This window comes from Xiphias gladius, chromosome 17 (genome assembly GCF_016859285.1).
Source record: "Xiphias gladius isolate SHS-SW01 ecotype Sanya breed wild chromosome 17, ASM1685928v1, whole genome shotgun sequence".
Taxonomy (NCBI): domain Eukaryota; kingdom Metazoa; phylum Chordata; class Actinopteri; order Istiophoriformes; family Xiphiidae; genus Xiphias; species Xiphias gladius.
The window spans coordinates 24,522,665-24,593,653 of record NC_053416.1 but is presented as its reverse complement, the minus strand read 5'-3'; the positions used below and the strand labels follow the sequence as shown (position 1 = coordinate 24,593,653).

The window sequence follows — 70,989 nt, the reverse complement described above, 5'->3', positions numbered from 1 at the left end:
ATATTTTAGTGTTTGGTCGTGTGAAATTTTTAAATGTGATATGTCTGCTGTTGTATTAAGAGTCCTGACATCAGTAGTACTCTATAAATGTATCTGTGTGCTTCTACAGGATGTGCTCTACACCATTTGTAACAACTGTGGTCCTGTACAGAGGATTGTCATCTTCAGAAAGAATGGTGTTCAGGCCATGGTTGAATATCCTTTTTAAGAAGTACTTTTTAATTGGCCATGTTCCACTACATTTGTACACACTATGATTACATAACAAGTTGATGTTTAAATATACTTGGACCTTATAATCAGACCTCCCCTTAACTCATTGCTGCCACATTTGATTCGGTCCAAAGTGCCCAGAGGGCTAAAGCCTCTCTGAATGGGGCAGACATCTATTCTGGCTGTTGCACTTTAAAGATCGAATATGCCAAGGTGAGTGTATGACAATATCTAAAGAACCTTTGTACCTGGAGAATTAAAATCAGATGTTAGTGAGAGGAAACTAGTTTTGATTATTTTTGTAAAATTTATTTATTTATTTTTTTGTAATGCAATCCTGTCCACAGCCAGCACGCCTTAATGTCTTCAAGAACGACCAAGACACGTGGGACTACACAAACCCTAACCTGAGTGGCCAAGGTAACATGCAGTCCCCAACCCTTCCTTCCTCCATTTTTCTTCCTCTTTTCCTCTCATGCCACTGTATTGGATGGTTAGGGTTCTCTGCCTCCAGGGGTATTGCCTTTGATCACAGATGAATGGTTTCTTCAACATTCACCATGCTGCTCAACTCAGCATTCATAGGCAGTATTCCTGTGATGCCTTCACAGTCTTCATGCATTTTCTCGCCACACAGCAGGCACAAAGTAAGGGCATGAGGAGCAACCTCAAGGTCAGCCAACCTCCATTACAGGCTCATGCATGTGAAAAGCCCAACACACCCGCCACGGTAGCATATGCAGGTGCACCATTCTTCACATAGGTTCACATTCCCTATAGAGCATGCCACAGCTGCACAACCTCACATCCCTGCCTACTCTAATCCAGTAAATACTAGATACTATCACACCTGTTAGCATTCTTTCAAACATAGTGGAGATTTTATCATAGCTTAAATTAGACATTGCACTAGCCAGCAGAGTTGACTTAAGAGACTTCTACGCACGCCTCTGGTTAAAGGTCCCATGAAATGATTCCTGAGATCTGAAATGTTTCCCAGGCTTTGATTGTACATGTATTTAGGGCATGAAGGTTGGACTAACAATTGGAGGGCCTAGGTTTGAGGGTAGGTGAAGCATAAACAGCAGAATGAACACCGTCAGTGTGTTGTCATTGTGTTGTCAGGGATTCAACACTCAACTGTGGTGCTCGGTGTTAGCATTACTGCTGATGTTGGATGGTATCTCAGTCTATGAAAACATTTTTAATGGATGGATGATTCTGCAAATGCTCAAGTTCATGATGAGTTATTAAAAAAAATAATTAGCAGTAAGGAAAAGGGTGTGGTTTTGTATAAAAATGGGTTAAATGCGTGTTTTGGTATTTTCTACATATAACAGTTTTATCTACCATTATAAGACTTGAGCGCAGCACCTAAATCGAATGAAAGGAAAAAACTATGCTGAGAGTTCTCTACTAGTCTGATGTGAAAAGATCCCATATTGGACTTTAGGTGCAGTTGAGTTGGTCAACTCTGAAAGTGTTTTGTTGGCCCAGTTTAACCTGCAGGAGTTTCTGAAGGCTGGTGTAACATGTTGTCCTGCCACAGAGGAAATAAAATCATGACGAGTGAAATTAGTACTTAGTGTCTTCCTATGTCTTTGTTGCAGAAGTAAACCAGGGGGAAAACAGCCAAGAATTGAATCTGTCACAGATGATGAGCCCAGTCTGAAAAATTTTAACTCTTAGAGAAAATAATTATGTGAGAGGAATGAGAGTGAAAAAGGAATTGACTTGCAACAGTAACTCAGCTGAGTTGTGGCCATTAGCAAAGCGAACTGTCAACAAACGTCCAACGGAGAAAAAAAAATCTTATTTTGTGAGGCGCTCAAAATGTGAAAGATTACTTCAGAATAAAGCGCTCATTTCATCAGTGAGCATATTTGTTTTGCTTTCTTGTTGCTAATGTCTGAGTGTACTGTGAACAGTATGACATTATGTTGTGAAAATGCATATTTTTACAATGCGTAATGGCAAAACACCCCGACCAAACACCCATAAAGCCACCACAGCGTCTAAGCCCTCCAGAAACCTCAGGAAAACCCTGTAACAACCGATGATGGAACCAAATATTCGGGGCACAGGAACATTCTGCATTTCATGGGACCTTTAATGTGAAATATATATTACAAACACACTTAATATTATCCACATTGTTAAGCTTTTAAATCAGTAGTTTTATTGATTTTGTGTTGTTTTGAGACTCGCTTATGAACTTTGAAGAAGACCAGATAAAGTGGAATTTTTTTTTTTTTTTTTTTTTAAATTAAAGGTAGGGTTTATTTAATTAATTATTGGATATGTGTTTTCTTGATATAATGCTAAAGCATGTTTAAAAATCAAAGTCATTACATTCCTGAAAACTCCAGGAGAGGAACATTGTGGTGACAGAAATTCTTCTCTGCTGTTTTTATGACCAAAATACAGGTTTATATACAGGATAATGCTAAATGCGAGTAGGCCAGCTGTTGCCTGTAATCAGATTTCAGGGTAGCTTGAAAAACTACATTCACTAAAATGTAATGTGCTACAAGCCTGATGGAGAAGATGATATTACAGTTCATAATAGTAATTAGATTCTGTGTGGTCAGCAATAGAATTTTGCTGCTGTTTTAAACCTATATACATACATATACTTTACGCTAGTGTAGCTGTGCGGTGGAAATTTTTTTTTCTTTTTTTCGCCAGACACTGTAAAAGATGTAATTGTTTTTCTTGTACACAACCAGTACGAAAACATGTACATTGCAAGCTTCATACAAGTGTTTGACATTTTGTCCTCTCAAGATATTTCTTGATATTCTAGTTTGCGCTGCCTTATGAACCAGAGGTACTCCTTGTGTCCTCACTGTGCAAACTCATACAGGCCTACCTCAACCTCTAAGCAGACAAAGATGCAGTGGCTTCTACAGCTACAGTATAACAGCACCCACAGCCACAACTAATGTAAATCAGCTCTGTGGCATACATCGGACACAGTGGGGCAACAAACACCGGAACACAACCTCAACTCAGTACTTCCTTATTCCAAGTCCATCATCACCCCTATCTCCACCACCTGACATGGGAATCCATTTATTTTTGGTGGAGGGCAGTAGCCACCATTTCAGTTTGAGGGACAGAAATACTCCAAGGCCACGCGAACAGACACCTCGCATATCCACCACAGACTGATGATAGATTGATAATCATCTACCACCACCTCTTTACCAGTACAGCACATCTGCAGAGCCCCGAGGAGTCACCACTTTTGACACAACACATTGATGATGAGGGCGGGAGTCAGGTGTGTGGTCGTTGCGGCCAAGCCTCCTAGCCTTTGGGATGTGCCTGCCATAACACAACCACAGGGAGCAACAGAGGAGTTTTCAGACACACTCAGCCCGACCAGGGAACAGATGACACCACATACTGGGGCAGTAAACAAAAAAGAGGCCCTTTTCTTTCTCAGATGCTAATACTGCTCGTCTCTACTGTCCTGTGCCGAACACAACATGACAACACAACGAGCTGAATATCCACGGCAACACACAGAACTGAACCGCCATGACAGCACATCATCACGCAAATATTCCAGATGACTTATTGTCAAGCACTAGATGCCTTTTCACTTTGCAAGTGGCTGAAAGCTATTAAACCAAATAAGTGAGCATCATGTGAACGCCCATTTTTACATGAGAAGAAATATCCACAGGGGTGCCTATGAAGACACAAGCATCAAACACCTATCAAGCATATAAGCACAGAGGCAAACAGATTAAAAATCTTTTCCCAAAGCTTTCTACATTTATGGACTCAGGTGTTCTGTTTTTTTCCCTGTGCCTTCCTCCCCATTTCCCTCCTTCTCTCTGTGCTGTTCTTGTGTTGTATCTGCGTTATTTCATTTACCCTTTTTTTGCACTGGCCCATAGTGATGCCTTTAACGCCTCCCGTGTGATGCAGGTTTGGCTCAGTGTGTCTGTGGACTGACAGCCCACTCTCAAATGGTGCAAATGTCCTGCTTTGTGGTCAGAGCACGGTAAGCTGGAAATGAGCCTCTAATTGCAACTTTCAAAACAAACTGGCATCAAGTCAAAACCAAGCATGGACCTGTGGATGTACTTTTCTCTCTGGTGGTGGGGATGCAAGGAAGGAAAGAAGAAAGTACAGACTGAAGAGGGAGAATGAGTTGAGGCTGGAGTCAGAGGTTGGCGGGTAGCATCCTTGCTGAAGACTGCCCCCTACCTGCCCACTGTGTCCCATGCTCCATGTGTGGTGCTGTAAGTACTTGAAAGAAATGAATGAATAATCTGACTTTATGGTTAAAAGTTGAAAGTTATTGTGACACTAAACCAACTTCTTCTTCTTGTCTTAAATTTTTGATCTTAATACTGCAATATCATAGTATTGGGCCCATTGTAACACTAGCAAACAACAGATGTCAGTAATGTAATCAAAAAGTTCAGAACTCTTTTGGCAACTTCCTATTCAAAATTATAATTACAATATTCTAAGAATGTGTTACGTATATGGCTGTCTGATAAAACTACTATGTGTTAGGTTACCAAGCACCTTAGTATCAGGGGAATGAGTAGGGCCTGTCAGTGGCGGATTATTATTAACTTTGATTTCTAGGTCAAACTTATTCCTGTTAGGGTGTGTTTGGAAAGCTGTACATGGACTTTACTTCTTAGAGCAGTAGTAGCAGTAGCAGCAGCAGCAGCAGCTAATATGGATATTCCAATAGTTATAAAGTTTGGCTTTTATTTCACAGATGTGGATTTTGGTTTTAGTACTTTAAGTTTTTGTCATACCTGGTGGTGACCAATTTTAGTGACCTACTGTGACCACAGAAGGTTTTGTTTGCTCAAATGAGGGTATATTGGAACTAAGATAAATTAAGGGTTTTATTTCTGTTCACCTAGTGTCGAACAAAAATTTTAGAATTTGTTGTATCAAATTTTATGTTTAATACAAAATCCTATGCGGAATTTGTTTGTGGAAGTTGTGCTTGTAATTAAAGTCCCCATATGGTGACTAGTCCCAATATACACCTTACTTGTATTGCCTCTTGGTTTTTTTTAGTTACACATTAAATTAGCAAAGCAAATTATAAGCAGACACTGATTTTCTATGATTAACTCAACACCTGTCTCAGTGCAGTTCATGACAGTTAATACACAGTCTTCCACTGGTCATAGCAACAAATGTGTAACTGTTGTCAATGCACATCCTAAATATTCTGCAGACAAATATTTTGGTAATTATCCTTCTGGAGTTAACATTATGGTAGGGCAAATCTGTCCTTGACACTACATTAATCCGTAATGTGGTTATCTTGATTATGGCATGGGTGCATCTTCCAAAGGTGGTTCAAGCTGAGATGTTGCATCAGATGCATCGTAACAAACATTTAAGGGTACAGCAGATTTTCTTTCAGTGATCTCATACTTATTGATGCGCTTCAAAAATCAGTGTAGATGGAGAATTCAGACTTTTCACAAACATCAAGTGCTGATAGACATGAGGGAGAAAAGCCTCACTACCTATAGGTCAGACTGAAAACTAATAGCCTTATTTTAACTTTAACTGCTGATTATAGTCAACAATAAAGTGTGTACAAAATGTTCCTTACCAGAATCAAATATTTATTTTATTTATTACCCAATGTTAAATGAGAACACTGAATGCTGTTTTCACAATTAATTGCTAAGAGTAAATTGCTGATCTGCTAAATTTCATAAAGGGCCCCTACAAAAATGAGTGGACGCTGATGCAAAGTGTTCACCCTGGGTTTTGTTACATGGAGCTTGTGGGAAAACGTTTTATAACAAAATGGACTGTTTTCTAGATGAATTTAAGACAATGATTCTAAGTCTAGAATCCTGCTTTAATTTTTCTCTTTAACAGTGTAATCTAGTCTGAATGCTTGATGTCTTTTCACTTCTGATTTTATACCTGTGTCTTATCCTGGTTTGTATAAACTGTTTAGTTGTCATAGTTTCCAATAAAAAATGCATAAAATGCAGCTGCTGCTATTAGCACTGATACATATTTTAGTCCTCTGATCTTCCTTTTGAATGTTTCTGTTTCATACAGTTTTCTAGGATATGAAGAAATGTATTAATAGTGGTGCCAAATTTATAATTTTTTAATGTTAATTTTTATTTGGTGTGTGTGTATATGTGTACCTGCACAGATGCTGATGGTGAAGGCAATTGGAACAATTCACAAGGTGTGTGTGTGTGTGTTTGTACAAGGATGGCAGATATAGGAGGTCTTTAAAAAAAAAAAAGCTTGAAAGCTATCTTTCAAAATCACTGTTAAAAATCTCCATTATGTCACATATTAAATTAGTGAAATAGAGCCTGCAGACTTTTTTTTTTTTAAAACACTTAAGATGTCAGGACCCTCTATTGCATGTCAGTCACAGCCTTGCCTCTTAGAACATAGTAGCTTGTGTAATTTAACTGTTTGATAGGCAACTTTTATTTTACCGTTTTAGATCCCAATGCCAATTCCAACAAACGCCAGAGGCAGCCTGCTCTTCTTGGAGACCACCCACCTGATTATGGTAAATATACAACAAAGAAGGTGTTATTACATAAACAAAATTGGATCATATTCCAATACTGTATCTATACCTCCAATGTTTTTTTTTTCTCCTTCTTCTCTCTAAGGTGGCCCCCAAGGAGGTTATCATGGCTACAATGACGACAGCTACGGTCCCCCTCCTCCCCACCGCATGGGACCAGGGATGGGTGGGCGTGGTCGGGGTAGCCAGCGCTATGGCCCTGGATATGGACCACCACCACCCGAGTATGGTCCTCACGCTGACTCCCCAGTTCTTATGGTATATGGCCTTGAGCCCTCCAAGATCAATGCTGACAAGGTCTTCAACATATTCTGCCTCTATGGCAATGTAGAGAGGGTGAGTAAAATGAAGCTATCCAAACACTCCTTGAAGCATTACTCATCACGTTGCTATTACACACCAAATATTGATGGCTGTATTGTTGAATGCTTTTCTTCTTCAGGTTAAGTTCATGAAAAGTAAGCCAGGGGCAGCAATGGTGGAGATGGGGGACTGCTACTCTGTGGACAGGGCCATCACTCACCTCAACAATAACTTCCTTTTTGGACAGAAACTCAATGTTTGGTAAGAAGAGCTGTCCAAGCCATTAGAAAATGTTAGCACAGGCTATAAAAAAGAAAAAGAAAAAAAAAAGTCAAAAACAGCTAAGATGCAGAGTGCAGAGCTAGATATACAGATGCGTGATCTCTGGCTTACTTTCCTTGGTAGTGTGTCCAAGCAGCAAGCTATTGTGCCAGGACAGTGTTACCAGTTAGAGGACAACACAAGCAGCTTCAAAGATTTCCATGGATCCCGCAACAACCGCTTCACCTCACCAGAGCAGGCAGCCAAAAACCGAATCCAGCACCCCAGCAACGTCCTCCACTTCTTTAACGCACAGCCTGACATATCCGCAGAGATCTTCAACCAGGTAAAGAAAGCCTCAAGGGTTCTATCTGTGAAAGGTAGATTTTCCACAAGCCACCTTCTCAAATTTTGACTGAAACTGGTCTTTCCTTCAAGGTCTGTCATGAACTTGGAATTAAGAGCCCAACAAGTGTGAAACTTTTCACTGGAAAGAGTGAGTACAGCCTGACCAATAGTATAAACAGGTTTTGTTTAAGTGTAGTTTGATTTTTATCATCTGTTCTCCTAGATTTAAGAAAAAAAAAGGAAGTAATAAATGGGTAGGCAGATGTGTGTAAAAATACAAAAAGTGAAAAACATTTCTACACACTTACAGTACAGAGATTGGGATAATTGTTTAGCTAGTTTTACCCTGGCACAGTCTGTATGCATCTGTATGTACACCTTACAGTTCCCAGTTTACATGCAACACGATGCCAACTGCCAACAAAGCATTGCATTTGCCTTCAAACTGCTCTGCATGACAAGCAAACAAACAAACCCCAGCCCTTCTTCTAAATGCAAGGTGTTATTTGCTAACCAGATCATATGAAAATGGGATACAAATTAAGTTCTCATGTGTATAAAACTGGAATGTAGGTGAATTTTAGCAGCATAAATATTCTTTACTGTTTTTACCAGATGAATGCCAAAGCAAGGTTAGAAAAAAAACAAACTTGAATTTGAGTTAAAATTGCATTACACACATTCCAGCTGGTTTTGGATTATATATTGTAAATTGTATGTAGGTATTGTTGTTTGGTAATGCTGCAGCTTCTAGGTGGCTTTTTCAGCTATATTAGTAAGTGATCTTAAAACCTACACAAATCTCTGTTTAGCTCAATGCATTAACACACAGTTGAGTAATATCTGTTATGGTAAACTAATCAGTTGTCTTGTGTGTTGCATAAAAGGTGAGCGAAGTTCATCTGGCCTGCTGGAGTGGGAATCCATCAATGATGCCATGGAAGCCCTAGCTATGATGAACCATTACCAGATGAAAAACCCTAGTAAGTACTCCTCTTTCTACATTAACATACCAATGGAGTTTTAAAGGCTGGCCATGTAGTTGTTACAATAGACTGTACATTTTACAGCCTACATAATGTCTTTTACTTTTTATGTTTATAATGTACATTTTTTGTGTCATATCTCTTACAGGTGGGCCTTACCCTTACACACTGAAGCTGTGTTTCTCAACCACACACCATGCCAACTAAATATTCTCCCTTCAAGCTATTTGTAATGTTTTATGTCTTTGCATAGTGTACCGCAGTTCTTTTGTCAAGTCCCATTAAACATTCAGTCAGTGCTGACAGAAACTAGGATTGATGTGCTTGAGAACGTGTTACTTTAACTATGGTTTTGTATGATTTATTTTACTTTTACCATGTTTTTCAATCAATTGTTTTTGTATGTTCACAACAGTAGATATGAATAATACCCCACTAACCTGAAATAACATTTAAATGTGTACCTGTTTTTGGTTTTTAAATAAAGTGAGCAGTAACCATTATGTGAATACTGAATTAAACAGTGTTCACATCCTCATAGATGGTTTGTGTTGTATCTGTCATCATTTCTTCTCTCTTGAAAGGGAAAACCATTGGTTGGCTAGTTATTACAAAGAGAAGCAGCTGTAGTTTTCTGGATCAGTCAACGCTGACTATACTGTGCTTGTACTGAAGTGGTTAGCGGGGGCTTCCGTATTTTGATGCCTAGACTGTAAAACATTATCACTATAAAGATTAAAGGATAGCAGACGTGGAAGGCACGGTTATCTGTAAAAGGTCTTCAGTCACTATGTCAATGTCTTTTTAGTACAGTACTGTGACTCTTCACTAAAAGTTCTCAGTTTCAGTTCCCACATATTTGCATTAGAAGACAATAGCCTGGATCCCACGGAGGCCACATCCATACAGACTGCTTGTGAATCATACTCTTGTTGTAATTACATTCTTTCAGACCTGCACTGTATTATTTTCAGTATTATGGTTTGTATTCTGACGTGCTGAATTGATGAATGCAGTTAAAAATGCACTATTGCCCAAAATTACCCCTTTGACTTAGATATTCACCTTAATATTTGAATTCCTTACTATGGACTAATGAGTAATTAGCAGCATTGTTGTGTCTCTATTGTTTGAATTTTTTGTGTGCTGCCTGCATATATTTCTGGTGTCCTTGTAACATTACGTCTCTCCAAATAAAGACAAACCCGCCAGTTTCGAAATACATCGTTTACTCCCCAAAGAAGGCACATACACATAAATCTGTTAGCTTGACAGATCATTCTTTCACTTTGATATTCATGTTACAAAAACAAATGTCAGTTGTTCTTGTTAAGAGGCTAAACTTATGATCCCCTAAATTTACTTTCCATCTATTCTCAACCTTCCCCTGAACTATAGTGTTCACGTGGTATTTATCTGTAAAAAGGTTTTGTTGCGGATATATTGTAAATATCACATGTTCTTCGTTTAACCCTTAGCGCGGCATCGGCTGTATTAGTGTTAATCAGGGTACGTAGACGGTAGCTTGTTTAGAATCACCATTTTCTGAAGCAATATCCAGGTATTTTGCATTAGAACACCCCCCCTACTCGCCCAACGAACAGTTCACGTCAAGTATACATATGTGTGTCTCATTCGAACTACGCTACATGTAATATGTTTGAAAATGTGCGGATTCCAGCGACTTCGATAATTACGTTCTCATAAATTCCAGGAAAACAAGATGTTAGAGTTCTCGTTTAAGCAGTGGTCACACAACCTGTCTCGTTTTCCTTGTTCTGTGTGCCTCTATTCCCCGGTTGTTCTATAAGTACTGTGATATTCACAATATCAGAGAGACAATAATAGAAAGAAAACAGTGGAGGAAGACAAAAACTACAACTCCCATTTTGCCAGGAGCCCCAGTCGCGTAGGTGTTTCCGGTGTCTTATAACATTTTACTTCCTTCCACACAAACCGACACGAAGAAATCGAGAAAGAAGACGTCGCTAACTTTTAAATGCTGTCGTCAACAGTCGCGTTTCGAGCTTAGTTTTCGTTTAGTTTCCATCGTAAAATCCGCGGCATGCGGAGGGTCGTGTCTGAGAACTGAAGAATTGTTGAAAACGTAGAGCGTAACGTGTAGGCCTCCGAAGAAAGTTTGGTCGAGGGCCTGTAAACAACATGTCCTCCGCCTCGCAGTCTTCCTCTAGACGGCAATGGTGCTACCTCTGCGATCTGCCCAAGATGCCCTGGGCCATGCTGTGGGAGTTCAGCGAAGCTGTGTGCCGGGGATGTGTCAACTACGATGGGGCAGACCGAATCGAGCTCCTCATTGAAACTGCCAGGCAACTGAAGAGCACGCACGGAGTTTTAGACGGCAGGTCCCCCGGTCCACAGCAGAGCAAGCCCAGCTCGGCTGGGCCCATTGAGGCAGGGCGGCAGCATGGAGAGCGTATAGACAGGGGGAGGGGTGAGTATGGGGTGTCTTCTCGCCTCCCCAATGGCCTGCACAGAGCTGAGGAGGTGGCCTTGTCAGAGGGCAGCCGACAGAGCCCAAATACTCGTCGGGCTATAGCAGGGGCAGTTCCTAGTCTTCATGGCACCATATCCCATGCCTTGATAGCTCAGGGGTTAGTAGCAGCCCCTCATGGGCTTTTAGCTCCATTATCAAGCTCCAGGGCTGGGGCCACTCCTATTGCGGTCTCAGCTGGCCCCATAATGGGTGATGCTGGCAGAAGACAGGCTGTGTCCCTGGGTGTGGGAGCTAGCACCTCTACTCTGGTGGGCATAGATCCTGCGGTGTGGAGGAACAATGAAGTGATGAGCGAACTGAATGAGATTTCTCGTAGCAGGGTTGAAGGCTGGCCAAACCGTCCCAAAGCAGTCCGGGATGTCCTTGTAGCTCTCAGCAGCTGCGTCCCCTTTAATGTGCGCTTCAGGAAAGACCATAATCTGATGGGTCGTGTGCTGGCCTTCGATGCCAGCACAACCCCAGAGTTTGAGCTCAAGGTGTTTGTGGAGTATCCTGCCGGGTCTGGAATGATCTTCTCTGGAGTCCCAGACCTGGTCAGGCAGATGTTCCGTGACTCAGCCAAAGACGCAGGTAAAGCAGTGAACTCTGGGCTCCGATATGTGGAGTATGAGAAGCGGCAAGGCACAGGAGACTGGCGTGGGCTGTCTGAGCTGTTGAATGACGGTGTTCGTATGTTTAAAGAGCCCCCAATCCCAGAGGTCCTGCCGCAGCCAGATGCAGTGTTGCCCATGGCAGCTGCTGGACGCCCTGTACCAGGGAAGAGCACAACTAGGCGCCGCAAGGCTTCTCCAGGCTCTGAGAATGGGGAGAGCGAAGGGAGGCCTGATCACCCAGCAAGGGACCCCTGGCCTCGAAGTGCTTACTCAGGCATGGAACCTCTTCCTGGCATGGCCGCCCCTCAAGAGGGCCCACCCCGTTTACACAGCCAGCCCTCACCCATCTCAGCACTAATGGGAGTTGCAGACAGTCTGAGCTCCAGCCAGATGGCCAGAGAAAGCCCCAGCATGTCCACAGCCCACTCCTCTTCCGCCGGGCGTCCCACCAGCAGTAGCCCCTCCACTGCCTCCACCTCAGTCTCCCAGGCATCCATGGGGCAGGGTTTAAGTGCGGTGGGGACGAGCAGCAACACCAGTGCTGGGGAGTCCTCAGGCAGCGCTCAGGGCACCCTGCTCTGCTGCACCCTGTGCAGAGAGCGCTTGGAGGACACCCATTTTGTCCAGTGTCCCTCTGTCCCACACCACAAGTTCTGCTTCCCCTGTACCCGAGGATTCATCCGCAGCCAAGGTCAAGGGGGGGAGGTGTACTGCCCCAGTGGAGAGCGGTGTCCCCTGGCTGGATCCACTGTGCCTTGGGCCTTCATGCAGGGAGAGATCTCAACCATCCTGGCCGGAGACGGAGATGTGACGGTAAAGAAGGAGAGCGACCCTTGACATCTCCATTCTGTTGTGGCGAATGGTAAGACAGTGAGAGAACCTGCATTGTGTTGGAATTATTGACCCGCGTCTTTCCTTTACTAGTGAATACAAGGGATGCATCTATCCTGCGAGGGTTGGTTAGGATGTTACCATTTTGTAATCAGCATAAACATTTAGTTTGAATAAAAACCAACCTTAAAAAAAAAAAAAGACAAAACAAAAAATCCTGAAACAATAAAGCAAAGAAATAAATGATCAAAAGTCCCTGATCAGAAAGGTTTCCAAAACTTAGAGTTGCAAATGAGAATTGTAATCTGTGTTACTAACAGTGGATATGTTGTTGTTTTCCTTTTTCAGCTGTGACTCTGCTTGGCTTGAAATTTCATGGTAGTAGAACAGAATATGGCTGATTTGTAAAGCAGGTCTATTGTTTGTAGGTGATATATTTCATCCTCACGCTCCCAATGTAAAAAAAAAAAAAAAAATCAGCGTAAACAATCCAAGTGATGTCATCTCCCAAACTATACAAAGGTGAAGAAAGTTAAAATTATTGGCAGGAGTGAAGAGGTGATGGTAGCTACTATCAGAATAGCCATGTATGTTGTCACTGACATAGTGTAGAGAGATTATTTAAAAATAATAACTAGATAACGACTACAATTAATTATCACAACGTTTATTATTATACAAAATACACAGAGCTACACAGACTCCTGCAGGCTAAATGTGCCTTTTGGTGACACTGCACTGTTGGATAAGGGAAGCTCAATGTCACAATGGCTGTTGTCCAAAATTATAGAATTAGCAGTGTAACTAAATACTTCAACATCTTTTTATCCTTTGTGTGCCATAAAGAAAACCAGAATCTGCTGACTGTAGCTCATCAGCTGGCTGACACTGGAAATACATTCCCCACCCCATCCTTTGTTTACAGTGCATTTTAAGGCACAAACTAAGTGGAAGACTGCACTAATGCCCCATAAAATTTTGTTTAACAGAAAACTGCAGTGTGGAAATCTGCCATATATTGTGCTTGTTTTCCGTGATTGGGATCAGAGCTGGACAACTGTTCTGATAATCGATTATTAATTTAAGCAATTTTTTACAAGCAAAATACCAGACATTACCTAGTTGCGGCTTCTTAAATGGGAGGATTTACAGCTTTCTTGGTCTGATGTGATAGTTAACATGAAATCTTTGTGTTTCAGGCTTTTGGCCTGACAAAAACAACTTTTCTGAGGACGTCACCCTCTTCTTCAGGAAATTGTAAAAAGCATTTTCACAATTTTCTGACATCTCATAGAACAAACAATTAAATGATGAATTGAGAAAGTAACTGTCAGATTAATCAATAATGAAAATAATCATGCAGCCCTGATTGAAATACAAGCCCGGGTTTGTTGACACGATCAACTCTCTCTTATAAAGTAGTAATAGTAAGTGTTTAGTCTGTCATGGCATCATGAAACCTCAGTAGTTTGGTGGATGCTGATTTAGAGCTCAGTTTGAGGCAGGAAAATTAAAAATCTGACATTAACAACTGTTTCAAGAATTATAAAAAAAAATGAAAAGGCAAAGGATAATAAAAAATACAAACTGTTGAGGTGTCATTTACACTCACTTGAAGCTCACGCCGTGTTCATCTCGTATAAAAGCCTCACACCATGAACTGTTGCTTGGACGAAACAAGATATTTAAATATGTTAACATGGGCAATCTCTGACATTTTACATACCAAACTAACGACTTCATTAGATTGAAGAATATAACATTCGAGTAATCGGTATAATTGTTAGCTGCTGCTCCCATGTACTGTTGTGGATGTTGGAGGCACTTCTTTAATTTAAGACCACATTTTCTACTCCTAAAAAAAAAAAAAATCCTATTTAGTCAAATGTTAGAGCTCATTCTGATATTTTCACAAAAGCATGATATGCATAAGGACTAAAGGAAATGCTCTTCAGACAGCTAAAACCAAATGCAACACAATGTATCCTAACTAATAATATCACTGCTTTGTTGGAAAAGAAAGCTAGCCATTATTACCACACTGTTTGTTTAAAATGTTCCCAGATCCTTACACATACTTTTCTTCTTTTTCCACAGTGGAGCAAACACTTTGAAAGCACTTCCCTGTTATCCCAAGCAGAGATCCTTTGGCTGCAGTTCATCATTTGTGCCTCTGAGAACAGAATAACTCTGAACCCCAGGAGGACAGCTACACACACACACAGACACACACACAGTTAACTACACAACAAGACTCACTCATGAGAAGAGGGACATGTCCGTCTGTCAGGGCTCAGCTCACCTGTGTAGTCTGATCTGCTACTTCATGACTGAATGTTGAGTCCCGACCACATTTCTCCCTCTCTCCTCTGTCCAGTGCAGCAGAGGCCTCTCATCAGGTCTCGTTTCAAAGCCCAGGATTGAAAGCACATGCTTGTTTTAAGAATGACAATCTATTTTGTCTTTCATTTGTGTTTTTGTTATATATGTTGCATACTGTCCTATACAGATGGGTGACAGCGATATTGATATATGGTTTAACAGAATCATGCAATTCTTTGAAAAACAAATGAATGTTCAAAATGTGGCAAAACCATTGGGTCCTTAAAGCCAAGGATTAAAAAAATGTAATCCCACAATATGTCTCTTAGATATTCTCCCTATATTGTATGTCAAAAATGTGAATTTACTTTCAATATGGCTATGTAATTTCTATTTTTGATACAATACAAATTTATATGTATTTGTTTATAGTGATAAGAAGACCAAAGATGGCTTCATGCGCAATGTAATTTTATTGTATTGTAGCTGTGTATGCTGTATTCACTGATAACCTTGGCATCAGTCACTAATTTGTTCACCTATCACAGAAGTAAGCTTGTTTTGTCTATTTACTTTTTGAATTGTATGTATGGTAAGATAATTAGCACCACAATCTTCAATGGTTAATCCACATACTCATGTGATCTTAACAGGTCAATTCTACAATAAATTACAAAAATAGTTATTTGTAGCTGGTTTCTTTTGCTACTGGTTTGAATCTCTTGAACCTCAAATGTGCAGCACACTATTGAAAACGGTGGCATTTTTTAAATAAAACTTTAATTGTTAAAATTTTTTTGGAAAAAAAACAAAAACAAAAAAAAAAAACACACACCAGGTATTAAAAAAGCCCTTGAAATTGTAAATGTGTCAATGTGAACAGAACTAGCATCTATGCCTTGAACCACAGTTAACAAGTTTTGTAAACGCACTGCTCGTGAGTGCCAACGTGTGTAAAGTGCAAAATTAATTTGAAATTCATCAACTACTCCGAATAAAACATGAATGACTTGATTAAGAACATTGTAAACACCCCAGCCAGACCCACAGTTAGCTAAGGAAGCTGACATCGACAACAGATTTGTTGCACTGTAAACACATCATTTATAGATAAGACAGTGGTGTAAACCCTTAGTTTCTTTACATGTGATTACAGATATAATCTTGTTCACACCACTTTTTTTTTGTTTACTTATAAGATACCAAGCTGAGCAGTGGTGCGAGTGATGATCTATCAGACGTCTCCTGAAATATCACGGTGGTTCAAATGGGGCACCCGGTGTCTCCCAGGGCCTCCTGAGCTCCCTTCAGAGTCTCTTGCTTCACACACTTCCAGAAGCCGGAGAAGCCGTTCTGAGGCTGCACCTGAGGGCAGGGCAGTTTTAATCACACCTAACAGCACTGGAATTCACTGTGAAATTCAAAGGTGACTTAAACTAGGGCACAAAAGACCGTCGAATGAATAACGGGTCCATCTAGAAGTGTGTCCACAGTTTTATGTTCTCTAATCTCAACAGCAGTCAGATTTAATGAAATAACTTAAGATGCACATTTTTTGTAGACATATTAGCAACTGGGGGAAAAAAAAACAATCTGAAAAAGGTCCAGATGGATGAACTCACCCTCAGACCTCGTAGTACTCTGTCTTTCATCACCCCAATGAATTCCTTATGGCTCAGACAGTTGTCTCCATCCATATCAAAGAGTTTAAATACAGTATCCAGCACATTCTCAGACAGATCATGGCCTGTGGCGATCCTCACAGCGCGTTTAAACTGGGCTGGAATAAGAAGGGAGAATGTCATCCACTGTACAGTATATAGTGTAGAGAGGAAACTAGGCAAACCAGAGGAGAAGTGTTACCCATTCCAACAGGACGGTTGGCTTCAGTGACCATTTTCATGGAAAAGGCAAAATCTTCCAGATTGTTGGTGAACAGGCAGAAGACCTTGAACTCATCAAATGTGATACTCTACAAGACAAAATAGACAAAATAGTTCACTTTTATCTGACAACAACTCATCTTCAAAGCATTTCTGTCTTATCTGACAGCAGCAGAGGAGAAGGGGAGTCTTTCTACCTGGCCAGCTGGGATCTTCTTCCTCATGTTTTCCCAGTAGACTTCATTGTCTTCTTCGTTGGTGTAGTGTAACAGCCACTCTGCAAAGTCTTCTCTTCGCATGGTTTCCATACCTTTGGAGAACTGCAGGAACTCCATCTCCTGGACTTCAGCCTGCAGATCCTCCATGAACCTGAAGGACACACACTGTAACAGACTCGATACACTGCAACATTATGACTAGAAAACAAGGGAAGAAATCGCATTTCTCTTTCCTTTTTTTCCCCCCACATCTGCCACATGTGGTGGGGAGGTAATTAGCAGCTATGTTGTAAAGCAGCTTAATGTTGTTAAAATTAACAAATGTGTGCAAAGACATGTTAGATTGATTCAGTCACTGTATGGTAACTAAGAAGCTGACTGAATAGGACTGAGCACTTGATGTAGTGTTTTGCACTTTTTCTGTCAGAACATAATGTCGTGTTTATATGTAACTGAGTAACATGGTGGATGGTGATAAGACAAGATTCTGGAAATGTGAAAAATATATGCCATATATCCAAAATGTAGGATGATCACTGAAAGCAGAAGCTGAGTGTGGGACTGCAGAGACCATGTTCTTACCTGCGGAACTCTTGATACTGCAACTTGTTTTCTCCTTTCTTCCCAAAGAAGTAGGCCTGTAGTGTCGTGTTCGCAACTTCGCCTTCCTCTACTGGTTTCTGTAAACATCACGTGGCATGTATTGTTACCATTAAAACCGAATGGCCAGACATTACAATGTTTTAGTGATGCTGCAAAGTGACAAAATCATGACACGCTGTCCTTTAAAGAGAATGTGAATACCCACCTCTGTGCTGTCCATAGGAACTCTCCTTTTACTTTTCCCAATGATTTTCTTGAGCTTCAGTACCAAAAAAAAAAAGAAAAAAATCAAATTACCGTTTACATTTAACCACAGACAATAAAATAAGAATGATTTTCTGCACTTGATTTTTTTGAATGACAATGACATACATCCCTCTTCTCTGAACTATCGTAAAAAATGAACAAAAAAAGTATTTCACTGATCAAACCAGAGATAGAACCTTCGTCTAAGTCACACACAACAGAAAGTGGAGCAGATGAGAATCCATGCACTTTTAATCTTTTATTGAATGCTTTACGCCTGTGCACCAAGTCACAACATGAAAATACGACACAAGGTGAATAACGTGCCAACATGCAGTCTACTAGTCTAGGCCTGATCTGGACTAAGCACACTGAGGTCTTCTCGTCATCAGAGAGGAAAAATCTCTTCCAATGTTGTAAGAGACAAAAATTGTGAGTAACCTCGTGGACTAAACTGAGGAGCTACTCAGGCTGCAAACACAAAACAGATGAAAAAACAGACTTGCGCAGCTAGCAGCGCAGCTCTCCCTCACCTGCACACGGTTCCATTTCTCCATACTTACAGCTTTGGTAGCATCAGTACTTGAGGCAGCATTAGAAGTGGCAATATTTTGAAATTTAAGTGCACACAGACATGTGAACAAGCAGAATCACAGTTCTCTCTGTATTATACATCCTCCCACGATTATGGATCTTAAATATAACACAATCTGTGTTGATCAATATTCTATTGTTTCTGCTAAATAAACCTGATATGTCGAGAGGTCTTACCTTGAGAAATTCCTTTTTGTCCACATGCTCATTGCCGTCAACATCGAGCATTTTGAAAGCTATATGAAATCCAGTGCGTGGCTCTGCAACAGCATTGAATTGTCAGTTATCTGGACTCTATCTGAACACGGAAAACTTCAAATGAATCAATAAACTTGGCCAGTGGGTTGACGCTTGAGAAAAAACAACATCAACAGCTGCTCAAAATGTGCAACTTTGTAACGCTTGAACAGAACTGTGGAAAAAGCAGTATTCTTACAGAAGAAAATGTGACCACAAAAGATCACATGCAAATCCATTCAGCAGATTATTATGAAGAGTCGGGGAAGACCTTATAAGGCCCAGCAGCTCATGCAAGGTTTGGGAATCTACAAGCGACTTACTGGTAAGGATAGTAAGCAGGAACAGGTACTCTGTGTAGGATATCAAACCTGCAAGACACAAAGAAATGTATGCTGAATGATATTTTGGAAATAAACAACAAAATGTATTGACTGACATTGAAAAGAAATAAGGCTCAAACATACAGATGTACACCAATCAGCCACAACATTAAAGCCGGCAACTGCCTTTAGTGCTGTGGCCGGTCGGTCTACAGTTTCCCTGTTAAGGTCACACAGATCAAATTAAACTTGAATGGGAAACAGAATCCACCCCAAAATGCACTTGAGACAGATTCTGATGTCCAGTGTGACCTGTAGCCAGTCACTGAATCGAGACATGCTGTGTTAACAGATCTGGATACAGGCTATTGGGTCTGAAGCTCCTGTGTATTAACTCTACCCTAATGACAGATTAATAACTTACCATTGTCTCCTAAGGTTCTGAACAGATCATTACCAGCCTGAGCCTTAGAGGCAGCAACCAACATCTCATTAACATCCTGCAAAGACACCAATAGGAAACAGATGACAGCACTGTTAGCCCAAACTAATGACTGTGCTCTACATGTGCAGTTTGAAACTGACTTACTTTCACATTGTGAAAGGCAGACGGAAACATACCTGTGTTGTTAGAATTCTCTTCTGCAGCTTTCCTACATGAGAGGAAACAGACAGGCTTTTGTTAGAAACGCAAAAACAAACTGAAATGAATAACAGCATAAGGCCAGCACTGCATGTGAATGCATTTCTTGCATCTTGGTCTTATACGGTATATCTGAATATCTGCAGGGTTGCAGGGTTCAACACAGCTGCATTAAATGAAAATGTTTCATGCACAAGCCACGAACCTGATGCTCTCCCTCTGATCAGCTGATACCATCAACAAATAAAAGACAGCTTGTGACACGGACCCAAGGACAAGACATCGCTATGACTATGCATTTGTAAGCTTGGTAGGCCTACACTGTTTACAAATCTTACTAGATCCCCGGTGATTTAGATCATTCCCTTATATAGCAGTAAGCTGGCAGTGGGAGCTAGCTGTAGTTACTGTTCTCTCAAGGTATCTGCTGACATAATGGCTGCCCGAATGTACAAAAATCCGTTTGTAAAAAATATTCTAATCACAGATCTACAAAATAATCTTTACAGTTACAACCAATACAGTAAAAAGCATTGTTGTACCCATTTGAGTTCCATTTGTGACTGATGTTTCATGAACTCAGATTTGATCACAATTTGCCAGTCTAATGATGTTAAACTGAGCCAATATTCTTTGCAATGCAACATGTTTATATTACTACTCGTCTCTTTAAGAACGTACAACTTTTAGGATACTGCAGGCAACCTCATTTTCCATCACCGTGACTTACTACAGTTTTGAGCCTTGGTGCTTTTACAGAGATATTACAATGGCATTCTGTACCTCCATACAAGCTCTAGCCTCTCTCTCTGTTTCTCTCTGCCTTGAGCTGCTAACATATTTAGCAGTGTCTTTACTGCTAACCTGGACTTTTCTCCATCTTTGTCACTATCCCCGTCTATTCTGATAAAAGTACAAATAACCTTATTATGGCCCAACTCTTTTCTGCCTTTTCTTTCTTGCTCTCAGACCACTTATCTAGGACGCGTGTGTCATTAGCAGTTCTGGGGCTACGTTCTGACCGCATACTGTCAGGACATGGCGAGTGTAAAGTCTGACTGGACGTCAGTGCAGCTTACGGTCCACATTCTCCAGCATAGCGGAGTACAGGAAGTCTCTCGGGGTCATGTAGGGTTCCTGTTCGTAGACCATAGAGGCGAACTTGATGAAACGGATCTTTCTGGCGGACATCTGAGGAGCTGCAGCTTCCTGGATCGGCACAGGACACACACACACACACACACACACACACACACACACACACACACACACACACACACACACACACACACACACACACACACGTAAACAACTGTCCCGTTTGGTGGGGGACCAACAGCGGTCCTCTCTACATGTTGTGTTGGCGAGTGACAGTTGGGGGGCGTTGTTGTTGATACCAACTCTGAGTATGTTTGGGTATCCACGCCCTTTCTGTCGCTGTTACTGACATTGAGCAACACACCGCTTTCTGTTAAAGCTGTCGGACATATGTAACGTACAGGGAACACGTCTGTCTGTGTGTGCGTGTGTGTGTGTGTGTGTGTGTGTGTGTGTGTGTGTGTGTGTGTGTACGCACTCACCTTCTGTTCCTCAGCGTGAACGGCGAAGGGCAGGGTCCTGTTGTTTGTTTGATACTGGTAATAACAGAAAAGCCCGGTCCCTATTACCGAGCCCACAATGCCGGGACCGACAGCACGGCGAAGCGCTAAACTTTTCGGAGCCCGAGGGCTCCGCAAAACGTTCCTCAACACAGCAGCGACCCTTCCCCAGCCGGCCATTTTCACGAAGCTAGCTCGCTAGCTGGGTAAACGCCAAGGCTTCCTGCGTATGTAGGCAGTGCGCCCGTCCCAATGCGGAACTACTGGTCACGTGACGGCCTCGGTCCCATAAACACCGGAGGGGGCAGACATCCGTGGGTCACCTCGGTTCCCCCATCTGCATCCACCTTTTGTTCACTTGCGTCAATTCCAAGAGGGCCGTGTCTCCCTGATAAAAGCCTTCCGTGAAGGATGGTCTGTTGGACCCACGGCTCCTCGGAGCAGAGATCAGAAGCTTTGGGACGGCCTTCAAGACGGAGGACCGAGACGATCTCCGGGCCAAGCGAGGATCGAGGATCGAGGATCGAGGAGCGTGGAAGGATCAAATAAGGCGACTGGGAGGTTCCCACACTGTCCACACTGTTCTCCCAAGTACACGATGCGTGCCCATAGTGGCCTAGCGTATATATCTGTGCCCTGTGCTCTCCCTTTAATTCACCCGTTGCCATGCCTGTACAAACAACCGAATGAGCAACAACACATGCACCTATAGTGGTCATTAAGGAAATCAGTGAAGTTACATTTAAACTTGATATTTTCTCATACTGTATTTACATGACATTAACGGCCATTATTTCTGTCGTGATTTTTAGGTTTTCATTGTACTTTGAGCACAAGACTACTTCTGTCTACTAAACTATTTGCCCTGGGTGCTGAGTTGCACTATTCCCTTCACTACTGTGTATGCATGTGCAAATGCATCAATATGCATTCACGTACGCATCAATAGATGACTTCAGGTAAGGGAAAATGAGCCATAAAGATCTATGGGGATGGGGACTAATCTAAAATAAATGAGCTCACAAAACAGCTCTCATGAATGTAATCTTACACCTTGGAGAAATATTGATGATCATATTCAGTAACCACATAATTAAAGATCCCTCCAGACAGTTTAGAAAATACTGTGAATAATTTTTCGAGCCTGATTATGGCGGCTATCTTGTTTTGGAACAGTGCGCGCTTCCTGTAACATTTGTGCTTCTTGGAACTAAAAGCCATTTTTTTCAGCAGTGGAAAATCATATTTAATGTGTCTTTTTATAAACATCAGACCAAAGACATGTCGGGGTGTTGCTCCAAGTCATTAGGGTATGAGCTGAGCTGGATTTCATTGTCCAAGAATCCACACGGAGACAGTGGAAGAACCAGCTTTCCAAGCAGCTCGGCAAAAGCATATACAAAGAGGAAAAGAGCTGGTCAGTGCAGAGAAATGAAAAATACACTTTATGTGCTCAAGTTGTGTACAAATGCAGACTAAGTGGCAAAAGGCAAAAACACAAAAAGGCTTGACCAGGCAGCTCCTCAGAACTGCAACAAATGTCAAGCTTGCCGCTCTTTCCTCAGGCAGCATCCACAATCCACCATTTTTCCTGTGTCATCCCACTGTCTCGTATATGGCAGAACCTTCTCCTTCAGGAAAAAGTATCCTCGGACTGAGGGCTGCCAGCTGTAGGCTGGTCTCTGTGAACTCTGCTCCTCCTGCAACAGCCTGAGAGCCCCCCAGCGCCCGCAGGCTCATCTGCAGAGCAGCCACACTGTGGATGAGCCCGCGACTTTTGTCATGAAGGGCAGGGAGGCAGCAGCAAGGGTCGAAGTTCAAATTCATCGGCTTTGTCTGAATGAGCTCAGTCAAGAATGTCATTTACACTTAATGCCACGGCAGAGGGGCCATTCTCCAGTCAGCTTAGACTGCCCTAAAACAAAAACAGAGGAATTCATTTAATAAATGACAAACCTACAATAAGCTTTCTTGGATGGAGATTTTGGATTTTATTCTGTAATAAAGAAAAAGATATTTTGACTCATTACTGAGAGATTAGATAGGGACGCAGAATGTAATCTACAGTTTATCCTCATATCCTGAACATTTCTCAACTGCGTGACACACACTCACATGGAATTTGCTTTGGAAACAATTCACTGCTTTGACCAGACATAACAATATTTATTATTTGTCTTAGAAAAGGAAATTGTTCTTAATGGGTCAAAATTCTCTAACTGTTGAAGATTTGGTCTCTTATTTCTTACTTTCTTAAACTAGAAAGAAACTCATCAGATCTCCTTTAGGAGAGCTGCAGAGGACTGCAGGAGTACTTCACTAATTTAATTTTTTCATGGCATGGCTATAGTTGTAGGACCCCTTTGGGCAATGATACACACAGTACGATTGCAAATGCCAGAATGCAGAGGTTTATCTAAAAGCTGCTTGGCAATGTCTGAGATATACTGTAAATTGTGATTAATCAGATATTAAATCACAACAATTCACCTGAAGCATTTTAAGGTTACTCAAAGGATATTTTACTTAGAATAACTCTCACTGTAACACTCTAAAATGTCCATCATTGGCTTGTGCTATAAACCTACAGAGGGGAAAAAAGACAATGGCAAAATTAAGGGATGAAGAGATTTTATGAGACAATACCATATTTCATATTTCCACAGACAGATACTGGCAGATGTTATTCAGTTCAATAAACAAATCATAATTAAAATGTACATTCTTAAAACATACATCAAGTTGTGCAGAATTTGTGCAATACTGTATACATGTATGTATGGTTTTTTTATGTAATTATAGAATAGACCCTGCATCACCACTACCCTTTTACACTGTGCATGGGCCTGTTCTTTTGTGCATAACAAAAGTAGCATGTACCTTTTATTTTTACTCACATAAATTATTCACATGTCCACTCACATTTTATTTAAAACTGCACGAACGTAGTCTGGATGAGATTCAGCATTTTCATTGGTTGCTATAAGAAAGCCATAAATACAGCATAAAAATGTGTGTGTCGTACCAGTTACTGTATGTACAGAAGCAAGCGGGATGGATCTGAAGCGTTTAGACAACCCCCTTGACATGGACACAGTTTGGAAAATACCAGCCCTTCAGTTGATTTCCACCAATAATTCAGTCCTGCAGTAGAGTGTCAGAATAAAGGCTCTATATCCATGGGGCAATTGTCACTTTAAGATGACACACACAGACTCTGATGTTTCTGAAAAAGACATTTTCAGCATTTTTAGTACATGTCAATGTCAAACCAATGTACTTTACTGCATTATATCCTACGTATGACCCCCAGAATTTGTTCCATAAGGTTGGAAGCACCAAGGCTTTGGCACAGAGTCAGTGGAGCTGATCATGTTCAGTCAGCGCTAATCAGTGTTGCCGCTACCTCATGACGATAATGTTGCGTCCTTTCAGCTGCAGTCTTGACCTTCAAATTCACTGATACTGAGACAGCTGCAGTAAAAGGTGACTGTCAGCTTCAAGAATGAGCAATTGAGCAGAGAGCCGCTCTGCTCGTGGTTGAAATCAATGTGATGAACAAACGGTTGCCATTAGGTGTGTGTGTGTGTGTGTGTGTGTGTGTGTGTGTGTGTGTGTGTGTGTGTGTGTGTGTGTGAGACCAGCATGTGCGTCCACATCAATTCCACGTCAAGTTTGCATCAGCAAGGTTGGAGGTTTATTTAATGTCATAGCAGCAGCAGAAAGTTGTAATGTAAAGTAACAAAGACATACACACTTGTAAGACCATCAATGAAGGAAACAGAGTTTGCACAATATTTTTTTCTTCAGTCACGGTTTATGCTGCCTATTTAATTTCGACTGTTACTGTTATAAGAGTGAAAGAGAAATCCTTTGTGTTTCATAAAAGTGATGGGAAGCAAACACTTAAAACGCACATGGTGACGCGGGCTAAATATCTGCCATGAGCAATGAATCCGAACAACTACAGCAACATGAAAATACTATAGCTCCTATTTCAGTGATAAAAATGTATCTTGCAATTACAGGCTTGCTGTCACACGAGCGTCAAGTCAGATGATACGTTATTCGTTTAAATAACCAGTTGCTTTCTCTTCTGGAGCCACTCGCTCAGCAAGGTGCATGACATGGCACGTATGTAAAGACAAACAATGACTTACAAATGAAAATAACATTTACATCATAACATAGCTTATCTGGATCTTATCTGCAGTAATGCAGACAGATACAGCACACTGTCACTGAAATCCTCTAGTCAGTGGATTCAAACACTGCTGCATCTGAGATATGCTTTTGGTGTTTTAATAGAAGGGAAGACTGTTAAGAAGTTGTTTTTTTTATCATTGTATTTGAGAGGGAAAGTGGAAAAACACTATAACAGCCAAATTTGAAGGACGTCTCAACTGCTGCCTGTGTTTCACTGCGCACTAGACACGTATTTCCTACTTTTTCTGTCATGTAATTACAATTTCAAGATGACCATATTTTACTGAGATTACGGGAAGTTTACCTGTACTTATATATGTAAAAATAACTGACCTACACGACAAACAATAAGTGGACTAATGCCTGTTCATCTCTGTGATCACAGCATACTGTACTTAAGTTTAGGCGCCAGTAATTCCATTATCCAGCGGAGCATGGAAGTGCACTGCCCAGGCTAGTTGATTTTTTTCTTGTCGGTAAAACATAAATTTAGCACACCTCTCACAGACACACTGACGACTCAATCAGCCATTATTACAAGTTGTCATTGGGGCTGCGGGGCAACTCCTGAATCTGATATGAATAAATATAGGCATATAAAAATACAACAAGAATACCTACAGTATGTCCTGCTGCTCTTCCCTGGTAAAAGGTTTTTAATAGAACTAGATATTGGTGTACTTATATACACTATGATAGTTAATAGTGACTCCTAATTTGCATATTTTTCATTTAAATGTAATAAACATTAATATAGTTGAATGATGATTGTTCTTATTTGTGGATTAATACAAATGTTTTAATTTTACCCATTTCAGTTCAGAGTATTGTTTTATTAGGGCACAGGATTTATTGGTATACATACAAAGATAGATATATACAGTTCATGACTTGAATCATGACAGTTTTACATGTAACTTGCCTTTGGTGGAGAGATTCCAATCAGTTTGAACTTCAAATGAAAGACACAGGGTACAGAGAGGTTTAACGCTCAGTGAACTGCTTCTGATTTTTACAATTCTGGGCACCACAAACCCGGTGGTGATTGAACATTTCACAGCTGAAATCAGTACATTCTGAGGAAAATAAACTGCAGTGATACAGTACAAAGAGCAGAGGGGACATTTGGCTTAATTTATGTTACAGATCAAAGAGTAGTCAATACTCTGGTACATTATATCCCCCCTTGTTCTCATGCTTTACGGCGGATAGAGGACAACCCTACTTTGTCAAACTTACCTCTGGATTTTGAGAAGTGGCCCGTGATAGCAAAATACATTTTTCCCCCCACTCACATTTAATTATTGCAATTTCAGTGCTGCCCAACTTATTTAAAGCACAAAAAAATAAAGGCAAGTTTAACAGGTGCACTAACAGACTATTTCATGCAATGTTCTGATTTTTGTCATGTATACAAAGGCATTGTGTCACATAGGCTTAGTGTTAATTTGAGCATTGCCACTTAGAACAACACACCTTGGGTTAATGGATTAGAATCTGATGGAAAGCTCTTTTCTTGACATGGATTATTGTGGACAAATAATAATAATAACAATAATAATAACATTAATAATAATAATGACTGAAAATGTGTATTCATTGACACTGATGAAGTCAGGTGGGTAACACCAGCATTCCATTTTATTAACATGACTGAAAGCTGGCTCTGTATGGGATTCAATGTCATTATGATTAGTATACAGATGTGTCAAGATTCTAAGGTGCACACCTGCCTGCAGTAAGCTTACGTGGGAGTGACAAATCATAGAGTTGCAACTATTTCTTGTTTCCTTTTCCCTTTTTCTCTCTCTAACAAAGAGAAGAAATAAAAAAGTATATTGCTTCAAAAAACATTTTTTCTTTTTTAATATTGTGAAACATTTCATTCACCACTTCTCGGGTTTGTCTAGATAGACAGAGCATTACATAATCAGTCAAAGATGCATACAGAAGGATGCTGTGAATCCAAGAGATTAAACGATCAACGATGGGACATGACACTGACTAATTCCTGGGACCACTTGTTGGAGTCAGTCTATCTGTCTGTGGGTCTGTCTGTCTGTCTGTCTGGGCCAACCTCCTATCTACCAGCAGGTGGCACGATGCAAGCACTGATGTATTGCCTGGGTGAAGGGGAGGGGCTGAGAGATTAGTCTGTCACAGTTACAGTAGTCAGTCCAAGGGCCGTGGCCTCAGTGTGTACCAGCTCTGTGACTGAGGATCTGCAAAACCTGGCTGCACATGCTCTCCATCCATCCCTCCCACCCAACGCCCCCTATGCCTTTTGTCAGTGAGTAACATTAAAACACAAAAGGGCTCCTCATTTGCTTTTTCCAGACGTGCTGGAGCCCCCCGCCCCACCCTCCATCTTGTCAGGGATTTCTGATGTGTCTAACTTATCAGAGCCATCCCCTTTCTCTGACCTCTCTTTCTCAGACCTCTCTTCCCCTTCGGCAAGCTCGGACCTCTCTGACCTGGCGTCTGCGTCCCCCTCCGACCTCTCCTTCCTTTCCGAACGGTCAGGGTCCATGGATGAGGTGCCAGGCTTGTCCCACTTGGCCATGGCCTCGTGCTCAGCTATACAGATGGTGATATTTGAAGTCCAAGCCTTCAGGTCCTCCTACAGAAACCAACAAGAGACAGACAGCTTATATAAGGAGTCTCTTTCGTAGTCATTACATCTCTTTTGCACGTTTATCATATTGTGTTCTGAGATTTACACCATCTCGCCATTATAGGAATCATTTATCTGAGCCTACAACAGAGAAGAGCAGCTGAAACTGCACAAATTCCCCTTATTTGAACTGATTTCAGGTATCAGTTTAAAGAGGTGGGAAATGTTTCTAGTTCACAGAAATGACAACTGAATCTGACCTCAACATAGTGTTATACCTTTCCTTTATTGCATTGTCATTTGTGTTTTCAGGCTTCACCTCTCTCAGTGTCTTGGTTAATTTTTGTAGACCAGCCACACCAGTTACTAAGTGAGAGGATGCCAGACTTCACTGAAATCACCAGTGATGGAAGAAGTAGAAGGACCAGTACAACTATGAAAAATATTCCATTCTAAGTAAAATTCCTGCATTCAAAATCTTGCTAAAGTTAAGTTAGATGAGTCTTATCAGCAAAATGAACTTTAACTATCAAAAGTGTAGGTACTCACTCTGTAGTAAAATGTCCCCTGTTACTGATATACTATTATATATGACATTATTAGACTGTTAAACATGATGAATAAAAATCATTTTACTGTTGTATCTGGTCAAGGTGGAGCTAGTTTATCCACTTTAGATACTGTCAGCCAGTTTAGTCCAGTTGTTTTTCCCACTCAGGGGTCGGGGCCCTCCAAAGAGACACAAGATAAATCTGAGGGGTGGCGAAAAGATTAATGGGAGAGGAAAGAAAAAAACAAAAAACTAAGTTTTGATACACATCTACTTACTTTTTTTACTTTTGCGAAATCTTTCCTTTTTTGAGAAATATTGCATAATTTTACCTCTTTGGGCACTAAATGGTTTTTGAAATTGAACCATCTGAGAAGTTCGGAGGGAAATGTCATTGTGGTGGAACTTACTGACACCTGAAACTTGACAATGGGCCTTAACTTGTAACATATCACAAGCCAAAATGGTTGGGAAAACACTCGTTTAATCTTTATGTGTTGTATTCTAAAATTTTATCATATGCTTTTTTATGTAAGTCTTAATCTGAAAATTAATTTATATATCACTCAAATAAATTTAGTGCAGTAAAAAATACAATAGTTCCCCTGAAATGTAATGTAAAGTACAAGTACCTCAAAATTGTACTGAAGTACTTCTTGAGTAAATGCACTTGGTTGTTTTCTACTACTGAACATCATTTTTACCTCTTTCTAGTAAATGAAGTGCAAGACACATTTCAGAATTCCCTGAGTTATCTCCCACTGCCACAAGGGGCCACTAATATGTGGTGCAGCTTTAAAAAAAGATGGGACTAGGTTTTTTAAGCCGAATGAAAGGCATTAATAAGTCTCTTTAACACCTAAACACAGTAAAGTGCACAGATTCCATATAGTGATTGCATTGAGATAATTCCCTACAACATCAAGGAAAAAATAAATCTTGCCCTTGCAGTTGTCCTGATATCTGAAAATACTCACAGTCTTATATGTGTTCTGCTTATGTCTTGTGTTATTTTAGTAACCCAATAGAGAAATACAAAAAGAAAGGAAATTAAAAATAGACAAAGTGTTTCAATGTCTGACATTTATTTGCATAAGCTGATGATCAAAATGTGAAAACTGAACAAAACGTTTTCTGTTTATTTTTTTCATTTGAGTATTTTGGTGCAAGTGAAAGAAAATATTGATCAATTTTTCTGCACTTGGTAAACTCTAAATCTCTTAATTTTTTTCTGCATGCAGGATAAGTTTAGCAATATTTTTAGCAGTATATGTTTTTGTTGTTGTCAGCAAATGTCACAAAAGGACCAAAACCAACAATGTGTGTGTCCGTCTCTCAATGCTTTCTCACATCCATACCCTGTCTGTGGCGCTCAGCTCCAAGTTAATTTGTTCCTACTGAAGATTTGAATCTTTTAAAACCGCTGAGCCTAAAAAGAGGCTCAGTAATTTCCTAAGACAGCTGGTCACTGTAGTTTTCTGCAAACGTTACTCAAACAGGAGGAAATAATGCATTTCCTAGGGACCATTTTCAGCAGTGGATTAATACACATTTGGTGCATTGGTAAGTATTTCAGCAGGACGGTGTATGTGGGATATAGGAAAGACTAGCCACAGTGCCCATGTTCATCATAATAAAGGAAAATGTCACCCATTGCAACACTGTGTCTCACTGATATATTTTTTAATAGTTTTTGGGCAACAATTGATCCCGATGGCACAAGAATAGGATATAGATACATCAGGTTTTGGCTACACACACAATGCTTTTCAGTAGGATAGATTCATTATTGATTTTGGTCATTTCATGGAATTTGCTGACAGTACAAAAAGTACAGACTCACAAGACTTGTACTTTAACATTCCTGAATGCATGCACCTGAGGCAAAAAATAGGTGTATTCCTTAATGTGCAGACATCTCCTATTTGGTCTTAGAGGTGTAGTCTCTCTTGGTCCTCTTAAGTGGTGCAGAGAAGGTTTAAAGTAAGGAAGGTGGATTATTTCCTAATGTCTGCTTCTCTTGAAAAAGGCTTAAATAAATTCTTACCTCATCTTTTGCGTGGAACACAAAGTTGTTTCCATCGTTAATTCTGTTGGAAAGAAAATCAACAGGGACTTTTAGTTCCTCATATACTGTCCCTTATAACCACATGTCTAATGAATAATTTAACATGGCACTTGTTTAATTATCTGTGTTTTGGTTTTTCTCTCTTAAATCAGGAGAAATATGCTATAGGCTCTAATTTCTTATTTTAATTGTGAAAAAACATTACAATTGAAAATTACTATTAAAATCACAATTTATAATCACAATTTCTGCCTTTAAAATAAATTTGCAACAATAAAATAGTTCTTACTGAAGAATGAAAACATTTTTCTTCTTCTTGTATCCCATTGAAGGATCAAATGAGCAGTTACTAAGGTCAACGGGAGGCTCTCCATTGTACGTTGTGTTGTGGTTCCTAGCATCCTTGTAGAAGGTCAGCTTTCCCTCTTTCAGCACACAATAAACATTTACCCAGGACTTACTGTAAAATCAAAATGACACATTAGTAGATCTTAACAGATTAAGACTGTAACTTTGATAGAATAAGCTTTGATAGAAATAGATTTCTGGAGATATCTTTGCTTCTATCGGAACAAGTTGAAAGATGGACACACAACACCTAACAATTCAAAGAGACATCTCGTCTAAGATGCAAAAAACTGTATGGCACAGTCATCACAAAGGTATGACAGCAAACCAGATTTATGAATTATTTCATTTTGACGAAACCGACCAGTCGTTCAGTGCTGCCCCATTAGTTAGTGCTGTGGTGCCTGTCAACTCCCCGTTTTAGCACAGCGCATATGCAGTTTGCAATGATAACCATTGTACATCTACAACTTAAAATTAATTAAATTTTTGAAACAATGGGTCGTTGATTTCAGACAGTGGAAGACAAAAGCGGGCTTCTCAGTTCTAGCAGGCCCTGTCGATTTTTCCAGCTAGTGTCTCCGGCTAAGATTTTAATGTTGCCAGCTGACTCCTTTAAAACAATAATCTCGTCACAAGGGTCTTGAATATGCACTTGATAGCTATATACCTGACATTTTGCTAAAAGAGTAAGGCTAAAGCTACATGTTCCAGGCAAAAAGTCAACATCCTCACCAGTTGACGATCCATGTAGAAGACATGGAAATATAGAAACTGCAATGTTCCTGTATTACGGTGTAGCACTAGACACTCCTAGTATTATTAATAAGTAAGTATTATTTACTATTTAAGTCTGATAAGGAAAAATGTAAGATCAGACTGTTGTTTCTTGTCACATAACCCTGTTTGGATGCTTAGCTTATACTTTACTTGTGCACATTTTAACACAGTATGTTTTCACTTTTAAGGTTAGGAGAGAAGGCTTTTAGGGTGGGTAGAAATTGATGTATTTGACAAATGTAACACTACCTTGTTGCCTGGGGTTACTGGAGTGTTAACTTGCTCTGATCCAAGGAAAGAACTGCTAATGTTAGCAGAAACTCTGAAAGCAACCAGAGTCGACTTCCACACAGTGGGGAAATACTACTACACACACCTTTCTAACATAATGTAACCCCACAAACTACTCTAGGTAGTTCATGATGTGCTCCTTGGTCTTGGTAGTTAGTTAAGTAGTTACTTGCTTACATTTGCATCTCACATTAAAGCCAATAAAGATAGAGTTTGGTCCATCCCATATAATTTTGCTATTGTGTTTTGGTTTTGGAAAAGGTTTAAAAAGACACAACCGTCCAAACTCTTTAAATGCAGACTGTCACTCATATTAGAGTCCCTTGCACACCACTTCAGAGTGGGGAGAAATTCAAAGCTTCAGAGACCTGTTGTGCCTTACAATGCAAAGCTACAATTAGATAATCTCTGTTTTGAGGAGGGGTTTAGCTAACAGTCAGTTGTAAGCTATGTTTAATGTATGATTTGTCATTGATGGCTGTACCTGTTGGGGCTCCTCTGCTGAGCTTCTAGATCAGAGCTGGTAGCTTTTTTGCGGTAGAGGAAGCCTTCGTTATGGGCAGTGTGTGAAGGCGGCTGGGGTGTAGGTGGGGCTCCAGTTGCTGGGGCTGAGCGAGAACGTCGTGTCTCCTCAGGTTCTTTTGGACGGGGCCTCCTCCTTGGTTTTGGACGGTCTCGGGCTCGAGGACGTCCATCAAAACGAGTCACTGGTGCTGAGAGGCTGCTAGGAGGCCGATAAGGTTCTCCTCGTGCCTGAGACAGCAGAGAAAAGAATTAATGTGACAAAAGGACACAAAGAAAAATGAACATACAAAACACCGTATGTAAGCTAACTCACATGTGCTGCCTCTCTCTCTTGGACCTGTTCTACAATCTCTGCCATGGTAGATCTCTTCTCTCTGCAGTGACAACAAACTTAAGTCACCCAAACAGCAAACACAATCATTATGCGACCTTAAAAATCATTAGGATCACACTAGACAGTGCTGACTAGGCACTAACTGTAAAGCCAAATTTTGTAAAGATGATCTGAATTTCACTGTCACCAGCACAACTCATTCACATACCCTGAGCGTTTGTCAGAGCCCTCCTTAACGGAGCCCTCCAGGTCACTCGAGTCCTGTCTCTGCAGCCTCTGCTTACCGCTCCCCTCCTGTTCACTGGAAGACTGCCTCTCCAGGCGCCTCCGGTAGCGCTCCTGACGCACAATCATTGGGAGCTCGTTCAGCCTGGCCTGGATCTCCTGTTCGCTGGAGGTCTGTCTACCCAGCTTATACTCCCTCTCTCGCCTCAGATGGTCCATCTGAGGGTCAGAGCGGCTACCACGGGGATCCCTCTGGAGTCGCCCATGGAGGAGCTCCAGCCCAGACTCTGGCCCTATCATGTCTGCCATTGGGATGTCCCCGAACTGTTCCCGCTGTACTCTGCTGGCTTCTAGGAGGGGGTTTACGGCCTTGTGGATGTGGTTGATCCTGGGCTGCATGAAGTCAGCTTTTAGGTGCTGCCATGCATATGCCATTTTAGGGTCCATGATGCCACCACTCTGAGCTAGGTAACCAGAACTGCCCAGACTTCCACTGCTGTAATGATTTTGTGCCAGAAAGCCTGAGCTACCCAATCCCCCACTGCTCTGATAATTCTGTGCTAGGTATCCAGAACTCCCCATATTAGGCTGCTGTGCCAAATACCCAGAACTCCCTGTATTAGGCTGTTGTGCCAAATAACCTGAGCTCCCTAAATTAGGCTGTTGTCCCAAGTATCCAGGACTTCCAATATTTTGTGGTTGGGCCAAATATCCCGAACTGCCCATATTCTGTTGAGGGAGAAAGCCAGGGCTTCCCATACCTCCACTGCTTGGCTGCTGAGCTAGGTTACCCGAACTTCCTAATCTGCCACCGCCAAAATGGTTTTGCATACCACTCACACACCCAGCAGTCAGTCCAAAGTATCCGGAGTTTTCTACGCTGCCAAAAGTTTGATGGTTTATCCCAAGGTAAGTGGAAGTGTCTGCTCCACCACTCTGGGAGGTCAACGCTGAGAAACCGGAGTCACTTCCACCTCCGGCTGCCTGGTGGTTCATCCCAAGATATGAGGAGCTCACCAACTTCCCACTGCACTGCTGCTCCAGTCCGGTGTAGCCTGATCCATTTATAACCGGGTTGTAGCTGGCTAGTGATGAGGACAGTCTCTGGGTTGCAGGGGTGGCACCCAGTTCCAGACTAGTCTGTAAGGGTTTGGGTTCCATATGCGCCTGTACTGTCTGCCTCAAGAAAGATGAGGTAGCACTAGTTGAGGGAACGTTTGGAGTCAGACAAGATAATGGGAACATCCTTCGGCTGGAGAGTGGGGTTGTCTTTTTCTCCTCCTCTTTTTTCTTCTCAGACTGAAATAAAGAGTTTAAATAAATAATGGCACTACATAAACCCAATTACAACCAGAAATCAAAGACAGGATCGATCCAATAAGATGGAGGTATATCAAGTTATCAGGGGTATTTGCTGAAAGCAGTGTTTTATTGTTTTATTAACAATGCATGCACCCATGCCTGCTAAGCAAATACAACAAGTCAGGGTCACATATTTTTTACTTTAGCAGCATTAAATTGTGACTCCACCAAACTGATTAAACATTTATCTTCAGTCAAGCTTACTGCGGAAAGTTGGCGGAGGGAGCTGAAGCGTTCTTTCCAGGTTACTGCAGCCTTGCGGAAGGCCTCGTGGCGAAGGATGAGCTGCTCAGCCTCGTCTGTTTGGGCCTGGGCCTCTCCTCCTTCTGGTTCCTTGGAGGTGATCAGTGGCTCCTTGGCTTTCAGCCAGGCTTCTGCCTTTACCGTCTCCTGAGCAAACCGGAACTTTTCCTGCTCTGGAGGTTACAACAGACCGACAATAGGGTTATCATTTCAACCCATTTTAATGTATGCTCCAGTAGAAATCTGTTGTTTACTTGCTTGTGTGTATATTATGTTGATGCTTTGTGTGTTAGATCATGGCTTGGATGTTTATTTTATCATTGAATTCATGCTCAGACTGAGTGTGTAATGTTTGCGCAAACAAGAAGAACAATAAGATTCATACATAATTCATAATACATTAACTGCACATAACAGGGTGAAGTTGAAAAAGTGTTTGAGTCCATTCGACTTTTAGAATCGTGTTGTGTAAAGAGCTGCTTCTGCTCTGATCTAGACATTTAGTGAGTTACTCACTGCGCTGAAACTTTTCCTGGTGTTTGTCCCATTTTTCAACAAGGTCCCTCTGCTTAGACAGAAGGCTGTCCAACTTCTCTTGTATCTGTGGTGAAAGACAAATTGCAGTCATTACCACAACAACATACGGGTTATATATGGGTTTTATGAATTTTTTTGTGGCATGGTAGTAATTCATATGTATTGTACAGTTCGTTAACCTGACCTCCTCGGATGCAGGGTTGCCTGCAGCTATCAGGATCTTGCCGAGATCTGCACACTGCTGTATGGTCTTGCTGCGGCCATCTATTTTGGCCTTCAACTCTTGGTGTTGTTTCATCATCCCCTCCAGAGCCGTCAAATCCCTGTGAAAGGATAGATCAGGTTATTCAGATTAGATTAAGCAAAAAATACTTTTAGGGAACCCTTGCACTTGCAGAGTGGAAAATGTTAGCTGTATGTTTCACAATTATACCAGTTTACATACTGTACTGCAACAAAGGGCAGATTTGAACCAGGGGCATTATGGTTACATGATAGGTGTCTTACAACCACCAAAAAATTATATGACAAACATTTTGATGTTAAATTAATCATTTAAGTCATTTATTAAGAAGAGATGTAGAACATTCACTGGTTTCAGCTTCATGAGTGTGAGCATTTGTCAAGTCAAGTAATTTTTTTATATACACAAAATCACAAATCTGTTCATGCTTTCTGTTTCTGGACAAAATCAGCAATTTGAAGACATAATCTTGGACTGGTGGGGGGGGGGGAGTCTGTCATTTAATAGACTAAACATTTAATTGATTAAAAAATAAGCCACACAGACAGAAAATGGCAGGAAATACTGAAAAATGTCCATCACAATTTCCATATGTCCAGGGTAACTGGACATAAGGAGATGTCCAGTTAAGATGTCTTGTAGAGCAGCAAATCTCCACATCTAAGAAAGTGGAACTAGGCAATTTTGGCACTGAAACTATTAACCAATTATCAAAATATTTGCTGATTATTTTTCTGTGGATCAATTGATTTATTAATTGACATTTCAGATCTAAATGGAAAAAACTGTTACATGCAGCTTTATACAGTACATATACATATGTTTTGACCTTTACCAGTCCCATGATGATGTATGTTCATGTATTTGTTGATATATCGACATCTGCTAAAAGATTTCAAGCCAAGTTGGAAGTGTTGCAAGTTTATTGCACAGATAAACTGGGACAGATTACAAATAACGGCAATGATTACAGTGTAAATTTTATAGCCTTAAGCTACATCATATGAAAAATTGAATAAGAGAAGTCGTTTGAAATTAGGTCAAGGTGGAACGGCAGCTTGATTCGATACTACACAGTAATGAAATTCTGTCTACAGGGACTGCACAAGACCAGAGACTCTCAGTTTAATTGAACACTGAAACACAAAATGTGGCTATTAAACCTGGAACACATACTGTATACAATAGTTTTTTTTTTTTAACACAGAGGAGTAATAGTGCATAGCTGAGCAAGAATATGGTAGATGTTTTACCTGGGCTCATCCCATCGTATCTGGCCCATGATGCCTTCCATCCACATCAGGTTTTCACGCACCACTGAGAAGAACTGCACCTTGTCGGTTACTGAAGTGACCTGGACGCGACTGGCCTCACAAGAGCTCAGCAGCTCCTTCCACGCCTCCATCACTTCCTGCTCTTTGACCATGATGGCCTCAGCCTTCTCACCAGCATAGATGGTCCTCAGCTGGGCAGCGTTCTCCTGCAGCTGCCTCACCTGCGCCGAAACAGGATGAAGGGAGTTAGTGGTTTCATCACACTAGAGTCAATATAAGTACAGTCAGCATAGAGTCAGTGTGTACTTGTAGAAAATAAATTGAACCGAACTGACTTACTTTCAGTTTCTGACTATTGGTAAAACAAACTGAGCTATTTTAAATAGACACACAAACAAAAATTCTATATTTAAAAATAGTTATATAGCCAATGGGGCTGAGTCAGGGCCACTGATACAATTTTTTGTCAAAAATAAGTTTGGTGAGATTCACATCCATTCATCCTTGTCCTCATGAACAGCAAATACACTTTGTGATTAATGGGTTCAGACAGAGGTCATATCTCTTGCCTGTGCGACTAGCAGTTGAAGGGCATGCTCGAAGGAGTGCATTAGTCTCTGCAGGGTGGCTGGATTGGTGATGTTGGCTTGGCATGCCCTCACCTCTGGCAGCTGCTTCATCTTCCCTGCTATCTGAGCCAAGACCTACAACACAGGACAGCGTCATCATCAGGAGCGCTTTAAAATAGAAGGTGCAGTTCACGGTCAGACAGTCTACCTTTGAAACAGCGATGAAGAACATGCTACACCGAAGTCAGAGACTGATATTTGTTCTCACTGTACCTCTTTGCAGTCAGTGAAGAACTTGTGCAGCTGGTGCGATGCTGTCAGCATCTGTCTTCGGGTCTCCATCAGCTCCAGGAGGTCGGCCCATGACTCGTTCAGACCATCTTTCCACTCAGCGATGGTGGCAGCGTCCGAATGGCCGCAGTCAATCATCTCGTTCACCATTTTGTTCACCTGCTCCATGCGCTGCTGGCCAGTGTTGTTGGTTTCTGTGGCAAACTTTGTGAACCTCTCCTGAAGCACCTGAAACACATGAACTACACAACACTACAGGGACTGGACACAATAACATGAACAAATTCATTCTGATACAACAGCCCTGCAATAAATACTACCTTTTTGATGCTCATAATATTAACTATTTTTTGAGAGGGTGATTGGTGCTTTCCATTATGCTAATAATATTTCCTGCCATCCTTGTTATTCTGTCCAGCACATGCACTAGTAAACAACTATGGTCTGCCATTATCGAGGATTTTCCAATCCCATATGTGTCTTGGAGGAGATGAGGAGCTTGAGCAAGGAACCACAGACATTACTGCTTAAATACAAGAAGGTAGATTAGGCAAACTACCCACGGACACAATAATAGCACCAAGCCCGTAATCACTGCGGGGGGTCACACCCCCCCCAGTATATGAAAAATGGACATTTGCCCACCCCAAATTTTGTGATGATGCCTCCAAAAGCTAACAGAAAAAAAAATTTCCTCCCCTCAATAGTCAGCATTAAACTGACTGCAGAACACACTGAGTGTTCACTGAACTCCGCCTGCTTCATGTTGGTTTTCATGACAACCAGCAACAGTCAACTCCACAGCTTTGCACGTGGCTCGCAAGTTCGTGCAAAAGTTTTTGGCCATTCTGTATCCTCCATGTGTCATGCACAGTTTATCATTCACATGTCTACTAAACAGGTAAAACACAGTCTGTTTAAATCACAGCATCACTGATGCACATGTTAAATATAAACCATTGTGTTACCGCTCATATCGGTTATAGTCTGGAGGATGATGTGAGGTTCACTCAGTCACTTGTCTTTTGAAAACTAGGTCTGTCAGTAAACTGTGTGTCTGTGAACTGACCAGGTTATCACTGTGTTGCTGGTCAAAACACACCACTTTGTGTTCTGCATTTGTCTAAACATCCAACATGTAGCAGCTGATTGAAGAGTTAATACTGAAAATACAGAAAAATATACAGACTGTGAGTCAGGTGCATTTGGATTGAAATATGAGCTAGTACCGGCACAGCCTCATTAGTGCTTTATTTTACTGTGCTATGTATGTATATATATATATAGCTACACAGCTGCACAAATTCCTTCATCCACATGTGTCTTCCTAACATCCCACTCTTGTATCCCTGCTGGGAGGAACTAAGAGGCAAGGAAGAGAGTGAAAGAAGCGATTACCCACATTAGCCCAGTGTCAAGCACCCACTGTCAGAGAGGTGTTATTTTTTATGAAACACCTCTAGATATAATATTTTAATATGATTTTCATTTTATTATTATTGCTTTATTTTATTTTTTAAGCACTTCAAGTTCTTAATGTTATGCCTAACTCAAGCCAGGCATAAAACAAAACTTAAAAGTAATTTTTGGCATGGACAGGGGTAAACGGCAACCAATGTAAATTAAAGGGCCTATAAAATAAATCTTGCTTATTATTATCTTAGCATGAGGCTGAAAAACGAAATACTAGTTATATATTATCATCTTGAGATCAGATTAGAAGATGAAAGACCTAAAAAATACATATTAAAGACTGTAAATTTTCTTTATTTTCTTTAATTATATCTTTAAATAGACGAATAAACATCTCAGAATCAAAGTGATGCCTGGTCTCTACATAAAACTGATTTCTGTGGAGATTATTAAACTGAATTGTCTGAATTATTACAGTCTTACAGTGTAGTGGATTCTTAAGTCTACAGTGTTAAAATAATTGCTACATTCATTTAGATATGCATAACTGTATAACAATAATTAATTGTATAACATTACTGTAAATATGAAAGGTCTCTAATTATGTGTGAAGGCAAGCAACTTTTGTATGAAAATTAAAGTTATTTCTTTCAATTATTAAATTAAAAATGCAATTATAGTTGATGGTTTGAAAAATGTGATATTATAATAGTTATATGATCAAGGTTCATCTTGTTTGCTCATGAATTACTCAGATTTCAAAAGTTGAATATCTCTGTCCTGTGATTAGATTAGTGTAACAGCTAAAACCGTGTTGAGGGACTGACCGTGACATCCTCGAGGTCTTGGCCGAGCTCGGTGGAACTGGCCACTGCCTCACGCTCAGTGATCCACTTCTCTAACTCCTCAACCTCCTTGTTAAGCTGATAGAGCCAGTATTGCTGCTCCAGCTTGGTCTTCCTGTGCTCCACCATGTCCTTCAGAGACACATACAGCCGATCTATGTGGGACTGTTGCTTGGTGATCTGCTCACTGTTGAAAGTTTTACAGCAACCAACAAGGTCATTATTGACAACACTATCCTTCATATTACACAGTGGATAGAAAACGTAATCAAACATCTCCTGGGCTATGTGTTCTGCTTTGTGAGCGCATGTGTGAACGTGGGTCATGCCACACCTTTCTGGGTGTCCCAGTTCCAGCAGACGCTGGCATTGCTGAGATAACATGCCTACTGTCTCTGCATATGTTTCCACTGTTTGCTCCAAAGCCAGGTGGGCCTTCAGCAGCTGCAGAGTGCTTGACTCATCCTAAAAAATATCAGAATAATGTCAGGATGTTGCTGTCATATGTTCACTTAGGATTTACGCCATCAAATTTCCGTGTGAATATCAGGTCAGTCCTTACCGTGCCTTTTTCTTCACTGACAAGATGAAGCTTCTGACCTGACAGCCAGGATTCCACTTTAGCTGCCTCACTGTAGTACTGCTGGGCCTGCAGGGCAGCGTCCAGCATCAAAGACCTCCTCTCCGTCTCCAGCTGAAAAACCTCCCACAGCTGGCGCACATGCCCCGCCCCTTCACGTACAAACTCCACCTCAGGAGTCCTCAGCGAAGCGATAATCCCTGCCCGGTCCAGAACCTCCTCTACACGAGCCCGCCGACCTGTCAGCTCCCTCTGTAGTGTCTGAAGGACCAATCAGAGGTTAGTTCCCAGGCTTAGAGGTTAGGCCACATTTCAGCTGACGATGAGGAAACGTATTTTTTGACACTTACCTGGTTCTTTTTTACATGCTGCTGTACACTCTGGAGGTTGTTCCCATAATCCTTACAGGAGGCCAAGGGAAGCCTTTCCTGAATCCACAGCTATCAAGCAACCAAAGTCAGGTCGTTAGATTTTTCAGAATGTGTATGTAAGGATCTATCTACAGTATCCAACACGGAAGTCACATGATACATTTATTCTTCTAAATACTGAATCATAAAATACATGGACCATAACACCAATAATACCATATAACTTACTGATGTGCAAAAGGGAACTGGGTATATGTAAGAGGAAATATATGAATTGAAAGCATAGGGAACTCAGAGAAAAGAAGTGTGCCACTCACTATCTCATCCTCCAGGTCCTGGGCAACTTGGTGCATCTCTTTGGAAGCCAGCAGGATGCGGCGTCTCTCCTTCAAGGGCTCAATGAGGCGGACGATGCGCGTCTCCACCATGCCTGACTGCTCGCCGCCTTCCTTGTCACCTGCCATCAGCCCTCGCTGGGGTAAGCAGACCCCCTGCAAGCTTCCCAGCTCTCCCACATCCTTGTAAAAGTCCCCTATCTGAGACTCCATAGCCTGCACAGAGGGAAGAGGAAGGTCATGTTACAGGCATGGACAAACACGGCGCATCAGCTTTTTCCTATCAGAACATTTCAGGGTTATGTAATGGGCTGCCTCACTTGAAGGAAAAAAAAGCATATGGTGCATTTTTTAATGCCACTGAACCTCGTGTTTAAGAACATACCACAACAGTGGCCTTTGTGGACACATGTCAGAGCTGGGGAAAATTACATAAACTAAAATGAGCTGAACTGTACAGTCTGTCAAAAACATTAGTTACATGAGGGCTGATAAGAGACTTTCAGTAAAGGTGCTGTGGAGGGAGAAATAATATTGTTAGTTGAGTTAAATGTCAAAGGGTGGAGTCAGAAGAAGCAGAATTGTTTACTTATTTATTTTTTTGGCAAAACTGGAGCCCAGTGTTGAAATGTAACAGACTACATTTACTGAACTCAAATACAGTTTTGAGGTACTTGTACTTTACTTGAGTATTTTCATTTTATGCTATACACTACACAGAGTGAATATTGTACTTTTTACTCCACTATACATTTTTTTCACAGCTAGTTAGTTTTGAGATAAAGACTCTACATGGAAATAATGTAATCGATTTATAAATTATGAGGCTGTTATAGATTAACTACCCAACATTATTTACAGTTGATAAAACTAGCTCCACTCTGACAGCAATATAACTGTACATGTTAATACATGTTGATGCATCAGTAATAATATTCCAATAATTTATTGTACATGTGATACATTTAATGCTCTGAATGGAGCTATTTTGCAAAATGAGTACAGAGCTATTTTTGATACTTTAAGTACATGTTGCTGCTAAAATATATGCATTTTTGCTTAAGTAAAAATTTAAAGTTTAAATTTGTGAATGCATGACTTTTACTGGTAATGTAATGTAATGTTTTTGTACTCAGTTATCATTACTGTTAGTTAAATAAAACATCTCAGTACTACCAAGACTGCTGAAGCCCATTGAAAAATGTAATAGTGGCTAAAAATGCTAGCTAGTTCGTCTACCTTACCGTCCATATTCACAGAAATCACACTGGGTGAACCATACTTGGGGACGCTTGTTATCTACAAAAACATGATCGTTAGACATTAAGAAACAAAAAGCCATTTTTATTATTATTTTAAACCGGGCTTGTTCTTTACCATTCAAGATTGCTAACCTTCAAAAATGTCCAAAAACCTTTTTTCGAGGTTTAAGGGTCAAGGTTTAAAGGTGGCAAACTCTTGAGGCCGGCTGAAAGACTAGAGTGCAATTAAAGAATAATAATTAGAATAAGTACAAATAACAATTAGAAAAAGAAATACATGTATAACGAATACAATTACAAAAATTTTAAATTGTTAATATATGTAATAACATTATTACAATGCTAAAGTGGATACTTGTCTGGTGTGTAGTTGGGCTGTGCAATTTTTCCTGCAGATGCATGAGTGCAAAAACAGTTAAGAAGGGCAGTGCAAAGGATGACAATGTTCTAGACAAGGCAGACGATATACAGAGGTCAGACGACAACTAACTGGTCGTGGTGGAGCAGCTTTAAGTAAAAGGCTTCACAAATTCAAGTATCTTCTCGAAGCGACCCTGGAGAGCCTCGAGACTTGCCTGGAATTTCTGGAGCTGCTCATTGAAGGTGGGCAGATGGTGTGCCTGTTCCAGCTGAGGGGGTTGCTGCTCCAGGTGGGAGAGCTGGTTGTCGAGGTCCGAGTAGCTCTTCACCGCCGGCTCGGGCTTGTTGTTTTCAAAGAGCTGGCGGGCCTTGGCCTTGGTCGTCCTCTCCAGGTCGGACCAGCAGTCTCTGATCTCCTCCAGCTTCTGCTGAACGACTGAACGCAGCTCCGGCTTCTCCTGGATCAGCTCCTGACCTTCCTGGAGTTAGAAAGTTAGAGCTGTGAAAGACCAATTGTTAAACTGGCCTTTAAACCACTGAATAATACAGTTCAGACTGATCCAAATCATCAAATCAATTTACTTTAAGACTTTATGTGTTTTCTCACGTGTAAAACCTATCCTATTTAAAAATTACATCATATGTTGGACAGTCATTTCCTGGCTGAGTGATTTTTGTTGCTTCCCACTTGTACACTCCTATAATGTCAGCTCTTGCTTCAAGGGATGGTTCTTATGGGCTACGATGATTGTTGCCTCAGTTGGGACCAAACATTTGTGAACTGCACAACTGCTACACAGAACTGTCCACCACTGAAGATATAAAGCACAAATTAGGTTAGAAATTTATTTCTAAAATGAGATTCAGCCATTCTAAATCCAATTTCCCCTCTGGGATCAACAAAGTTTTTTTCTGATTTGATTTCTGATAAACAGCTCTATTACAAATCTCCTTACAGATATCTAAACACATCATGCTATTCTAAACCCTATTCAAATATATTGTATTTATTCCATTATTTTAGTTCAGGGCTGTGAGAGTAATATTATATGATGCTAGAAAGTGAGTGGCTAAATTCAGTTTTGTCCCCAAAATAGCTTGGGAAAACACAGCTCCATGCCAAGGCCTGGAGCCCCCTGCTTGCAGAGAGGCAGGTGTATGGAGCAAAGTTTGGCCTCGGGCTGACCTAAAAATCATGCATGGTAAGTATAATAAACCCCTGTTCTGTCCTTCTCCTGTGCTCCTCTGCTTCTCTTCCCTCCCCTAAATCTTGGGCTTTGTTCACGACTTGATCTGGAACAGGAGATGCGGAGAGATCAAAGCTTGTTGCATTTTCCTTTGTGTCAATGAAGCTCTTCCCTGAAATAGATTATTACCAGTCTCCTCCCATACCTAGACTAAGGCGAGTAGGAGGTGTTTTCCTATTATGACAAGATTTTGAATTTTTTGCATCTGGCTCACAAAAGCTAGTTTATAGCGCTGGCCTTCAAGCCTTAAAAACTCCTGATAATGTTGCAGATTTTTTTTCATGTTTTAAGAGACAAGCATTTATGCTCTGTTCTTTTACATTCTTCTAATATTTATGATACTGGATGATGCATTCATTATTTACTTAGCTTGTATTGTAATAACAACCGTGCACATGATGGATTTCATCTTCTAAATCCTGCTTCCCTCCTTTATCTTTTACAGAGAGCTGGACCTATATCCTATGGCTTTCATAATGCAGTGTTGCATTCCTCCTCTTGGCACAGGCTCACTGCTTAACTGCTGCTAGTGCTCACTCTCTCACATCCCTCTCTCTCACTTCTATCTTTCCTCAGCCTCGCTCTCCCTCTCATAATGCAGAGCCAGCAGAAAGCAGGTCTCTCTCTCTCTCTCTCTCTCTCTCCTCTCTCTTGGCTTCTCTGACACACAGATTGAAGCAGAGGGAGAAGGAAGAAATCGGAGAGGGGGTGGAGAGAGGAGAGGAGAAAGGCAGAGTAAAGGAAGAGGCGAAGCAAAAGGAGAAAGAATCAAAGGTTTGTGGAACAGGAAGGAGGCTGCGGGTGTGCTGGACTGTGCTACAGCCTGGGCACAGTTGGATCCAAAGGGCATCTGTGAAGTACATTTTCGAGGCAGTCATGGCTGACATAGTGTGATATTTTAATGGCTACCACATATGAATCATGATATGATGGCAGCATTGTCTTGCCAAATTCTGTCGGCTTTCTTGTAATGCTGATGCAGCATGGTGAAACAGTGGATGGTATTAAAGAGCTTGTTTTATACAACTGACACAAATAATAATGTATTCATACCTACTGTATACATAAAAATAACACTGTGAAACTTGTGCTATTAACTGTATGACACTTCAGATAATGGTGGTGAATCCAAAAAAACCAAAAAAAAAACCCACCTGAACTCTGAGCAGACATCCAAATTCAAATTTGGCTAATCGAAAGAGCCATAATGCTGTGAATATCACTACATGATATTTTGATGTCATTTTGACCTTTCAGCCCAACCCACTATGCAACACTAACCTCACCATCTACTACAGTAACACCACACTAGCGAACCTTCAACTTTTGCTACAAGCAGCCTCTATTTACAATTCAGGATTTTTCTCTCTTAAGATAAACAACTTTCTGCTGTAATGTAGACTAAAAAGCACTCAGGAACTTTGATTACTTTGTCTGTCTTTTGACAAGAATTTGCTTTGAATTAGGATGTAACTAAACTGATTCCACTATTAAAAGGCATATGCTAAATAGCGTGAACATTACAATTGTATGAGAGAATTTCATAAACATCTCAGCTCATATGTAGTTTTTGAGAAAGCTTTGGCCTGTCCTTTATTTTTCTACTGTGATTTTGAAAAACCATTTACTGATCAGTGAAGCATGCATGGCATGCAATGCCGGTAGCATATTTCTTTTTGAAAGTACCATTGCCATCAGACAGAAATGTATTATCCTTTAAAGCAATTGTTTTAGTATTGTGACATTTTGTTATAAGTCATACTTTTAAACTCAGGCTCCTAAAATAGCAGAATTGTGATTTATCTAGTCTACATCATGGGACTGTGATAGGCTGTGAGAACTGTTCTAACAAGATAATTTTGAGTACGGCATAATAATCTGGAGAAAAATAACAGACAAACACAAAAATGCGGGTTGGGATAAAAATTCAAAAGAAAAAGATCAGGATGCATCACAAATGAAAGAAACAAACGAACAAAAAACACAATAAGCTAATAAAGTAAGTAAATAACACGTTATATGAATATGAAAAGCAACATCTGGTAAGTGGCAGTGTTGGAAAATCATCCAAGTCACTAAAACAAGTAAGTAACAGGGTTATTTTTAATACTCAAGTCTGGAACCCATGGACATCACCAAATGCTGAGCTTCCTCCTTTCAGATGCTTAGCCAGGCCTTTACTGCAGCTGCCTTCAGTGGCTGCTTGTTATTGGGTCTTTCTGCCCTCAGTTTTGTCTTCAGTAAGTGAAAAACATGCTCCATTGGGTTGAAGTCAGGTGACCAACTTGGCCATTGAAGAATATTCCATTTCTTTGCCTTGAGAAGCTCTTGTTTTGCTTTCGCAGTATGTTTTGGGTCATTATCCATCTATACTTTGAAGCATTGTCCTATCAATTTTGCAGCATTTGGCTGAATCTGAGCAGACAGAATAGCCCTTTACACTTCAGAGTTCATCCTGCTACTTCTATCAGCAGGCACATCATCAATAAACACCAGTGACCCAGTTCCCCTGGCACCCGTACAGGCCCATGCCATAGCACTGCCTCCACCATGTGTGACAGATGATGTGGTTGCTTTGGTTCATGAGCTGTTCCTTTCTCTCTATATACTCTTCTTTTCCATCATTCTGATACAAGTTAATCTTGGTTTCATCTGTCCAAAGAATCTTCTTCCAGAACTGGGCAGGCTTTTTTTAGATGTTTTCTGGAAAGGCTAATCCGGCCTTTCTGTTCTTGAGTGTTACCAGTGGTTTGCACCTTGTGGTAAACCCTCTGTATTTACATCCATGAAGGAATCTCTTTAATTTTTGTTCCCGACCTGGCTAGTTGTTGTGAAGGGTTTTTTCTTCACCAAGGAAAGGATTCTGTGATTATCTACTTTAGTTGTTTTCTGTGGTCTTCTAGGCCTTTTGGTGTTGCTGAAAGTCTACACTTCAATCACAATGGCTTCATTTCAAATCCATTGTGGTGGTGTACAGAGGTAAAATTACAAAAACTGTGTCACCGTCCAAATACTTACGACCTAACTGTACGTGTAACAGAATGCCCCAATTAAAAGCAAGTGGAGTTAGCTTTTACCATACTGAAAACATTTTCACTGACTCTTGCTAACACGTCATTACACTAAGGAAAAAGGAACTTCAGATGAAATGTCTTTTGTCCATTATTTCAATTTATTCACTTCATTGACCAGGTTTATAGCATCATGATGCAAGTTACTGAGATAACTAATGCACAGTTATTTAAGAAATTGTCCAACCAGGACACTGTTTCGTTATTCCAAATCTCACATGCAGCAGCCAAATGGACACTGAGGAGCTAGTTAAAAGGTTAAAATATAGTAGTACTTCACAATGCCGAGATACCAATATTGTCAAAGTTGGCTAACAACATTACTAAAATCCTATAGTAGATGTGACCTAATTAATTATGCCATTAATTATTTGATGGCAAAGTTGGCTTTTAAACAAGCTGACACATATGATCATGTAGTAATCATACAGTTGCAGCATATGAGGTTATTAGCTACCCTCATACTCGAACAACATGTACAGTTTTGATAGATAATGAATTTAACAATCCATTATCAATGGATCCACAATATACTGTACCTGTATTACTCTCTCATTGAGTATTAAGTATTGCTATATGCTTGATCCTGGATCAATTAAATGTTCAGAGAACTAGCATGAACCTTTAGCAATCATGTATCAGCACTGTTAAAACATCCAAACTACCCTGAAATCATATATTTGTTCTTGGTTAATTCATAGGAACTTCAGGAAGTCTTGATATTGCATATTGGATGGTACAAAATTAAAATAGCAGAATTTTTTTTTTTTCAAAAAGCTAAAACTTAATTCTTACATACAGCTACAGTAAACAGTCTTCTTAAACTGCACCTACTCTGTGTATTATAATCCTTGTTGTTCAGTGTTGGAATTTCTACAATGTAAAATGTGTGAAGTTAAATCTTACTTTCATGAGAGAATAGATGAAAATAGTTGAGAAAATTATGAAATTGTGAAACTGATTCAATGCTGTGACAATGTCAAGTTTTAGCAACATCTCTCCTTAATGTGTTAAAGGATAAGACAGGCAATATTCTGTAGTTTTTTTTTTATTTTAAACTAATCTCATGGGTGAAGTGTCCTTTCATTAATATTAACACAGGAATCCCATGTAAACCATTCTGCTAAATACTCACCAGACCATCAAATTAGTTAATCCACCACTGAAATTAATCCACAACAAATGAATAGTAACTATTTAAACCTGTTTGAGTAACATTTGTTAAAAACTGCAGCACCCAGATCTTACAGGAAATTACTTTGGCCTTAAAAAAATTAAAGTATACTGTACTACATCTAGAATCTACTTGATGTTAAAGATGGGCTTGGAGCTGAGTAGGTAGGGATGTCAAAGTGTAGGCTTTTTTTCACAGCAGACACTTGTCATTGTAGGAAATGCATAGATGTCACTGATAACATGAACAATGACTCTGTTCTGTTCAGGAGCCCCAGTAAACCATGAAACTGTGACCATTGGCCAACATGAACAATAGCAGAACAATAACAGAAATCCTGAAACTGAAGCAGCTAAATAACAGCCATCATTAACCTTGTCCTTTACATATGTGCTTTTCCTACTGTGACATGTCAAAATGCCGGCCATGAAAATGGTCTATTGAGAGATGGACTAACGCATTCTTAGTATTAGTCTATTAGGATTTCTTGTTTGATCATGGAATTTATTGACAATTAGTCAAATATAGAGTAATGTCAGCCAAACATAAACTGTAAAATATGCTGAATGTATGTACTGAAGTGAAGCCATCATCCCTTGTTGATTTCCTTTACTAAAGTCCAGGCAATCGCATACAAAGGAGGAGGTTGAAGGTACAGAGTAAAAGATTATTTAATCTGGAATGTTTGAAAGGGCCAAAAATAGAAATTCATGTTGATCCTAGATCACTGTTAAATGTATTAGGTCCAAGCCCTAGTAAGACAAAGGTGAACAACTGATGATTGGTGACTAGTGTCCATATTTAAGCATGTAAGCAGCGTGGGTCCATTAGTTTGTCACTGATCTATGTGCTCAAACTAAACAGTCCCATAGTTTGTCTGTGTGTTTACAAATCATTGACCCCTGAGCCTGTGTGTGCCCTGGCACAAGGTCAGCTGTGTCCTCTCACTGTAACAGAGAAGCACCCACAGATCCTCCAAGTACACAAGCCGGCCTGGAGCTGTGCACCTGGCTTCATGTGCTGAGTAGGTACTGAGAGAGAACAGAGGTAAGAGGCCGAGGCGGGAACCCTTCCAAAAGGACGCAGAGTTCTCCAATCACGGCAGGACGCAACGTCATCTTTTCTCTCTGTCTCTCAGGTAACGACAGGGAGAACGGTGGGGGTAGATTAAGTAATGTTAGCAGGGCTGTGAAAACACGAGGGTCTCTGTAACTGTGTGTATGGGGCTACGTACATAGGAACTTCAGGAAATCATGCCAGACAGCACAGGAGCAGCCATCTTCTGCACTCAGTGTCAATCCTTTCAGCTTATTTCTCTGGTATTTGGCATGAAAGGTTATACAAATATGCTGATGATTCAGAAGTAAAGCAGTATCCTGTTTCAGTCCATTTTCATTTTAAGCTGAAATGTCATTCTAGGTAGAGGGCCTCTTCAAGGGTTCTCTGAGTAGAGGAACACGATTGGCAACATTAAATATATTCTTTTACATTTTGGACACTTGAAATATTGACATTTTGCTGTTCACATCTATTAAAGGCAACTGGTTATGGGTTACATGGTCTCTTGGTGGCCTAGTGGTATAAGACACATACCAAATACCTTTAATATCAGTTGTTTGATTCTGGTCCAGAACCTTTGGTGCATGTTGCAACCTCTCCATTTCCCTATTCTTCCTGTCTGTATATCAGCTGTAAACTGATAACTATCCAATAAAGGCAAAATACCAAAAAATGAACTATGGGTTACACTGCACTTAAACATGTCCAGCCAGGTCTTTGTTACTCTCTCACTACTGAACATCCCGGACGGGTAATAATACATTATTTGTTGTTAAAAAACAACAACAACAAACACAACAAAATAATCCGTTTCCTGTAGCGCAGTGGCAAATGAAGTTACTGTAAAAATCAATACAGTTGCTAATTTAGTTTCATAAAAAAATGTTCGAGATGGTGAAAGGATTTTAAATATACCCAGTCATATATACTTCACAGTGTATATCTCAGAGAATGGTGGTCTGTAATTCATTTGCTGAGCAGACACCAACACATATGCACGTAGTGTCTACAACTACAGTAAAACATGTTGCTTTTCACTATTTGTGTCCAACTCCTCTTGAATGGTTGTCTATCCAAGCAAATGTATTACATTTCACCTGTGTTAGAGAAAATAAGTTGACAACGGGCCTTCCGAGTTTGCTGTTAATTCATAAAATAATGCCATTGTTCCACTTGAACTCTACCATCTGATTTTCCTCTTTGGCTGGCAAGCATTATCATTTTTGCTAATATCACTACGCTTCCATTTATAATTCTTCAAATACAATTTTTCTTTTCTCAACATCAAACTAAACAGACAACATTCATGAACTGAGGGCCATCTAAAAACCAAAAAACTATACCTAATGCACAACAGACATATTAGACGTAGGGCTACCGCTAACAGTTGTCATTATTGATTATTCCGCCAATTATTTTCTTGATTATTTGATTAGCTGCTTTCTCAATAAAATGTCAGATAGCAGTGATAAATGCCCATCACAATTTCCTAAAGCCCAAGGTGCAGCTTCATATTGCTTGCTTTTTTGTAACCAGCAGTCCAAAACCCAAAGATATTCAGCAAGATAAGCAGCAAATCCTCAAATTTGAAAAGCTGGAACAAGGGAATATTTGGAGTTCTGCTTTAAAAATGACTTATATAGCAACCAACCAAAATGAAAAAATTAGGGTCAGTAATGTTTTTTGTATTGTTTAAACTACAGCTGTCACCCAGTATCTTGTAAACTGGATTCTGAACTTACTAAAACAAATTGGCATTATTGTTTAATTTGAAATAAGTGAAACATTAATGTCAGAGCAAGTATCACAATGCACTCATAATGAATTCCAAACCAGTGTCTGTTTGGCAATACTAAATCTTTTACAGTTCCCTTTGAGCTTTGTTGCTACTGTATATTTGATTATTAACAGCTAGAGCTAGTAGTAGCTAAGAGAGAAAGAAAAAAAAGTCATCTACTTAAAGCACAAACCTATCTGCACACACTGATTGGTATGCAACAGAGTCATATCAGGAGTAATCTTTTAGCTCTTTTGCATCGTGACTGAACTAAATCGAGGTGTCTGCTGGCTCAATGGGAGGGTCTAGACTAGAGCATGATAAGCCTTAAAATACATTTCACACATGGACAACTAAGATGGCTCATGAATCTTTTTTCATTAGGTAGTAGGGCTTGTCTTCAATGTTATGGTAATAATATCTTACACAGCTATCTTATGAATAGTTAATAATACTGTATGTACAACAAAAGTAATGTGTTTAAATCTATACACTCTAATGAATTCCTTAATGTATTCAATAAAAATGAATAATTAAAACACAAAGAAATGTCAACAAAACCTCTCAGGATATTTATCAGAAATGTAAATACATTTTAGCAAGGTCAAGGATAAATGTCAGCAACGCTGAAATTAAAGGAGTAGTACAGACATAGATGTATAAAATGTGTCTGTGAGGCATTTGTGATATATTTTAGTCACAGTTTTTGCCATAACGAGACATATAGAGGATTGATAGGAGCCACTCAATTGCTACTAGGTTAAGTAAGAAAACTAAATATCATATAATCTAAATAAGAATACACTTTATACAATAAATCCTAATGCACTAATAGACTTTGCCCTGGTGCAGCTTTTGGTTAGTGAATCAAGGAATAAGTAATGATTAATAATGATTCAAATTTTTATAAAAATGGAGGAATTCTAGGGTTCTAGCTGCAAAAAAGGTTTCTGCCTGACATTTAGCTAATGTTCTTATGATGCTTGGGGGCTGAATTCAAAAGAGCACTTCCTGGTTTAACCACATAACAGATTTTTTTCAAGATATCCTCAATCTGAATCAATTATTATACATCATTACCCATTTACAGTGCAAACCTCCAGTCAGCAATTCTGTTTAAAAAGTTTAACAGCTTAGGTATCAAAGGATGTTACACTGGGCTGAGCATAACAGATAAAATATGGTTTATACGAACTTCACTCAACCAAGTGCTAAATAGATCTCATGTATGTCCTCGTCATCAGCAGCCTGACATGTGACTGAGCTGGAAATCACATATTTCTGCAAAACAGAAGCAGTTATATTTGTGACTTAAACCGGCCGAATGCAAGGTGCCATTAGCGGAATTTGAGTCCTTTTGACTATTTTACATCTCAAGAGACCAGAGCTTCACTGAGGCAGAGGGCATGGAGAACATTCTGTGTGAATGGGATGTTGCTCTGTCAGGGCAGCAAAGCATGATGGGAATGCAGGGCAAAAAAGCAAACCTGAGAATGTTTTCCTGATGTGAACAGACTTAATGTCAGCTGTGTGTTCCCTGCAGTTCCCCTTTGTAAATAAAGGAAATGAGAGGAACGTGCATTCTCTGTATGTTAGGCCTTCACTGCTGCAAAGGTTTATGTGTCCTCTATATAATTCCCTGTAACCTCCATGGCTGAGCAATGAAACTCAGAGGATCTATTCTCAGTGCAAAAAGACCAAAGAGCCACAGGGATCCCACCACCTGTCAACCTGAAAACAACACAGCCACCATAACAATATAACCTTGAGAATGTAATTCAGGATGTCCCCAAGCAAAGTGATGAAATGAAAACTGAGTGATGACATCTCTCTCACTTTCACGTATTCCATTTCACCGCCACCACACCCACAATCCACACTCTTTCTCAGTCATGTGCTCTCTTTGGCATGGTACATTCCCCCAAACTCACCAGCTCTGCCTATCTGTCCTCCCCATCTGACCCTCCCTCCATCGTCAAGCCCTGGTCCCCTCCACTCACCTGTTCTATCTTGGCCAGCCATTCTTTATTGCGGGCCAGTTCTGCCATAAAGGCCTGGTGCTTCAGCCACTTCCTGTGTAGCTTTTGAGCCTCGTCCCGCGCCGTGTCTCGGGCCATAAGCATCTTCTCTTCCACCCGCTGTCCCAATCACTCAGCTAGGGGAGACAAAAATAGCCACCATCAGGAGCCCAATGCTCGAGCCAGCCCTTCTTCCCCCCTTTCCCACAGGATGTCCTGCCTGCCTCCTCTACGCAAGAGCTGCCTGCTCTGCTCTGAAGGGCCCTGGGTACCTGTGCTGTCACCACCCTCCCCAACCCCCACCAGACACCCTTTTCTGGAAAAAAAAAATCAAGATAAGCACCTCAGCAGCAGTGGTAGCAAAGGAAGCATTCAAGTCCTTCTGTCGGGTCGCCTCTGGGTCCTCATGCCCTACCGCTTCATGGGTCTTGCGGTCCTGATGCTGCAGTGCCTGCTAGCCAGTCTCAGAGAAGGCAAAAGCAACCAGCGAAATAGAGGAAATGCGCCAATGACAACACCGGTAAAGAATGACACACATCCAAGATTCCTTGTGGGCTGTGGGTTATCTTCTAGCTCCGAATGTGGATTACAATCCAGCCATTAGTGGAGGTGTAGATGTAGCATAGCCACAGAAGAATCTTTCGGCCAGGGCAAAACCTGATCATCCACCACTCTCCAGTCCCGGTCAATCTGTAGTCCTGACTAAGGATGCTTTAGACGAGAGGAGGAGGAAGAGTTGGAGTGGGAGGAGCAGGGTGAATGGGATGCAGAGTCAGTGCAGAGGAGGCCGGATAAGCTATCCGCTCTTGAAATACATCGTCCCCACCGCTGAAAGGTGCACGCACAGGCTGGTGTGAAGATAGCACACTATTTTCTCTTCTCAGTTACCCTTCTTCGTGTCCCTGAACAGCTCAGCCGCGGTTGGTGCATGGCGCTGCAGTCCTTGCCTCTCAGCTACGCTCCTGTGTGTGTGTGTGTGTGTGTGTGTGCTTGTGTGAGTGTGTGTGAGTGAGTGTGTGTGCAATCACAATCAGCACTGCAGTGCCAGAGCAGAGAGAGAGTGAGAGAGAGCGAGAAGGAGGGGGGAGAGAGGAGGGAGAGAGCAAGAGGAGAAAGGGAAAGGGAGAAAGGGAGAGGAAATGGAGAAAGGGGGAGCGTCAGAGCAAAAAGGAAGGGGAGAGCAAGTCAGAAGAGGGAAAAGATGGTGAGAGTAGGGGGTAGTGAAACAGAGAAAGGAAGAGAGAGCCTGCGTCATCCCTTAGTGTCATCAGGGACATTTCTCTGCACTAGAGATGACTACACTCAGGGCGGGAGCAGGATTTGGGAAGGGGGGGTCGTTTTAAAACAGCTTAATGAGAGGGAAGGGGGACACATGCACACATGGTCCACAGTTCAGCTGACTGATTCCAATCACTGTTCACTTGCCCTTTTTAAGGGGACCTGCATGTGATTCTCGTGCTGCAAATATGTCATTTGGGTACAGGGGGTGCATGCATTTTACTTAGTACTTTGGCTAATACAGATCCATCCAAAAAAATGAGTTCTGAGTTTGGTTCTAATTTTTAGTTTGTGCTGCAGCACTGAAAACATGCTTTAAATTTATATATTGTTCTGTGAAAACACTAATATTTATCAAATTGAATCATCTCAGCGTCCAGAGGTGATTAAAGTTTGATGAATAAAGGCTGAAGTAGAGAACTACCCTAAACCTCAAGTTCTGTTGTTCAGGCTGGTTGTGTATTTTCTTTCTCTTTTCGTCTTTAGTTGAGGATTTAATGGATTGTCTGCATTTTCTTGAACCAGAAAATCCCTCTTTGGTTTATTATTAAAATCTCTAGCGCGATACTAGACAATGTATCGACATTTCAATACACATTTCACACCATTACACTAAACAGCTTTTTTCATTTTTTTGGGTGTATTTTATCGTCACAGCAGGAGGCATTAATCAGACCTCATCAGACCCAACTTGACACAATAAATTACAAATATTCACAAATATATAATTGAAGAATTTGCCTCATACTGTAAATTTGGAATTTTTTTTCTCCAATCTGATCATAATTAGAAAGACAGGCCTGTTTACAAACATTACTGATGTTAACTTTTACAGCATTATAAAACTCTAATAATTTACATTAGCCGTTTCAGTGTATTAAATGGCTGTCAATCAATTTGATAGCGATTGCAGGTTTTAAATCTGATTTAAAATGTTTTTGTAAATTTTATTTCAGATTGCACTGTTTGCACAAAAAAAATAAATAAATAAAAAGATTTTCTGAGATACGACATTGCTGAGGCTCCCATTATGAATTTTACATATTCTGGATTGCAATCCAGGTACAACACACATATTGGTGAGAGAGTGAGAAGAGGCATAATAAAAATCTATTTTTGACTGGTTGTGAATGCAACCTGATCCAAAGAAATCAGATGTTCAGAATCAAATTTTTAAAGCCAGAGTTTACAGACATGTTAGCTGGTCTGTGAGGCTCTACTTTACTACAGTGACAGCAAGTGGGAAAGATCTAACTGACTTAGCAAGAGGGGTCGTGGGGCATGGATGGCAGGAGCTTCATTCACAGAGACTGCTCAACTGGCTTGTGTTTCAATAGGAACAGTGACTAAGGTGACATCTGCATTTAGATCTATGGGAAAGACGTCAGTAAATAGGGTCGGAAACTGTGTTCGACAGCGCACATCTGATGACCGTAATGCTCGTGCATTAGTGCCATATGTAAGGAAAGACAGAAGAGCAACTCTTCGTCAGGTGACTGAGAAAGTCAAAGCAGGACGTGATCAGACTCCGGCAGCAACAACAGTCTGTCGACAGTTCCACAGAGAGGGATATAGCAGGGTCGCAGGGCGTAAACCCTCATTACAAAGATGACTGCACATTTGAGAGTTCAGTGGTGCAAAATCCATAGACACTGGTCTACAGAAATGTGGAAAAAAGAGATATGGTCAGATGTCATCCTTCACCCTATTCTCAACAACTGGACAAGTGCATGTTTGGTGTACACCAAGAGAACGGTACAGGCCTGGATACTTGACCCCTACAGTGAGGGGATCTTGTGGTTCTGTTATGTGTGGGGGGCATTTTGCTGGCATGCTTTGTGTCCACTTGTCCCCTTAGAGGGAAGGGTCACTGCAAATCAATAAAAACTGTTCTGAGTGATAGCATTTATCCTATGATGAAACATTTCTATCCTGATGGGAGTTGTCTCTTCCAGGGTGACAATGCCCCAGCTCTATGGTACAAGGGGTCGCTGAATGGTTTGATGAGTATGAGAATGATGTGAATCATATACTGTGGCCTTCACAGTCGCCAGATCTCAACCCAGTTGAAAACCTATGGGAGATTTTGTGTTGGACGGCGCTCGGCACCACCATCATCAAAAAGAGGGAATATCTTTTAGAAGAATGGTGTTTGTCCGTCAACTAGAGTTCCAGAGACTTGTAGAATCAATGCCAAGGAGCACTGAAGCTGTTCTGGCAGCTTGAGGTGGCCAACACCTTACTAAGACGCTTTATGTTGTTTTTTCCTTTAATTTGTCACCCATCTGTATATACATATATACACTACCGGTCAAAAGCTTATAAAACCCCTATTTTCCAGTTTTTTTTTAAATTTCAGCAGTTAAAGTCCAGTCAATTACCTTAAAAGGTACAGCGGTAAACTGCCCCAGGTTAAAAAAAAAAGAAAAAGAAGAAAGCTTAGTTCTCCAGAAACTGAAGCTTTTTTCAGGGATTAAGGAATTGGTTAACTTTACCCATATACAGCTTTTCCTCCAGCAGTGAAAGTAAATGACCACACACTCTGACGCATTATTAGAACAACACTACTGCAGGAAGTAGGACTGCATACTGCTGTCAGAATGGTGAGAAAAAGGCAAATAACAAAGGAAGACTGCTCAGGGCTTCGTCCTACAGCAAGATGATGAACCACAACATTAGAAGAAAAGATCTAAACGGTGGCTTCCTGTGTAAATTTCAGTAACAACTGGAAAAATGGAGGCGTTCTAAAACTTCTGACTGGTAGTGTGTATAATCACTTAGCTGCCTACAAGTAGAAATAAATAAAGTACTTAATGTGCCAACTACTAGTTCCCACCTTTCCCCTAATAAACAACTCCTTCATGTAATGGAACAGCAGCCTACTCACACCACCTACAGGGGAGAGAGAGAATTTTTTTCCTATCCTCACACATTATGTCAATATTTTTCAACCTTTTCTAGCCGGTCACTTCATTTTTACTTTCTCAAGATGCCACAAAACAGTTGCCTGTAATTGCCATGGGTATAGCACATTTTCAACTACATGAATGGAGTTCCAAAAGGGTAATTTTAAAAACCTTTATCTTTAATTTCTGTTGAAAATATATCAGTCTCAGAAAATGTTCAAATTTGTCAGCATAACAAGTGACCCCACAAGAGGTCCTGACTTCACGGGTGAGAAATCTGCACTGGGACAACGTATTTCCATTAGTTTACGTGTTTGTGGCTCAAGCACCAAAGCCCTAAAATGATAAGGGGAAGTTAAGACATCAGAAAAAACAAACACAACCCCGATTCTAACACTCACCAGGGTTTAAAGTGGGCTGCAACGATCTGGCACCTTTGATTAGTAAGTAAACAAATCTGATTGGCAGTTTTATACATAATAATGTGGACCCATGGACTGTCAAAACATCCATCAAGGTTTTACTGGCCCTGTCTGTCTCTTTACTGGCCCTCTCCCTTTGCCTGTCACTCGGGGTGTGGAATGCGCAGTCCAGGACTGCGCACACAGACGTCCCATCTGGGAAAACCACATAAAGCAAAACACATCAGAAATCACAGGGTCAAATAAATACACTAGTAACAGTAGTTACAATTATCCTGACAATGCTTAGCAAACGTGTAAATACTAAACATTTGGTCAATAAAAGGCCTGTACCTTACACTATGGCACAGACTTGTTGACGTTGTATTTCCTCGGTTAAATATGCATGCACACATGGCCCCCAGTGCAGGGATGGAAGGAAGTCTAGTTTCCTCCCAAAATGCAAAGACATGCATGTTAAATATTGGATTTAATTAAAAGAATGAACAGATTTATCGTTATTCATAGCAGTATTAGTAATTTTCAAAATGCTGTCTGGTCAAGGTAATACTGTATATCTTAAACAATGTTAAGCTAGGGTCATCTGCTGGTCTAGCGGTTAAGGTGCCAGCTAAGGCAACATCCTCCATTGGATATCTCTGCTATCACTATCAAATAAAGGCAGGTGCCAAAAAAAATCAAAAAAACCCCAACACTATTCTCATGTACATCGCAAATACATGACACACTTCCTGGACATGAAATTTTTGGGCATGTATTTAGTTGACTGTTCTTATGAGATACTGACTGATAAAATAAGTTACTAGTCATGGTAAATTAGCTTGCATGACTAGTTTTCCTAGTGTTGTGACACAAGCACTCCATGCTTAAGCTTTGCAGGGTGTGGGTATCCACATGGAAGTATCTGGGTCAACTCATCTTGGGAGAGTACATGAATGATTTAAACGACTGCTACTGCGATTTTTTTTTGTTATTGTTGTATAGTAGGCCCCTACTCGCTCATACGTTTGGGACTGATGTGTGAGGACAACACCCATTCATGGGCTTAATAACGGTCTCTTGATCTGTTCAACATCTGAGATGTGTCATGGACATTTTTCTGGAGAACTAAACTGAATGATAAGACTAGATTTTTGTCAGGCTTTGTTATCCTTTTAAACATGGAAGCTTTTGGCTGGTAAAAGACATTTTTTTTATGTTGTATGATGTTTTGGCCTACCTCAACAAATCAAACATAAATTGAACGCAGTACTAAACACACTGATCAGAGTTGTCTCAAAGTCTCACTTTATTTCATTGTACTGAGATGACAGACCTTTATACTTAAAGTCCCATGTTGCTTTTCTTTGTTGATTTTGGTCACCCTGCAATCATTCCAATAATGCTCCTCCACCAGGCAAGACTCTCAACTTTCAAATGAGCTGATGTCCTGACCTGTACCTCAGATACAAAAAATGCTGAGAATTTTCCTAGAGAAAGACACCTAGTGATTTTGGTGTCCCAATGAACCAATGAACCATTGTTCAAGTTGAATTTGGCTTCCTCTATAGTAATCCTCTCCCCAATGGGAATGTATGTCATGTAAGTCAGTCTGCTAGTGTGCTGTTTGTCCTGTTTTTGTGCTTTCAACATGTCTCTCAGTGCTGACTGTTCAGTGGAGTGCTATTGAAATATTACTGCCAGCTTTTTTTCTATCCCGTTGACTGCAATTACCACTACAAAACCACTTAATTCTATAGAGACAAGGTGATGAGAGGATTAGAAAAAACATGAAAACCTGTTTCAAAGGCAGCCATGGCTTGTGCCACTTTCACTGCTTCAATTTTACACAATGAACTGTGGTTCAGCAAATAAGAATTCTTTACTGTTTCTGTTCAATTCAAATTACATTACCATTTTTTGTTGCTTTTATTAAAAAAAAAACTTCAATCAACTGCGTTTTTACAAGAAAAAAAGCAGCCAAAGCAAATACTGTATGACCTCAACCTTAGTACGTGTGTGATCTTATTGCCACTAGAGGGCAACATTTCTACAACTGTTTTCTTTCCCTGCCTCTCAGTAATATGACAGTTATAAAAGGGGCTTTCTTAATCCTGTCAATAAGTGGCAGTGATGTATTAAACAGGGGACCTGGAGTTTTCTTCATTCACCTCTGGAGTGAGACGCTGTATTTTTTGTAATGTAAAGATGGCAAAAATAGCTCTAGGGTTTAATCTCTTCAGTCATTTTCTATATAGCTGACAATTATTTAGGAACCAAGGAGAGACAGATTCTCTCTTGTTTTAAGTAGCATACGCTCTCTACATCTATTAAGGAAATGTACTGTACAGCATAGGCAAAGCCGGGGAAATGAGCTTCATCTCTTTGATTGACATCACCTGCAGTTACTCATTTGAGCAATAATACTTGACAGATTACTAGACTGTCTGTCTTGTCCATTTCATCAAATAACGAAACAATCGGAAGGATTTTGTTTAACCGGCAGCATGATACATTATTCCCTGTATTAACTACTGACAAATTACGTTATAATAAAATTAATCGGTAACTTCCAGTGTAACAATCTCAATTCATCACTGTCCAGATAGATGCCAGTTATTCAGTGCATTTGAATGAAAATATCTGTATTGCGATGTAGATCAATTTAAATGATCGATTCCGAATTTTTCAGCTTGTCTTAAAAACAACTGTCAGGTGCTTATACAAACACTGAAACAGGTTTGTCTTGCTCTAATCATTCCAATCAATCCTCCTGTTCATACTGGCTATTAAAAGATCCCTTATTAATGCCCTTTCAATGTACACTAAGTGATTGGGGACAAAATACACAGTCTAACTTCAAAGTGTCATTTTAGCTCCGGAAGTTCTTCTGAATACATTTTTGCACAAAACAAGACCTGTGGAAATCACCATTTATCACGTCCATGAAGGCGCAAAACACAGGGATCATTTAATGTCCATTATGACCATTAGGAATAATTACAGCAAGCAAAACCTGTTTCAAGTTTCATATGGGCACCTGACTATAGCATTTCGATAGACACGAGAGATTGTGAACCTTTCCTTTAACTCAGAGTCTGAAACAGCAGTAACTGTGGTGAATTACTGGTGGAAGAATTGCTCAAAATAAGTTGATCCTTAGATTTAGTGAGAATATTTAATTTAAGATACCCCCGTGGGCTTCATTTGATGGAGTGAGGTCAAAATCAATTTCTGTCTTTTCTAATTAATGTAGCACATAGGTCATCCTTTTCCACTGAGAGAGAAGTTAATGGCCAGAGGCAAGACAAGGCTCTGACCTCCACCAGACTGACCTGAAGTGCCAAGCTACAATCATCAACCATGTAATGACAAAACTCCTAAATTTGATTGTTACTGTCCTTTGTCCTTAAACAAATATGCTCACCGTCAACCAGCCAGCTATCACACATTTTCATATTGATTTGTATGTAAATGATTTTGCCAGTCACTTAATAATTCTATCAAACCACTGACTTCTAACAACTGTCAATCTATTTCTGTTCCTAGGAGAAGACATTTCATGCACATTATTTTAAGAGAGTGCTGTAAACGTTAGTTAGACTCATTTAATCATAGTATTGGTCTGATGCTTTGTTACCACTTCAGTGGTCAGAGGGCATCACTTTAACTGCTGTAGGTTGTGTGGGAACTAGCCTACAGACAGTTAACCTTGACCACATGTTCCAACCTTCCAACTGGACCCTTTAATGATAACCCAGAGTAATGACTGACTCCTCTCTGGAAGGAATGCACTATGAACATACACGGCTGCCTTTTGGATTTTTTTTTTTTTTTAAATCTCACATTTTTCAAAATCATGCACATTTTTTGTCATGTGCCGAAAATTGCATACATTAACATCAGCATTTGTACGGCACATAATCTAATATGATTGAAGTGGACAGCTTAATGCCTGCCTACTTCCCTCTGCAATAAATACACTTCTTTTTCAGTAATGCCTTCAGTTTTCAGTTCATATGATCCTACAGTAAATGCTATCCTGTAAAAGGATGGAATCATATCATGATTTAAGTATTTGGGGCAGGCGAGGAAGTGTACTGACATTCCTATGTGGAGGAAACTGTCAGACATGTCATGACATCAGTACTGACAGATTTGCATGGTTTTCTTACAAGGTATAAATCACTAAGAGTAGAGGTTGTAGTAATGTTGTGCTTATGGCTAAATTAGAGAGTGTAGGATTTTAGTGACCCAAACATTAAGTGTGCTATTTTTTTCTACATGGAAACCAGCCTGCCTTTATGACCCGCCTGCAACAAAAATGTCTAATTAATCAGTTTACAGCGTTTCTATAAAGGCAGGCTAAACATGCAGCAAACAAGCAGACTTCAAAATAAATCAGATATTTACATGTCAATAATATGAACTTGATTAAGAAATAGTAACTGAATTTTAAAAAAAATGAATTAAAGATGTTCCAATTTTTTCTTTTTCTGGCAAAATGTATCCTGGTAAGATTAACTGCTTGATGAAAGATGATGACAGAATTTCTATAGGCATTAATCAAGATATCCATTTCTTTATAAGCCGCCATCTATTTTCATTATATTTTTTTCCCAACATACTAAGTCACAGCACTTTCAAGTTGTCAGAGTAGTAAACCACTGAAAACATCTCTAATGTTACAGAATAAACCTCAACAGACCCTCCATGATTAATAGCCAACACTTGTGACAGATATTCTGTGAATAGCGCTTTCAGCGCTGAGCTGTGCGTGCTGAAATACCTGGGACGTTGTTTCAACCCGACAACTGAGATTTTATAGCTGCCGTGCACTCTGGATGGGATTACAGAAGCCAACTACACGTAATTGCCAGTAATTCTAGACAGAATGATTCACATTTGTCGTGTCAGTAGGTTTGCTGTTAGCATGTTTTGAACATGTTGGACAAGATCTCTGATGCAGACATTCTCTCACTGTGTCATCAAAACTTAAGAAGTGTGTTTCATTCAAGTACGTTTCTGCCGTACATGCTGACGGATGATTACAACAGCTCATACTAAACCTGACTGTAAGTCATTTCAATATGAAAAGTTGAGTTTTTTTTTGTTTTTTTCTTCTGCAAATGTTCAAATGGTTCTTCAAGACTTCATGTCTCACTTTGTCACCACAGAAGAAAGTGTGACTCAGGGGGGGGGCCTGATAATGTCCTTCCCTGGTGGTTCCCTGATTAAATCAGCCATGACAGGCAGCATTCAGTTCTGACACTCAAAAATGAGAGAAGGACAGAGGTCTGCTGAGCCGCTCACTGTCATATGATGACAAAACCCAGAACCCACTGTTGGAGCCCCTGTATTTTTACAGCCCTCGGAGAGCATATTTGCAGAGAGAATACATGTTCATTTTGCTATTTGACCAGTGTTGGAATGTAACTGAGTATATTTAAATACCATATTTAACATTCAATTACTGTACTTAACAACAATTTTTATTTTATTTGGAAAAATAATATCAACTTATAAAATACAGTGCATCGTTGTTGATTCAAGTACCAAGCAGTACAAAAAATCTCTACCAGCTGTGACATTCAAATGCTGCCTAAATGTTAATGTATTGGTAAGAATATTCCAGTAATAGAATATATACTATAATACACAACTCTGAAAGGGCCATTCTGCCCCACATGTAGTTTTACTTTTGATATTTTAAGTACATTTCTCTGATACCACTTTGCAGCTACAGTTACTAGTTACTTTGCAAGTTTTATTTTAGGAGAATAGTTTTACAAAGTAATAATGCTTCTTTAAGTTACTAATCTAAAAAAAAAAAAGGACTTCCTTCAACACTGCCCTTGATGAGTTATCCTTGCACCAAAAAACAAAAATTGATAATTACACTTCATCCAGTAAACTTGAGTAGCATATACTGTAATTCCCAAAGACCCACAAAGAAGCGGTATTTCTGGTACATGAAAACATAACTTTCACTCAAAAGAAAATTATGTTTTAAGTTTGAAGTTTTTTTAATGTAAATTTCTTCCTTGACTGAGGAGGCAATGCAGTGTTTTAGCAAGAACAGAGATTAGAGTATGACAAATAACATAACTGCCATGAAATGCCCAGAGATTGGCACTTTACAGTGGATAACCTTGATTTTTACAGACATTAACTATTCCCAAGGTATTGTGCTGTGACAAATGGTTGAGGGTCAGAAATAACCGCAACCCTTTCTTTTTTTTTTGACTGGAGGCTTTTTATTGAGGTGAGAAAATTCCATGGCAGACACCAAAAACATGCATTAACATACCACTGCAAAGCCAAGGTTAGCAAACCTGGACCTTACTCACTTATTACCCCTAACTACCCCTTTGGAAATATACATCTATAATGTTTGGCACAGAGACCTCTAATAACAAACGGCTAACAACCAGTCATTATGGGGGCTTGAGCAGGAGATTTACAAATCTGAGGTTCAGCGGCGTTGGACAGGTTCCCTCGCTTGAAAATGGTTATTCCATCAAGGGCATGGCGATCTGCGTGATAAAATCTTGTGATTTATTCCCGGCGGCTGATAATTACTGGTGTCTTGTCACCTGTCAAAAATAAATGGACGGGGAGAGTCCGAGGCTCTAGTCTTCATGCTCTTTACACTACAGCAGTAAATCTGACATGTTTGTGAAGCCATAAATCACAGTTTGTGATAAAGTCTACGCACACCTTGGAGCTGAGCAGTGTGGGCTGAACATTTCAAGCCGTTTTAGCTAGAAAGGTATGCAGTAGATCAGCAGGGTTATTTAAAAGGTGTGGTAAATAAAGCGGTTTAAGTGGTTACTTTACAACTTCACAGGAATGGACAATTTGTTGAACGCAAAACAAGAAAGACAAAAATAAGTGAAATGCTTAAAAGTAATCATTGTGATTCATCTGTTTGTGCGCCGTGTCTGTGCGGCTTTAACACTACAGGACAATACACGGTAGCAACGGTTTGGAGACATTTTGTTGTGCAACAATAAATGCATACATTAAATGAGAAGAATTTTTCTCATGAGGTATGTACACATCTTGCTTCATTAGGGCTTACTTGTGTAAGTCAGAAACATTTGATTCAAAAAACTGTATTTTGCACTGCTCAGATGTCATATTCAGGTTATATTATATTCAGGTCAGTTACTGGAGCTTTTGGACATTAAATAGCATTCAAAATTGTAGTAATTCTGCCTTTTTTAATTAATAAAAGCTTAGAACAAATCTTAGTCGATTTAATGGTGTTGCTAAGTTTTAAATTTAGACAAAACGAGCATAGTGTGGTAAGCAAGTTTGACTCATGAATAGCTTTGGGGTCAAGCTCTACAAGTTTTTAAAGACAAAAAAATAGAAAATAAATCTTCTTGTTTTCTACTTACCTATTTAAAAATGCTCAGGGTTTATTAAAAGTGTAGTAGAGAATATTCTGTAAATCTCTAAAATAATAAAAATATGTTAATTTTGCAACTTTGTAGCATTATCAATTGTACTAATAAATTAATAATTCGTGCAAAACCTCAGGAGGTATCTAAACATTTGCACTTATCGTCAATGACTATATAATGAGTGAACGATCCAAGTCTATGCTGATCTCCTGGACACAGCAGTAAAAAGGCTAGACTGAATCAGCACCTCAAATCAATAGCTGCGCTTTTAGAACTGAAACTCTGGGCTGTAATTGTTTTAAAGGTTGGCGTCTCAGAGCCGCAACACATATAATAAAAAGAAGAGGGCAGGAAGGAAGTAATGTTTCTCAACGACCCCCAGCCCTACCCTTTAGTTACCTGACCCGTTGCACTTGGCCAGAAGCCTAGCTGAAGGTCTGTGCAATCACCTTTCACTGACCACTACAATATCTGACACATAGATCTTTCATGTGGATGTAGGTCCTTTCCCCATTCCAGTGTTCAATCCCAAACTTCAGAGGACTCTGAAGTGTAAATAAAACACACAACAGTCTATTTATATTCTGTATCTAGTATGCATTTGTTTAGAAAAATTACAAGTAACTCTTCACCTTACAGGGTATTCAATAAAAACTACATTAAAGCATTTAAGCATTGAAAAAGTCAAAATGTTATAAAAATGGAACCACGTCTTCAATAGCAAAAGATAGCAGCCAGCAGCAATTGCAGGTTCTAATTGTAAAATATTTGCCCTTGTTTTTTCCCTCTCTTTGAAGTCTAGTGCTCGTTCTACTCTTGTCCTCAGGTGCTGCCCAGGCCTGATTTATGGGGATGGGTTCCAGGGAAGCTACACTAAATTACATGGCCCTTAAACCTGAGCAGAGAGACACAGAGAGAGAGGGAGAATCGCCACACTAGAGACAGCTAATTGCAAAGACAAATCTAACCAACGCTAGATAAGAAGGTTCCTCTCTTCCTCGACCTGAGAAAGGGGGAAATGCGTACAGCAGATAAGGCCACCTGGATAAATGCGCAATTGTTCACGAATGTCCCTGAGACTAACATGCATGGAACACCTATTTAGATGAATATCCCTTCATTGCTAATGATGGTAAACAGAAAGAGGTGCACATGGTATGATGCAGAGAAAAAGGACTAATCATGTCGGTGATCTGTCAGTCTGAGTGGCATGATACAGTATTGTTCTTTGTAAAGGAGGGAGTTACAAGGACAGCAAATGGACCAAGTGACTAGTAGAAACTTACTCTATCTTTCCTAGTTTATACTTACTCTACAGTAAGTAGTAACACATCTAACTGGAGTTGGGGATTATACAAGCATTAAGTAGTGAAAAAGATTTTAATCAAATCCTCTGTTAAAGGAAGTACAAAGTTAACTGCTATTTCCAAATAATAAGTATGTTTAGCTTATGTTTTTACACTGATGTGAAGTGTTGAAACTGTTCTGTAAGATCCCGTAAGGGATGTTGGGGAGAGTAGGGGGAGGAGGTGACAGTGCCATTTGCCTGGAGGGCACCCATAAACCTGCAGAGGGAGAGAGAGTGCACCATTCCTCACAGGTGACTGTACCATGTGACTTCAAAAGCTTTTAAAAGCAGGGCAACCTGTCCTGTCGACATACAAGTAATCACAAGGCACCAGAGGAGTCAGAGAAGGAGAATACCTGGGCTGTCGGCCCAGCAGCAAACACCGACAGCCCCACAAAAACAAATACTGAGGGAGTGCTTGCAGCGTGCAGACACAGCAGGACAAACCTGAACAACACAGACTCTTCACTACAACTACATTTCAAGTACCAAGATTTTTCTCAGAGTCGTCTAGTCGCAGCATTATTGACATAATGAGCTGCAGCAGTGTTGCAGGTTCAGAATTCTCTGAGGAAGAGCTGGAGCTTGGCGTGCTGGGGCAAGGTGAGGACGAGGGAAGTCCCAAGGCATCTTTCCAAGACAGTGAGAGCTCAACCAGCAGCCCAAGTGACCCAGAGGAAGACCAGACCAAGAAGCGCAATCGACCAGTCCGCTCAAAAGCTCGACGAATGGCTGCCAATGTCCGTGAACGGAAGCGCATCATGGATTACAACCAGGCCTTCAATGCCCTGCGCGTTGCTCTTAACCATGACCTCAGTGGCAAACGGCTCTCCAAGATTGCCACACTGCAGAGGGCCATAAACCGCATCTCTGCTCTCTCAGTATTCCTGAGCTCCAACCCTCCCAGCAAGCCCTGCACCCACCGGGAGTGCAACAGGGTGTCTGCGGTGCCAGCTGCGATGGGAGCATCTCGGCTTGAGCAGTCCAGGGTAACGGTTCCTCGTCTGGAGCATCAGAGTTACATCCCCTGGCACGCGTCCATCTCTCACCAGATGCCGCCACAACAAGGGCCTCACGTGCACAGGCTGCCCACAGAGCCACACATCTACATGGATAGCACTGTGCCATCATGTCCCCCGTCACCACACTACCCTTGTTATCCCACTGAGGGACAGCTTTATGCCTCACATGGACACTGCAGCAGCCCCCACAACCATCCGCCCAGTCCCCTGCGATACTCTCAGGTGGGTGAGGGGTACCAGCAAGGGATATGGGCGTCCTGTACTCAAGGATACATGGACACTTTTGCCGAGCCGCCTCCAGCTTTGGGGCTTCCATGGCAGGTGAGCTACAAGCAGGATCCGGAGCACGGACTCTCTCTGTGCTCTGACATACTGTAACAGGTACATCAACCAATTTGAGCCCTGAAGACTACTGATAAAACCAGAGGACTGCTAAATGATCTCAGGGAGAAAACTGACATGAGGTTTTTGTGTTTCTGCTGTTGCAATCAATTCAGTATTACAATAACACTCTCTTATTGTAGAGCAGAGTCATCTAAATGTAACTGACAGATATAAATAAAGTGCAATGGCAATCCAGACTACAGAATGTTGTAAATATTGGGAAGTGTATTTTGATCTTGCATTTCAAAATGTTAAACCTAAAGAATGATCTACTATCTACTGTAGATAATTAACCCACAAAACTTTAAATTGTTAAATTGTCATCTCTATGGTCTTCTGCAAAAGTTGAATTATTGAACATTATTATGCATTACTAAATGTGTAATATTTAAAGGAAACATGAACACTTAGCTGGGTAAGACCATAAAAAGCACTAAGTAGACTAATCAACAAAGATGGGCAGCCTCCACATGTGCTATACTGTCTGTATAGCACTGTAACTTGTTCTCACACTATGTTTTCTTTCAAGTAGTGGAAAGTGCATCTTAAGGAAATGTGATTAAGATTTGAACCTGAACTTCAACATTTGTTAATGTATTTATTCTCTGTATTGCATACAACGTCATGGCTGTTTGTAAAATTGTAAAGAGTTTGTACATCATTTTCTAAACTTCAAAATTAAATGTTAAAATTATATGATTCCTTTTGTGTTTCCTTTCATGGCAAAAATGTTTACTTGTAATTCATTTGGTTTTCAGGACTTCCATAAAACACTAACACAACACTTTGCTTTACAAATGTTTGTGTCTAAGTGCAAGCATGCATGTCTGTATGTGTGTGTCTATGCGTTTGATTATAGCCCTCAGGTCAGCAGCCTCCACCATTCTGAGTTTGAGATGACAGAGGTCCTTCACTCATTGAAAAAATGCCCTTACAAGTCCATTCTTGTCATTTTTCTGGGAGAAGAAAAGTCAAGGTGCTATTTACACAAAGCAAAATAAAAGCATGGGGTGACAGCTAAATGGACAACACTGACAATGTTTTTACTATGTGTGTTTTTACTAAGAATCGATAAGCAATGCAGGGTATGAGAAGTGCATGTAGTGCATCTTGATTTTCTGGATTCTTTGCTTTTTGCATTGCACATTTTGGTTAAAACTACTGCTATGCAACAACAGCAAGCGAGATCATCACTAGTGATTGGTCAGCCGGTCTTTTTGCAATCAAGAAAAGTCAATTCTAACCACATACTCTCCTCCTGGCCCTACCAGCTCATGTTAGTCAACAACAGCTTTCCCTTCCCTGCTGAACAGTATGTCATGGAAAACAGCTTTAATATTAGACCATAGGATGGAGCCCACCGACAGATTTATGTGGGCTCAGGAAGGAAGAGTGTGCCTCGTCATCAGTGTGGTGAAATCCCCTGTCAGGCTGCACTGGCCCGCAGGTGGAATTGGGTGTGGGAGAGTTTTTTGAACATCCTGGAGGTCTCCCAACAAGTGCCTCGAGATGCTGCTGAAAAGAGCTGGCCTGGGGAGAAGCACTGCAGGCTTTGGGGAGAAATAAATGGTGTGGTACAACAACAATTAGCAGGCAGGAAGGAAAGGGAATGCAGACAAAAAGATGAATGGAGAGGAGGAGTAAAATAATAGGAAGAGGAGGATATATGTGGTAAAAAAGGAGGAGAGTGACTGTACTTTGAGCCTGTCGATCAGCTTCTGTACAGACGTGATTCACTGGAAAACCTTGACTCACCAGCGAGAGATGAGTGTGGCTGACAGCACTCAGTGACGGCATGTCTCTTTCTCCTCCCTTTTTGGCACAGAAGCAGATCTCCACTCACTACATCCAGTTTATCTACTTGTCTTGGTCCTCAAAAGAATCGGGAGTGAAAGTGGGCTGATAGTACCACGCAATTCTACTGAGACTACAAAGGTTTTCTAGTTCTTGTTGCTGGTTTATTTCACCGAGAGAAAAATCTCCACATCAGATAGAATGCCAAAAGTCTGGCTCTTTGTTGCCTTACAAAAAAGTTGCCAACAAAATGGCTGTATAGAAAAAAATTTGTAGTATTTTCACTGTCAAGTTGGATTTTCTAACAAAGCTGACAAAAACAAGAAAAAAATCAGCCACAGAAAACATTTCATTAAAACCGGGTTGCTAATAAAGTGATTTTATCTCAGTTTAGATTGGTGTTAAAAAAGTGATGCAGCTACACATTACATAGTGAATATCACATAAGAAATGTATAAACTGCTGTACTGTGAAATAGAGTAGAAACAATTGATCAATTACTCGATCAACAGAAAAATATTGAGCTCATCTGGTTTCAGAAAGCTGAAAATGTGAGGATTTGTTACTTTTTGATTTCTAAAAGGGTAGAAAACTGAATATCTTTCTCGGTTTGGACTGCTAATCGGACATCTTCAAGCTTCCCCTGGGGATCTGGGAAACTGTGATGGACATTGTTCATAAATTTCTGACATTTTATAAAAAACATGATTATAATTGATTAATCAAGAAAATAATCATCAGATTTATCAATATTGAAAACAACTGTTAGTTGCAGCCTTAACATAACGTGTGTTGGTTATTACCAAAATCAGTTTGTGAGAAAGTAGTTGGTAATGAGAGATTATCCAGTGCAGGGTGAAAATCCCACAACTTTGTCTAGTCTCTGTCCTTTAAAAGGCCAACTTTTTTATGTTCACTGTGACTCAGCTGAGGATTTGCCTCACTTCTCCGACATGTGAGCCTGTGGGTGATGCATCTTTTTTTCAGACTGTTCTGACTCCCCGACACCCTCTGCTGCCAAACTGATGGAAGAGAAAACAAGCAAACATGAGAGAAATTATGCCAAGACACAAGGGTGTGTTTGCGTGATATATGGGGATGAGTCAGCCTTCAGAGTGAAGATGCACGTTGATGCTCTACCTACTGTGCCCATCCCCTGCTCCCCAAGCACATGTACTGT

The 70,989-nt window shown here is 40.4% G+C and overlaps 5 protein-coding genes and 1 long non-coding RNA gene across 8 annotated transcripts in view; 3 read left to right on the top strand and 3 right to left on the bottom strand.

The window, feature by feature from the left end:
- The window catches only part of hnrnpl (heterogeneous nuclear ribonucleoprotein L), a 12,909-nt gene extending 3,684 nt beyond the window's left edge, over window positions 1-9,225 (top strand). Inside the window, exons 4-14 of one of the 2 annotated variants that reach the window (XM_040150262.1) lie at window positions 110-195; window positions 330-426; window positions 561-633; window positions 6,392-6,427; window positions 6,698-6,766; window positions 6,873-7,123; window positions 7,230-7,351; window positions 7,496-7,697; window positions 7,790-7,847; window positions 8,587-8,682; window positions 8,834-9,225. In XM_040150262.1, the coding sequence (XP_040006196.1) occupies window positions 110-195; window positions 330-426; window positions 561-633; window positions 6,392-6,427; window positions 6,698-6,766; window positions 6,873-7,123; window positions 7,230-7,351; window positions 7,496-7,697; window positions 7,790-7,847; window positions 8,587-8,682; window positions 8,834-8,892 (1,149 nt within the window). In that variant the 3' untranslated portion in view covers window positions 8,893-9,225. The remainder of the gene's footprint in view (window positions 1-109; window positions 196-329; window positions 427-560; window positions 634-6,391; window positions 6,428-6,697; window positions 6,767-6,872; window positions 7,124-7,229; window positions 7,352-7,495; window positions 7,698-7,789; window positions 7,848-8,586; window positions 8,683-8,833) is intronic. The other variant, XM_040150263.1, reaches the window with a different exon arrangement.
- Window positions 9,226-10,258: 1,033 nt separating this feature from the next.
- Window positions 10,259-15,631, top strand: LOC120802273 (interferon regulatory factor 2-binding protein 1-like). Of its 2 annotated transcripts, none has more exons than XM_040149901.1 (2): window positions 10,259-12,655; window positions 13,824-14,495. In XM_040149901.1, exon 1 carries the CDS (start codon window positions 10,849-10,851, stop codon window positions 12,628-12,630), a length of 1,782 nt encoding a protein of 593 aa, XP_040005835.1. In that variant the 5' UTR covers window positions 10,259-10,848; the 3' UTR covers window positions 12,631-12,655; window positions 13,824-14,495. The 2 variants fall into 2 exon arrangements, with proteins under 2 accessions (XP_040005835.1, XP_040005834.1); XM_040149900.1 differs by lacking the exon at window positions 13,824-14,495 and adding an exon at window positions 14,722-15,631 and having other exon boundaries at window positions 10,263-12,655.
- Window positions 15,632-15,755: 124 nt separating this feature from the next.
- micu2 (mitochondrial calcium uptake 2) lies at window positions 15,756-21,772 on the bottom strand. The gene is made up of 12 exons (XM_040149902.1): window positions 21,274-21,772; window positions 20,773-20,902; window positions 19,672-19,703; window positions 19,475-19,550; window positions 19,051-19,098; window positions 18,668-18,750; window positions 17,856-17,909; window positions 17,630-17,727; window positions 17,027-17,198; window positions 16,810-16,918; window positions 16,569-16,726; window positions 15,756-16,311 (listed from the first exon to the last, which is right to left on the bottom strand). Exons 1-12 carry the CDS (start codon window positions 21,469-21,471, stop codon window positions 16,210-16,212), a joined length of 1,260 nt encoding a protein of 419 aa, XP_040005836.1. The 5' UTR covers window positions 21,472-21,772; the 3' UTR covers window positions 15,756-16,209.
- Window positions 21,773-26,031: 4,259 nt separating this feature from the next.
- sptbn4a (spectrin, beta, non-erythrocytic 4a) lies at window positions 26,032-53,369 on the bottom strand. Its single transcript, XM_040151107.1, has 21 exons — window positions 53,247-53,369; window positions 43,134-43,397; window positions 41,279-41,512; window positions 40,941-41,030; window positions 40,573-40,851; window positions 40,345-40,475; window positions 39,993-40,197; window positions 37,735-37,980; window positions 37,462-37,596; window positions 36,872-37,113; window positions 35,559-35,697; window positions 35,354-35,438; window positions 34,799-35,010; window positions 33,216-34,531; window positions 32,987-33,047; window positions 32,633-32,901; window positions 31,019-31,189; window positions 30,709-30,751; window positions 27,921-28,117; window positions 27,246-27,306; window positions 26,032-26,070 (listed from the first exon to the last, which is right to left on the bottom strand). Exons 1-21 carry the CDS (start codon window positions 53,367-53,369, stop codon window positions 26,032-26,034), a joined length of 4,542 nt encoding a protein of 1,513 aa, XP_040007041.1.
- Window positions 53,370-67,142: 13,773 nt separating this feature from the next.
- bhlha9 (basic helix-loop-helix family, member a9) lies at window positions 67,143-68,009 on the top strand. Its single transcript, XM_040151289.1, has one exon. It carries the CDS (start codon window positions 67,143-67,145, stop codon window positions 68,007-68,009), a length of 867 nt encoding a protein of 288 aa, XP_040007223.1.
- Window positions 68,010-70,185: 2,176 nt separating this feature from the next.
- Window positions 70,186-70,989, bottom strand: part of LOC120802938 — an 11,453-nt gene continuing 10,649 nt past the window's right edge. The window contains exon 5 of the long non-coding RNA XR_005709272.1: window positions 70,186-70,831. This is a non-coding gene — a long non-coding RNA (uncharacterized LOC120802938). The remainder of the gene's footprint in view (window positions 70,832-70,989) is intronic.

Excerpts from the sequence above, each read along its gene's own strand:
- LOC120802273 (XM_040149900.1), top strand. The coding sequence starts at position 10,849 with ATGTCCTCCGCCTCGCAGTCTTCCTCTAGACGGCAATGGTGCTACCTC.
- sptbn4a (XM_040151107.1), bottom strand. The coding sequence starts at position 53,369 with ATGCTTATGGCCCGAGACACGGCGCGGGACGAGGCTCAAAAGCTACAC. Across the intron at positions 37,114-37,461 it reads TTCAACTGCTAGTCGCACAG|GTGAGGCAGCTGCAGGAGAA; the intron begins GCAAGAGATATG and ends GTTTCGGCGCAG. Across the intron at positions 31,190-32,632 it reads CAGCAGAGGAGCCCCAACAG|TAAGTCCTGGGTAAATGTTT; the intron begins GTACAGCCATCA and ends TTGATTTTACAG.
- bhlha9 (XM_040151289.1), top strand. The coding sequence starts at position 67,143 with ATGAGCTGCAGCAGTGTTGCAGGTTCAGAATTCTCTGAGGAAGAGCTG.
- micu2 (XM_040149902.1), bottom strand. The coding sequence starts at position 21,471 with ATGGCCGGCTGGGGAAGGGTCGCTGCTGTGTTGAGGAACGTTTTGCGG. Across the intron at positions 18,751-19,050 it reads CCTGCTTACTATCCTTACCA|AGCCACGCACTGGATTTCAT; the intron begins GTAAGTCGCTTG and ends ATGCTGTTGCAG. Across the intron at positions 16,727-16,809 it reads CAACCGTCCTGTTGGAATGG|CCCAGTTTAAACGCGCTGTG; the intron begins GTAACACTTCTC and ends TTCTTATTCCAG.